Source organism: Argiope bruennichi, chromosome 6 (assembly GCF_947563725.1).
Source record: "Argiope bruennichi chromosome 6, qqArgBrue1.1, whole genome shotgun sequence".
Lineage (NCBI taxonomy): Eukaryota > Metazoa > Arthropoda > Arachnida > Araneae > Araneidae > Argiope > Argiope bruennichi.
Window position 1 is genome coordinate 106,780,818 of NC_079156.1, and position 72,089 is coordinate 106,852,906.

Consider the following 72,089-nt stretch of genomic DNA (forward strand, 5'->3'; position numbering starts at 1 on the left):
TAGGCGAAAACAAACAAGTAAACAATCAAACAAAATGTTTGTAAGATTTTTAGTTAAGAGCTTTGGCTCATTCATCGCTAATTGTACTTACAAATTAACGGTGAGGGATTGATTTGATTTTTGTGCAATTGGGGTTTAGTGCTACATTTGGTGAGTTTTGACTCTTTGACCGTTAATTAATAAGTATCTTTTTGTTGATCGGAATCGTATGAATTCATGATTTGGTTATCTATCTGAGGATGGACGCAAGGTATGAAAATTCTACTCTGTGGTCTTTACCAATAGCAAGCATCGAATATTATATTCAAATGTAATTAATACATATTTTTTATTGTGATCATACGATCGAATTCGTGAAGCGAAGTGGTTAAGCAAGTCCAGCTGCGTAAGGATGTTCTGAAGTGAGGACGCAAGTTGAGAAGTGCAGTTTCAGAGATCATCCACCATGAAAATACTCCACACTACATATTTTCCAAAGGCTAAATTAGGAAGAACGAAACATCAATTTGAAATGAAAAATATTATATTCAAGTGCAATGAATTCACTCGTTGATTGTGATCATATGATCGAATTCATGATATGGCTGCGCACCTTAGACTTGATGCAATTTGATAAGAGACAATATGTATATTTCAAAAGATACATTAGGAACCAGAGGGAGTTGTCTCCCTAAACCTTTCTCGCACATTCTCTAATAAACTTGTCGTGCCAGAGAACCCCTTACATGGCATTGGCATACAATAATTACGAAACATTAACTCTTGGCGTGAATTTGGTATTTTTACTGTATCTATTGAATCATCTTTGGCGAGTTTTTTAGCGATTAATCCCTGAATGCGGTTAATAGTATCCTAAAATCGAAATTTGCGTTTTAGTCACATCTTTCTCAACCGATGGAAACAAATATTTGACACAAATCTGTATTTGTAGACACAAAATCAAATATCAAATTTGATATATTTAAATCATTGCGTTTTTCAATAATCGTGTTTACATATTTCTGAAAGTACAGGCCGACATACACCCAACCAAAAGATGGATATGGTTCAACATTTGACAGGTATCTACATCACAAATATTAAATCTGTGTACCGAATCTTATCTATATAGCTCTCTTCGTTTTATATTTATTGTTTTAAAATATATTCCAATAGCCGGCCAAACGGATATCCTCTGAATAGATTTTTCTCACAATTTGACAGAAATTTGCAAATTTGTTGTAAAGACCCTATACCAAATTTCAGCCTTCTAGTTCAAAGCGTTCTTGAATTATCTTTGTCGCAGAAGACAGACGTACATTTTCTAAAAATATGTTTTTCGAGCTCAGGGCGATTTAAAACGTGGAGATTCGTCAAAATCTAGAGTTCGAATTTTGTAGACGATTACTGTACTTTCTTTGTTCTATGTGTACGATAAAGTAAAATGTACAATAATTTAAGATTTAGTGGTACTCGTCTATGTAATAGTTGTTGTTTTTGTTTCTAATGGCACTTGTCATAGCCTGCTGACAAAATCAGCGATTTTAAGCCGAGAGAGCGTTTCTTGTTTTTCAGTAGCGCCATCTAGGGGCAGGAGAATGTCTTAGCTACTCAAGCATCACAACCCTTTTTTACGGGGTGGACTTCATTCATGCATTTCATTCACTCATCCGCAGATCGTAATTTAGACCTGAATCAGAGAACGATCACCTCTGAACCAGTACCCCAGTGGTATTACTCTCGACATGGAGGACTTTGTGACCACGACAGATTTATACGTGCGTCAGCCACCACACACACGGGGTGTCTTCGGCCTAATATAATAGGTGATTAAACGAAACGAGCGGATTCAATGGTTCAAAAGCTTTGAGACGTATCATTTTAAATTAAGGCAATTAAATTAAAAGGTGATATTTAAATTTCTTTTAACAATCATGTTAATCATGCCTCATCCATTCTTCCGATCATCATTCACTAATTCTTTCTCTCTTTTCAATATATCAAAGAATTTATTTTAAGGAGATGTAAAACTATAATCCGAAATATCGTAGTATAATAACATTTTAGGTTTGTTTCATCTATCTTTATTTTATTTTAAAATTGCTCTTAACCATAGAGTGCACAGACTTAAAATCAGCAAGAATAGTCTCCCCAAAACTTTCTCGCATGCTCTCTAAAAACTTGTCATGCCGGAGAACACCTTACATGGCATTGGTGTACAATAGCTACGAAATATTAACCTTTGGCGTAAATTTAGCATTTTTACTGAATCTATAGCGCCATCCTTGGAGTGTCATTTGGCGATGAATCCCTGACATGCATTTAAATAATATCCAAAAACCAAATGTTTGCTGTAGAAAAGTTTTTTCTAAATCGATTGAAATAACACTTTGACACAAAACTGCACTTGTAGTCACAAAATCCCATACCAAATTTAATATATTTAAGTTGTTACGTTTTTGAATTTTCGCGTTTACATGTTTCTGAAAGTACAGACCGACAGACAGTCAACCTGTTATTGGATTTGGCTCAGAATTTGATAGGTGTCTACATTGTAAATGTTAAATCTGTGAACCTAATTTTATTTATTTCGCTCTCTTCGTTTTATAGTTGCCCTGTTAATGTATATTTGGACAATCCAACAGACAGCCTCAGAGAAAATTTTGCTCAAAATTTGAAAGAAATCTACAAATTTGGTTTGAATACCATATACTAAATTTCATCTGTCTAGTTCAAAGCGTTTTTAGTAATATTTGTCACTGACAAACATGCGGCCGGCCAGACAAGTAGTTCCAGAAATGTGTTTTTTGAGCTAAAAGAGTTCTTAAACATAAAGATTTGTCAAAATCTTGAGTTCGGATTTTTTTATTATTACTATACTTAATATACTTCTTTCTATACTTACATATAAGTAAAAATGTTCAGCCATATCGCTGTTTCTCAGTCGTATGATTTTTAGTTTAACTTCTAGAAAAATGAGATTCATATGAAATTTCTATGTAGATAGTAAATAAATTATTTACTAGTACTGTGTACTTCAATTAAAGAATTACTTATCAGAAAATGACAATCTGGCGTTTTGTGAAATGCATCAAACCAGTTAGATTCATGAAATCCATTGCGCATATTACAAAAGGGCATACAGTATGACCTGAGAGCAGAGCGCAACACCTCTTTACATAGGGATATCGCTGGCCAAAGTGGAAAGCCAACGATTGTCCCTGATTCCATGACTGAGATGGGCAACTAAACGTCAGATGTTTGTCCTATGACTATGACCTGCAACTAAATGTCAGATGTTTGTCTTATAACTGTGCCATACAGTTAAACATCAGATGTTTGTCAAATAACTGTGACGTGCAACTAAACGTCAGATGTTTGTCTTAAGACTGAAATGTGCAACTAAACGTCAGATGTTTGTCCTATGACCTGCAACTAAATGTCAGATGTTTGTCCTATGACCCGCAACTAAATGTCAGATGTTTGTCTTATGACTATGACGTGCAATTAAACGTCAGATGTTTGTCCTATGACTGTAACATGCAGCTAAACATCAGATGTTTGTCATATAATTGTGATGTGCAACTAAGCATCAGATGTTTGTCATAAGACTGAAATGTGCAACTAAACGTGAGATGTTTGTCCTATGACTATAACCTGCAACTAGATGTCAGATGTTTGTCTTATGACTATGACGTACAACTACTAACATGCAACTAAACACCACACACTACTAAGCATTAGATGTGCACACTGATATGTGCAACTAAACGTCAGATGTTTGTGCTATGACTGTGACATGCAACTAAACATCAGATGTTTGTCATATGACTGTGACGTGCAACAAAACATCAGATGTTCGTCCTAAGACTGAAATGTGCAACTAAACGTTCTCCTATGACTATGACCTGCAATTAAATGTCAGATGTTTGTCTTATGACTATAACGTACAACTAAATGTCAGATGTTTGTCATATGACTGTGACATGCAGCTAAACGTCAGATAATTTCACATGATTGTGGCGGGCAACTAAACATGCAATTAAATATCAAATGTATGTCATATGACTATGACTTGCAACTAAATGCCAGATGCTTGTCGTAATGTAAACATCTGATGTTTAGTTACACTAAACATCAGATGTTTATCATATGACTGCGACTTCATGTTAATGAGTTGCATTGATTATTTTACTATTTAACAATATTTTATTTTTATCTGAACAAATCTATATTCAAATTTCTTGACTAAAAAATTATTGAAGATCTAACATCCGTTAAGAAAGAGGCTTCTTGTTGAAGAATTTATCCATTCAATCAAAGGTGAATAATAAATTAAATAGAAGAGGATATAATTATTAAGCAACAATAAAATCCCTTTGAATTAACATTTGCTTCATTTTAATTTTTTCTTACAGCAACAAATATTTAAATTATTTAAATCTTTTGTGATTTAAACTAAGCCTAACACATCTAACCCATAAAAAGTTTATCTTGCGAAAAGCAGTTTTACCGTGCTGAATATATTAATGACATAACCTCCGCTTTCAGCTAGGGTATTATTATAAAAAGGAGCCTCTTTTTCTCAGTCGGCCTTTCACTAAAGCTTCTTTTTTCATTTCCTTTCACAAGCCTTACGGCTTCCGCTTTTTCTTGCGCGGCCTTCACAAATTTCTTTTTTCCTTATAAATGTGGATTGTTCTAAAACACCTATTATACCAGAAATGTGAGTGGCGATTCATATCCTGTTACGATTGTATCCGCTTTTCTTTGCCTTGCCAGAGAACAACAGCCTTAACATCGTCACCTTATTTTCCCACAATCAGTAAAATAATCATTTCTGCAATCTCGGAAGATGGATATTAACAGAAAAGTCATAAAGAATTAAATAAATAAATATAGATACATATTTTTCTTTTTGAAAATCGTTTGCTGTTTATTCAAACGATAATGGAGAAGAACGAATCAGAACGAACCATTTATATCAGAAGATGTAACGAACTTATTTGTTTGTCAAATATTCAATAATTTTGATTTCGAGTCATTATACTGAACTCAATGTCCATAGAAATCGACGACGTCTAAAGATTTTTCTTTTTATCATCTAAAATTTCTTTTTAAAAAGTAATTATTACTCAAGATATGAACGATTAAAATGTACTTCGAACGATTAAATGCATGCTCAATTTAGTGATTAATGTTTAATTTTATGTAAAATTTTTTCGTTATAACATAATAACCCCAAAAAACCAAAATATTGTAATTGTACTGTATTTTAATGAAATAAGTAATAACCTGAAAATAAGTATAACCAAAATGCAATATTATCTTTAAAAAGCATTTGGGAGTGGTCTCTGCAAAACTTTCTCGCATACTCTCTAATAAAGATGTTATCTCAGTGAACATTTTACACGACACTGACGTACAATTGTTACTAAATATTGATCTTTAGCGTAATTTTGCATTTTTATTTAATCAACTGTGAGATCCTTGGTGAGTGTTTTGCTTATTAATCCCTGGAATGCGGTTAAAAATATCCAATAATCGAATTTCGGTTACAGACACGTTCTTCCGAACCAATTGAAACAAAAATTTGACATAAAACTACAATTGTAATCACAAAATCACGTGCCAGATTTGATATATTTCAGTCATTAAATTTTTCAGTTATCGCATTTACATGTTTCTGAAAATACAAACCGACAGACAGTCAACCCCTTGTTGGATTTAGATAGATAGATATAGTTGGACTGAGCCTACCCAATCTGGTAGGCTCTATACTAAAGATATTAAATCTGTGTGTAGAATTTTTTTCTATCTAGCTCTCTTCGTTTGGTAGTTATTGTGTGAACATATATTCGAACAGCCGGACAGTCAGACTTCCTCTGAACGGTTTTTGCTCTACAAATTTGGTCTAAAGTTCTTCAGCTTAGCTCAAAATGTTTTTGAGTTATCTTTGTAACATATAAGGCTGATTTATAATTAGCCTCTTGAAATTTAAATGTTAAGAAAGAGTTCTTAATTAGAAAAATAAAAATCTATTATTGTGGTAAAGCATATGCGTAGGTTACAACCATGGCGAACATCGACAACCAAACAACTGTTGCCAACATTCGTTTTCACAAGTTAACATAAGCTAAACGATTACAATTCTTTCATCGATACACAAAGTGAACCTTACATTCGGCCCCGCTCAATATAAAATTTAGACAGACAGAAGAAATTTTAAATTGAAGCGTAAAAATAAAAGAAACAAAGTTTTTGATGAAATCATAGTTCAAGTCTCTGGGGAACACAGACTAGTTAATATCTTTTTGATGATGGCTCAGTGGCTCTCATTCTCTTCGTCTGTGCTGTTTTCCTCGATGGTTGGTGAATTTCGTTTAAAGTAAGGGCGGAGATGTTGTACGTGGACAACCTTGATAAATTTGTTCTGTTGTGTTGTAGACTTGATCTCGTAGCACACGGCCCCGACTGGACGTATAATCACAAATGGTCCTTTGAAAATAGGAGAAAGTTTGTGATCTCCTTTTTTCGGCCAGTCGTACAATACGAGATCTCCTGCCTTGAAGGAATGGGATCTGCGATGGAGATCAAATCGTTTCTTGTTCTCTAAATGTGTTTCATACACATTATTTGCTGCTTCGGCCCTGGCCAAAGTTAAAAGGTCTAGTTGGTCTTCACGTGGCGTGTCATCTATGAAGCTACCAAGGTGAAGTTCCCGTGGAAGGCGTGGCTCATATCCATGAAGTAAATAAAATGGCGATTTCTTAGTAGAATTTTGTTTTGTGGTGTTAATTGCGAGTAAGGCATTTGGAAGTAATTCGTCCCATTTATTCGGGTTTTTGTCAATCATTTTTTTCAAAGAGGACACAATGATGCCGTTGGCTCGTTCAACGATACTATTAGCTTGTGGTGAATAAGGTGGTGTCGTTGATTGTGTGATTCCATATTTTTGAAGAAACCGCTGAGTGTGACGTGCGGTAAATGCTGTTCCTCCATCTGATAAATACATATTTGGCGGTCCATATCTAAGTATTATATTATGATACAAAGCATCAGTCACTGTATGAGCGGCGAGAGATGCAGAAGGTGTTGCAATTACATAGCGTGTGGCGTGGTCAATTTGGACAAGCATATTTGTATTTCCATTTCTTGTTTCTGGCAAACAGATTATATGGTCAGCAGATACAATTTCCCAAGGTATAGATGGAATCGGCAATTGCTGCAAAAGACCATAGGCATTAGCAGTACGTCGGTTGACAATTTGGCATTTATGACAGCTTCGAACATATGCTTTACAGTCCTTGCGCATATTTGGCCACCAATAACGTAATTGCAAATTGTGAAGAGTTTTTTTTGCGTCCATATGTCCAACATCATCGTGACAAGCGATCAGAGTTTTCTCTCTCATTGACTTTGGAATCACTACTACAGATTTCGAATTATTATCTTTAACTCGCACAAGAGTGTTGTTATCGATATTGTAATTGCATATGATTGACATTGTCCTTTTGTTTGGATATTTTTCTCTGAGTAAGCGAAAAATATACTGACAAAAGTCATCTCTTTTCTGTTTCACACAAATGTCTGATTCATAACTTGCAGTAACTGTTAAACAAACAGGTGGTGTTGGGAAACGTGAAAGGTGATCAGCGATGACATTTTGCTTTCCGGGTCTGTGCTCAGTTGTGAAATCAAATTGAGCCAAATCCACTAAATATCGTGCAAATTTTCGATTAATAGCAGATTTTGCAACTACATAAGCGGTTGTATAGTTGTCTGTGATGAGTTGAAACTTGTGACCTAGGAGATAGAGTCGAAATTTTTCAGTTAGGGCCCAATGTACAGCAGTACATTCCAGTTCGTTACTGTGGTAGCGTGTTTCAGCATCTTTTAAGGTACGTGAAGCATATTCAATGACACGACGCTTTCCATTCTGTTCTTGAGATAAAACTGCTCCTAGTCCAGAATAAGATGCATCAGTTTCTACAAAGGTTGGTAATCCTTGTTTGAAATACGCAAGAATTGGAGCAGTAGTAATTGCAGTTTTTAAAGATTCAAATGTACGCTGTTGGTCATCTGTTAAAACTATGGGTGCATTGTTGGTCTTCTTTTCTAAACCTTTTAAAACGCTTGTTAAAGGTTTAGCAATAACAGCATAGTTACGAATATACTTACGAAACTGATTAGCAAATCCAAGGAAACTACGGACTTCATGAATTGATTTGAGAGTTAGATAACGTTCAATTGCTGCTATGCGTTCCGGATCAGGACGAACACCATCTTGAGAAATAATTAGACCAAAAAGAGTTATTTCTGATACTGCAAATTGCGTTTTTTCTCGTGTCAGCTTGAAGCCAGCTTTTTGAGTTGCTTCAAAGATTTTATATATCACTTTGAGATGATAATTGAAGTCATCATGAGAAGTTGATATATCATCAATGTATGTGTTGACATTGTGGTGTGCCAGATGATTGTAGGCTAATTTAATCGCTCTTGTCATTGTAGATGGGCCATTTGTGACACCAAAAGGCATTCGAAGAAATTCATAATGTCCGTCAGGAGTGACAAATCCAGTTTTGTAGGTGTCAATGTCTCTTATGGGAATGCAGTGAAATGCAGATTTTACATCCATTTTAGAATTGTAGCTCTTGCCTGCCATGCGTTGAATAACGTCTTCCATTTGGTCGATTGGATGCGGATCAATATTTGTGATAGGATTAATAGTGCGAGAGAAATCTACCACAACTCGCCTAGGAGTACTTTCATGAAAGGGCTGCTCCACAATGAAAGCTGGTGCTGCGTACGGTGAGTTGGAATGACGGCAAATTCCTTGTTTTAACCATTTTTCAATTTGCGTTTTTAGAAACTGGCGATCAGGCTCTGAAAGTCTATAAGGTCTACATCTAATAGGCTTTTCATGTCGCAATTCGATTTTGAATTCCACATATGGACATAGTCCAATGTTATCATCATTCGAATAAAAAACATCAGTAAATTTTCCAATTACTGCATCAAGTTGAGCTTGTTGAGTTGCAGAGAGTCCTGCGGATTTAGGGATAAGGTTTGTTTCGGATGAAATTATATTGGGTGTTGCTTCTGGCAAAGTAACATCATCTAATGATGGTAGTGAGGGTGGATGAAGAGAGACACAGTTGATGCTGGGTTTCGATGCATGAATACATTCGTACAAATGAAATGAAGTTGGAGTAGAAATACATAATGAGCCATTAGGGTCGTAAGTGCATCTAGCTTGAACTTGTTGTTGCCAATCGAATCCTAAAATAAGCTTAAATGGAAGTTGGGTGCACACTCCAATTTTAGGCATCATATATTCCAAATTACCAACAATTATGTTTAAAGAAATCCAACCTATTGGCTTTATTTCATGGTCAACAACTTGGAACTGTCCATCAGTCCACGGGTTAATAACAATATCATTTGGAACACAAGATTGTTGAATGATTGTGATATCTGCACATGGATCACAGAGGGCTTGAATTTCTGTATCATTGTTGATAATAACAGGTATTAAGGCAAGTCTGTTAGTTTCAGTTCTAATACAATTTATGGAATTATTATTTGCACTATTTGCGGTTGTAGATCTCCCAGATGTCGAGTTGCGATTGTTGTTGTTGTGCCGGGAATTTGAAGAGTTCAAACTTATAGTTTTGACTGCTGTGTTATTATCAGAACTAGTTGAACTGCTAGAAGATGGTATTTGGACATTAGTTTGACTGTTGGTATATTGATTTTGTCGTGACGTGTTTCTTGGTTGAGCTATGGTTGAACCACGTGGAGGAGGTGGTAAACTGCACATAAAAGATGCATGGCCTTTGTTTCCACATCTCCAACAAGTAATATCACGAACATCGTCAGTTACTGGATTGTATTTACGACGTTGTTCATCATGTGTATAAGAAGATCGAATTTGAGATTTCGGAGAATGTTTCTTATGCTCTTGTTTTGCACTGCGAATAGCATCAAGTGCAGTTGCCCTGTCAATTAATTCTTCAACAGTATTCGTATTTTGAGTAGCTAATGCAATTTGCCATTTTTCCTCGGTAATATCACCTATGATCATAGAAATACGGTCAGGTTGGGGAATGGTGAAGGGAGCTTTTTCCAAAAGAGCGTCTTTTGAATAAATATAATCTACTAAACTTTCATTATGCCTCAACTTTCGTTCACTTTGGTGAGCCAAAAATTCTTGCATTGTAATACGCCTTTTAAATCTTGAGGCGAGAGCATTTTTCCAAGTAATCCAATCATTAAAATTTTTTCCTGTTGTTAATTGCCAATTTTTTGCAGATCCTGAGAGACGAGAAATAGCATTAGTTAATTTTAATTCGTCGGACCAGTTAGCTAAAGTTGAAATTCTTTCAACTTCCTTTAACCATTCAAGTGCATTTTCAATTATATCACCTTTAAATATTTGAATTGAATTTGCAGTGTCATTTGTAGATGTGATTTGAATCACATTTGGATTTACTTGTCTTTCTAAAAATTGTTTTTGCGTTTCCATTAATGTAGAAAGAATAGCTGCGATATTCGGATCTATTTGAGAAGGCGGAGGCATAGGAAGTGGTGATTGTGTAGAAGAATTACTTAAAAGTTCTACTTGTTTTCGCAGAGATTCAATCTCTGTCAATAAATGTGCATTATCAGAAATTGCCTCCTCAACGTTATTAAGATTCTGCGCTCGAAGAACATTTAATTCTTCCAAAGTTCCTTCACTATTTCTTTTAGTATTATCCTCTACAATACGCAAAATTAGTTCATTCTTATTTCCAGTTAGCGAAAGATTTCTGAAACATAATTCTTTTTTCAGTTGAACTATCGTTAAAGTTTGTAGCGGTTGCGAGTCTAAAGAATTAAAAATGATGTCATCTTTTGTTGACATTTTTTTTTTTTATTTCTGTTCACTGTTCTTGACGAACGAAATAAATTAGCGAAGATTGCTTGGCGACGTTCTTGTTTAAAAAGCGAAGATTGCTTGGCGATGTTCTTGTTAATAAAGCGAAGATTGCTTGGCGATGTTCTTGTTTAAAAAGCAAGCAATAAATTTTGCAAACAGAATAATTTTTTTGAAGGTAATGCGAAATCAATATTCAACATTCGTTAGAATACTCGCACTGATTTGTACAAAGTTTTATCACAAGTAAAACGTAAGTATATAAAGTATCTCATAAACTTCACTTACTATGCGTGGGCGATTTTTGGAATACGTTCAGGCAGAAACAATCTTGGCGAGATTATCATTCCTTGGCGAGGATTCTGAAAGTTCCAAAGAAGGCTTAACGAGTGCGATGGTTTTTTTTATAAAATATTATTTGAAATTCCTTTTGCAAGTCCATTAGATTCCGGCTGCGCCATATAAGGCTGATTTATAATTAGCCTCTTGAAATTTAAATGTTAAGAAAGAGTTCTTAATTAGAAAAATAAAAATCTATTATTGTGGTAAAGCATATGCGTAGGTTACAACCATGGCGAACATCGACAACCAAACAACTGTTGCCAACATTCGTTTTCACAAGTTAACATAAGCTAAACGATTACAATTCTTTCATCGATACACAAAGTGAACCTTACAAACAGAAAGACAAAGATAACTCAAATCCAAATTTCCAAAAATGTATTTTTCCAAAATGGATTTTTGGCACTCAGGAAAGTCAACAAAATCTCTGAGTTCGAATTTTTTTGATTATTATTATACTTTTTCTACACTTTGTACACGAGAAGGTGATAACCTTTAAATTTATTACTGTTACATGAATTTGTATTAGTAAAATTACACTTATAATAAGTAAAATTGTTTATTAACATTTTAATTGAAATTCTTTTCATTTATACATCATTTTACATAAATTCCTTGACAGACATATAAGTGATTAATTTCTTATATTTGATACTAGTCATCTGTGGCAATCAGCTGGTTCGCCGGAAATATTGATTATATTTAGATTCAAATAAATTGATTAGATATAACTTCACATCTTTGATTCCTCCTAATTGTTAGACATTAAAACCTTGTTGTTTTAATTGTTGAGTTCTTTTATGAGTACATAAGTCTTTCTAATGGAGATGAATCCTATAACATTGCAGTGCTGTATTAAAAACGTAAAAATCCGGTTCATCAGTCTTCTAAATTTCGCGGTATGGTAAACACATTTTTTTTTAAATTCGTTCTCGTAAATTGAATAAATATTAAACAGTATCCTTCTTTTTTATCTTTTAATAATGGAAGAAAGTCACATGATTAAATATTTGATAGATTGAAATAGTTTGAAAGGTGTTGACTGAAAAACAGTTTGAATTTTAGGCAACAGTGTTATTTGTTGTTGGAAATTATTTAAATGTAATTTTAAAATAAGCAATTATTTATAAGAATTTGCCAATATTTTAAAAAGATTGTACGATTATTATTAAATTGATTAAGAAAATTTTTTTTAAAAAATTCTTTACATTTTAAAACAGAGTTTTTTTTTTTTTTTTTTTTTTTTTTGCTGTAATATTTTTTTAGAAGCTATTGTGAAAAAAAAAAAAACACCCACCAAAAAATTCGTTTAATTAAGTAATGGGAATTCTCATTAAAATTTCAAAAAAATTGCACCGAGGTGCACATTCCAGCCCCCTCCCCCAAGGTATATATCTTCCGAACGGGCTGGGGTAGAGAACGTCAACACATATTCATCTTTATTAGTAGTAGAGAAAATTTTCAATTCTACAATAGTGAGATCGTTTCAATGAGACACGATTGTTGAAACATATATGATTGCTGAAGATATATCTATCTGGGTTTGAACTATATATGAGAGATCTTTTTATTACGCGTGAAAACGTAGTTTGAACTTAATTGTAACAATAAAAAAAAATTCAAATCTCTAATCTTAGAATGATGATCTAGTCTGATTTGTCTGTCCTGTTTTCATCGGGCTTCATTGCATCAGCCATTGCATTCTATGCGCAATGATTTTGGCAACACACAATTTATGAAATAATTAGCCACATTTATCCCTTTCGAAGCGATACGATTGCTATTTTGGGACAGATCTTGTACTTCTCAATCACGGTCAGATGACGAGGGCGACGCCTGAACTGAACTCTCCTGTCTAAGCTTTACAAAACGCTAATGGGTGGATGTTGGTCCACGATCCCATTTTAATTTGCACCAGCTCCACATACATAATGGTTTTTTGGTGAAAATGCATGTAAAATCCTCTAGACTCGAAGTCGAGACCTTACCATTAGACGGCCTCGGCCGCAATTTACTAAAAAGAGTGTCTCTCCGTCTTATAACAATTCTTTATAGTACTAATTTCTTTTCTTTCTTATAACCGATTGTTGCATCTCATAATTTGTAAATAGAAGCCTACAAATTATACAAGGCTAGTCTACAAATATTGTGATGTTAATATTTAAAAAACCGCACGAAGGAAATATCCATTGATCAATTTAAGGCCCCCATTTAAGCCTCTACAGAGAGATTTTCAAAAACAATCTATACATGAAATTACCACTCAGATGTCTGGCATTTCCCTGATTCTTTGAAATAAGAAAAACTCGGTAGTAGATTATGTTCTTGCAATTAATAAAGGTATATTTATAACAAAACCTTTTTAGAAAGATTGTCAATAGAATGACAATTAATATATCCTTAATAGTTGAAGCACAATAATAATAGTTGAAGCACAATTGTACCAATTAAGGTACAATTGTGCTTCAACTATTTACTTTGAAAAAATTAATTTCGCCCTTGTTTGGAAAAACAGTTCAAGGGTATGAAAATACTAAATGTGCACGAAGTTCCGTGATGACGATCGATTTTGCAACATAATTTTTTTTTTGTCTTAATTCGAGTTACTTATATATTTGAATATTATCACGTAATCTCAGAATATTTCATCTCCACCATTTCGGGATAAAGTCACGCACTTTGAGCATTACTATGCTTACAGATAGCTAGCTCTGACAACAAAATTCTAGTCGTATTAGAATCTAGTCGTACATCATTTTTTTTTTCAAGAAAATATCCAAAATTTATCATAAACATAAAACGTCACTTTTTAAATACTTAATTCGGATAATATTCACAAATTGTCTGAAGGCAAATCTCTCAAAAATAAAAAAATAAATAATAAATAAATAAATATTTGATTTGAACTGTATTCGAATTTTGTTATTGTTCTTAAAAATTTTAATGGCTTTATTAACTGTAGTAGCATCTGCAGAAAATCTTCCACGAGATTAAATAATAATAAGTAAATACTTGAATAATAATAAATAAATAAATACTTTAAATACAGCATTAGTCAAGAACGATTTATTTTTGTAGACAGTTTATGTATTGGATCAGCTAAAAAACTAAATTCTTATGATATAATAAATTCTTTGCTATAACCCTACTCCAAAAAATGAAAAAAATAGCATGAAATTTATTCTAGTAAATCTATATCAAATAGTCTATTACAAGCAATAAACTTTATTGTTTAATTTATGAAGGATGTTTTCCGATTCATCATTCCACGAAAATGATTCAATTGCTTGGTATTTTTGCATGTACCTTAAATCTTTACAACTCCGAATCGGTTTAGACAAAACAAAAGAGCAGTAAAATGCTGCAGAATATTATTTTATTTTACGAAATTTGTTTTAAGGCTCCGCAAACTAATTTTGCATTAGGGCTTACTTTTACTCGAGCCTTCTGTTGGCATGGTGTGGAAGTTAAGACATGTCGGGAAAGGATATCGTCTCCGGTGCTGTATTTACTTCTGATTCTATTTCAGAATTTCGTCTTTAAATAGTTTTGATATAGTTTCAAGCAAGATTTTAATTTAAATAAATGTAACAAAACTACTCACGCATGCAGTGAAGAAATTTTACAAACGGGGATAAAAATTTAAAATAATACTAATGCAAAATAAAGTTCAAACATACTTGCAATAAGAGAATATTGAATTTTTAAAATTTTTTCTTGTGAGTCACTTTGAAAATAAGAGGATTTATTTACTTTACTAAATTATTTAAATAATATCATTAATTATTATCAATAATAAATATTTAAATAATATCGTAAATTATTTAATAATATAAATAATATAATCCTTTAAAAATTATTAGGTTAAATAAGACGAATGAGATCCATATGAAAGAAATAAATGAAGATCATCTAATCTTTTTAAAAACTCATATTTTGCTACCTTATATCATAGTTAAAATATTTTTTGTAACTGAAATTAAAATCCAGTTTTAATAATTGATAATTAATTCACATGGAAATTTTTTTAACGAAATAACAATGAGTAATTAGATTTTATAGGAAGTTCTCATAAAATGTCATGATATCTTAAACCCCCGAATCCCTAAAAATTTCATTCAACAATTGCAAGTACATATTTTCAAGATGTACTGAGAACTATATTTAAAAACATTTCTACGGAATCGGTGGCATATCCTTCAAAAAATTTGGAGTAAATTTCTGAAACCGTGGCCGAAGACGGACATTTCTATTAGACTTAGCTTATTTATAAGGAAAGAAAATAAAAACAAAATAAAAAATTATGAAATCTGAAAAAAATAAAATACCAAAAAAACTAATGATGCTGCATATATTTTTTTCTACAATAAACACTAAATTTAAAAATTAAAATACCTTGAAATAATTTTATAGCAATTTCCGCAAAACTTCTGAAACATAAAAAAAAAAAAGAATAGTGAAAAGAATAATTATTACTATTTTTTTTTTTTTTTTCCAAATCTTTTCTACTCAAAAAACGCGCCACTCCATTTGGCGAGGAAACGTTCATCGCCAAAACACGGCAACCCTGGTCGAAAACCTGGAGAGTTACCATCTCCGTAAACGAGCTGTTCTTGAAAAACTCAATCCCATTCATTCACCGCCCAGCGCACGGAGCGTGTATATCGAAGTCAGACGGCGACCAACACTTCAAGCTCTTTTGGATAACTGACACAAAACATCTTCCGCCTTTTGTTTTTATGCATCCGCAGAAGTGAGTCCTGTTGTTCAGTGACGGACGGTTCCTTTCGAACAAAATACGGCCTGGTGGGACCGACATCGCCTTTCCACGTCATGTGGGGGAGGCTTGGGTTACAAAATGTCGAGCATTCTGGGCAAAATACCTAAATTTACTCTGAAGTTACCGTCTGCCTTGGCTAAAGCGGGACGTACCATGTCCGAATGTCCACTGGTAAGTCCTTTGTTTTCTTTAGTTTCGATTTCGGTAACAATAACAAGGAACGTTCCTTGGATGAATTTATATCCAAGCACTTCTTGGGATTATTGATTGTCTTCTAGTCGTGTTGTGATCGACCCATCAATGGTGGAATTTATGGTGTCTTGTGTTCTTCATTTGTCAACAGAATTATGTTGTTCGAATTTAAAATGTTGTTGCCGAAATTTTTTTGCATGCACCCATTTTGATAATTTTCTTAATCAAATTTGTAGATTTGGATTGAAATGAAAGAACATAGGAAGAATATTTTGAACAAACTGAAAAAGTTTTTTCAATGTTCAAAATTAATTGATGAAGAAAATGAAAAGGTATGTAACCACATTCTAAATAAAAAGTTGGAAAATACGTTCTATATATATATATATTTAAAAATTCGCCTTAATCATTAATGATTTTTTTAAAAATCAGTTTTAAATTAACTTTCTCAGCGCAATTGTGTTATCGTTAGAGTGTTAATTTATGTTTTTACTGTCAAAAATATTTTCATTTTTGTTTGAACTTATACTTTTATGTAAACAAAACTGCTTTTCATGCATGCAATAGAGAATCGTTGCCATAGCAACAACCTGAAAGTAACTTGAAAGCTGTTTTTGTTTGTATTCCTACATTGATTTGAAAAGCAGATCAAAATTTTTACTATATTCCACCGATTGAAAACCATCATTTGTAAATATTTTCATAGTAATAAAACGAATATAAAAATTAGTATGAACTATTTTTAAAGTGATTAGTTTTTGTCTAAAAACTATCAACGAATCGTCGCATTCCGTAATGAGACTTTTTAAAAAAAATCTACATAAAATATAAGGATTTAAAAGATATTAAGTTATGTATATTGGAATCAAGATATATTTTATTTCGGAAAGAATTAATTGCACTTCTCGCATTAAACAATTTGTTGTACTTTTTAACACCAAAAGATTTCATTCAATTTGTTCTTTTTTTTTTTTAATACCAAAAGATTCAGTTCAATTTGTTGTTCTTTTTAACACCAAAAGATTAAATTAAAATTTAATCTTTTGGTGTTCGATTCTTCTCGATTAGAAGACTTTTCTAATTATTTTTACTAGTACAATTTTTTTTCAAAACTTTTGATATAAATATTAGACTTGTTATGTAAAATGGTATAATAATTTTTTTATTTCGGCAAGATTGATTGTCTAAAATGAATGAATATTTTGATCTCTGAGTTCCATTAACTTCAATTCTTATGTTGAATTTTTGTTATTTTTCCTTTTTTCGTGTGGTTTTGTAAAAATGAAACAGAGCATTAGTATTTTACAACTTAACATTCCGCTATACGTATTCGAATTATTCAGTGAAGGAGCATAAAAACAAAAAAGCGCATGTGATCTGAACAGACGCCATCTTGAGTGATATCTGAGTCGAATTCGTCTGAATGAACAATAATAATCGTCCAGTGTCGGTCGGCATTTTCACAAAGAGCGCAGAAATCTTTCATGGTTATCGCCCGAACCAAGCCGGTGCACATCAAAGGGAACGTGAATGGATGATAAACCGGCGTTATCTTTCTTTTTTTTTTTTCCTGCTTTTTTTTCCTCTCGTTATTTATTTATTCTTTTTTCGTTTCTCTTTTTTTTTCCTGAAGCGGTTTTTCAAGTTGAATGAATTCAGTTGCTGTGCTTTAGTGGGCAGTGTTTTTTTTTATGCGTTTTTTCGCTATAGGCTTATAAGGAAGTTTTTGATGCTGTGCTGTTATTATTTACTGCCAGGAGTGGAACGTAATGAACGTATTTTTTTATTCGTTTTCTTTTTGAATATAAATACAGTTTTCGTGTGATGCTAATAAGTTAATGAGTAAAATTCTGGCAGGGGGTGAACTTTTTTAGCATGAAACATTTCTAAGCAGGCATTCAAATTTATGTGTGTGTGGAGGGGAGGGAAGTACATTCCATTCCATTAATTAGGAATGATCTTTCCATAGTTTTTTAAATATTCTATAACCACCAGAAAATCCTTAGAAATAATCGGAAGATAATAAATAGATTGTCCGTGTTTTTTAACCATAAACATTTCTTTTCTTTTTTTTTTTTTTTTTTCCTACACAAGTTTACTTTACAAGAACTTACTTTGCTGTAAAATAAGGAAGTAAATATTAGAATAAGGTTTAACTGCTTATTTCGTGCCAACTCGTTCGACAGATTTCTCATAATAATAATGATAATAATAATTTTTATGGAATTGTTAAGGATGAGACCGTTCATTCCTATTGATAATTTTGAGCATTATCCTTTTTTCCGAAATTAAAAGTAAATTTTAAAGTGTTTTATTTTTTCTATATGCAGTTGTTTTATATTGTCGGCTTACTGTCAACAGGAAAAGAAGTTCGTTAGTCTGTTAATTTCAAACAATTTCACTCCACTTTTATATTTAGAATCTGGTTACAGAATTCAAATTATCCGGTTAAATTGAAACCAAGTCCAATACGGATAATCAAACATTAAAGAATTGATGGAATAAAAAGAAAGCATTTAAAAATTTTATTTATTTATTGATGTTTACATTTTTATATTTATTTACTATATTAAAAATGACTATTTGAACGTATCAATTTTACACATTGTTTTGATGTCTGTACTTAAGAAGATTTTGTTTGTTTGTGTATTTTTGTTTTATAACTCTCACATCTATCCCCATTGTTAAAATTCAGATAATTGTTTTGCTGTATTAACAATACAATAAGCTGTTAGTTACGTGTATGTATCTAAAATAATATTTATACATAGTGTCTGACTGTAAGCCGATGATATAACCAGTTTTTTTAAAGAGTTTTTAAAATATTAGAAAAAAGGAACATATGTAGCGATGATTTTTTAATATATTATTATTTCTTTGAATTATAAAATTTGTCTCTCGTACATTTGTGTTTCTCCCTTCCGTTCCATTATTAAATAAATAAATAAAAAAATCTTGGCCTTGAAAATTAACAGTGACATTTGGCCATAAATTCTTAGGTAAAAAAATAATGTAAGTACAAAAAATACCTTCATTGAAGTGGCAGTTTATAAAATTAAAATTTTTTTTTCATGTGTATGTATTTTTTAATTACAATTAGTCGGCATTTATCTGTTAACCACTTTGTTTATTTCTCCAAAATAATACACATGTAGTAAATTTCGACAAATTCTTATCATATGAATTTTAATTATTAAAATTGCTTATTTGTAATACAGTTAAAGAATGGGTTGAATCCGTTAATTTTGTTTTCATAATTTTTATTATTCTTATAGTAAAAGGTTTTATGTTTATAAAACATTTATTGGCAACTTATACTGCATATGAAATAAAGAACATTGGTTTTTTTAAAATGGTCCCAACAGTTGAAATAAATTAGAATAAATCATTCTGACGGATTCATACATTTTAATAATTAAAAATAAATAAAAAAAATATGGATAAATACTAAGCATTCCATTTAAAAATTTTACTAGAATTACGCTATTAATTGATTAATTTTGTGGTTTATGATTAATCAGCATTTTTTTTCCTGTTTGTTTTATATATTTTCTTTGATTAGGGAGGACACACAGTATTCTTATTTTAGGAATGTAATCGTGAATTCGGAAATTTCATAAATAGGTGCAATGTGTTGGAAAGTACTAAATTTAAGTACAGAAGTTCAGCATAAAAACTTACAATTAAAAATTAAAGGTGAATATAATAATTAATTAATTTTATCCATTAAACTAATTGATAAAAAAGTTTAGTGTTGTAAGGTAACTCATAAGTACTTAAATTCATTATTAAAAAGAGAGCTGTATTTTAATTTTGAAAAAGAATATTTGCTCCTAACTCCAACTAAAAAAATGTGAATAAAATGTTTGTTGTTATTATTTTAATAAAATGTTTACATTAGAACAAATACATTGTGCAACTGACATGAATCGAGGATTAGGAAAGCCGGCCTCGACCCTTTCATAGAATTTGCACTGCAGACGACAAACGAAAGCCGAAGATAACTGAAAAAGAAAACCCAACTTTTTTTGGATTCGTTCCAAAAAAAAAAAAAAGTGGGAATAAAGAAGTTCGTAGCGCCGAACACGTAATTATGTGTTCTTTCATTTGCACAGCTTCGTAAATAAAATAATTTTTCGTTCCATATTTATAATTAAACTAAGTAAATATGATGAGCAACACTTTGACACGCATTATTAATTGTGTTTGAGCACGAACAAATTGCTTTAAGCAAGAATATTAAAAAGAAAAGAAAACTTTTATTTCAAGATAATTAAACAACTTTTTTGTTAACGAAGTCTGTTTCAAGTTTTGTATTACGTTTTAATGTATTTTTTAAAGCATTATTTTGTAAATTATTCCTTATTTTTCATAATTTTTAAAATTAACATATTATTGTTGAATGATATTCGATTTTCTCCGTATTGTTATAATAAAATGTATTCTTATTATCATAACAATTCTGGAAAATCATTTAAAGACTTTTTGTTTTTTGTTTGTTTATTTATTTATGTATTCTCGTCAGATTAGTGTAATGATTAGCACACGTTTTTGTCAAATTAGTGTTAGCTATTTTGCCATCTTTTCAGTCAATTTTCTTGCAATTTGCGCAGTTTTAATTTATGTATCATTATTAAATTATAAAATTCTGTGAAAACACGTAATTTAACTTAATTGTTTGACATCTTTATACATTTTTTCCGTGTTTTTTTTTTAAATTTTACTGAGACATTTAAAAAATTTTGTTTAGTGCTTAAAAATTAATTTTATTGTAATACGATCTTAAAGTTTATAGAGCAAACAAAATTAAAATATTCTTAAAATAACTCCTGTGCAATAACTTGACAATAGTGTGATAAATGTCACTTTTGTTATTATGTCATATTTAATAAAAATTTTTGGTTTACGAAAAAAAAAATGTGCGAATTCGTTAAAACTTATTAATCACTCTAGCGTCTACATTGTCGTTAGTAAATTTTTTATCGTTTACCCTTTGGTAACTGATACTTTGAATTTCACAGTTCTGTATTATTTCGAAACCGATCGTTACCTGTTGCATTATAGAAAAGGGGAAAGGGGAGAAAGAGGGGAGGGGGAGAGCGAAAAAAAGGTCGGAACCTTGATGAGTCATAAAACCATCGATGCATCCAAGCATACGTATACTTTGAAGCAACTACTTATTTACGATGATCTTTATTCGTCGCCGAAACAGGAAACGATGTTCCACTCTCTGACATTTTTTAGACCATTTTCAAGAATTTGGAAGGATTTAATTTCTCACTTTTAAAGCGGTTGGAATATTATAAAAAAGGAGATATGCTGAACAGTTAAAAAAAGAAAAATGTCGCCAAGGACGAAAAGCTTTTTAAAAGAAGAGCTATAAATATAGACTCGGGGAATTCGGTTCTTCTGTTGTTTCGCGAAAGGTCGACGTTATGTATGTTCCTCAACAGGATTTGAACTCAAGAAATCTGAATTGAGATGACATGATCGTTATTTATTTACTGTTATGAAATCACGTTGCTTAAGCTTATTTTTTGAATCAGTGTTATATATAAGACATAATGGAACGTTTGATTATATTTTATTACATCATATCAATAATGCCGGAATCGCTCACTAATTTTATTTTGATCTTAATTAATTTTTTACTTCAAAACTATGTATATAAATTTATTTTCTGAGGTTTTTTTTCCCCCCGTACTAACACACTTTTGTTTGCGAATATATCGCCTTATGCATTTTCCTCTTATAAGAGATACATTTATATGAGTTCTGTTTGTCTTGTTACTAACAGATTTTGTTATTTTACTCTGATATCGATTATTGTAAACTTATCGATTTATTTTACAATAATCGATATCAGATAATTTTTTAAAAGAAAAAAATGCATTTTTTAAAAATAATTAGTGAAGAATTTCTTTTATCGAAAAGGATGTTTATTTTAACAAAAAGAAAGCCAATATAGTCTGCAGAATATTTCATTGGATTCTTTCTTTCGTTTTTTTTTTATTGTTATTCAATTTTAATCATGTTCTTGCTTTATTGTAAATTTTTGTACAAAAATCCCAACCTTTTAAATAAAAATGTGTCAGCGATTGAAAAGCGTAAATTTTATTATTTTGTTAATTTTAAAGCATTTTGAATCTTCAAAAGTAGGATGATATTCCATAGCAATAGCCATTTGCATTTTTATGAATGCTGACATCAATGTGAGTATAATGAAATTCCTTAAGATGCGAACACAGTGAGATTAAAAGAATATGCATTACTGCATTACGACTGCACATATTTGACAGCTTATTTTAAATCATATTTATCTTTTCTTTCAGTTTTAAGCGAATGTTTGAAATTTCCTTTGATATTGCATATTTAAAAACTAGAAATAAATCAATGCTTCATAAAATAATGTTGCAGGCAGAGAGAGAGAGAAGGGGAAAAGCGGGAGGGGGGGGAGAAAAAAGGAGAAAAAAAAGTTCATCTAACACTGCAGGGTAGATCATACGCTCACAAATGGGAAAAAACAACCTTACGTGGAACAGGTTTTCGCCCGATCAACTCTTGAGAAAAATAGTGAATAATAACAATAAAAAAAAAAGGTAAGAAACGATAGTAATAAGCGCAGAACGAAAAAAAGAAAGTGCAATAATAGTAGTAAAAAAGAAAAGAAAAAGTATAGTGAAGCGCGTAGGGAACATGCTAGGCGGCAAGCCTTGATCTCCGTGCTTTGTAATTAGTTGCAATACCGACGTCTTTCATGTGGAAAGAATAAAATAATAAAAATAAAAACGCAAACGATTGCGAACTCCACTAGTGGGCGCCACAGGTTAAACTTTAATTTCGGACCCAGGACGTTTAATATATTCTCCAGTCTCTAATTCTCGCCGGCTATCCTTCTAATTTTCCTCCGTTTTCCTTCTTTATTATTGGAGTAGGGGGAATGAAAATTGAAGGATATAAGAACTTTGTTATTCGATTCTTTCTGTCCTTTTTAAAAATTTTATTTTGGTATGGCAAGATATGCTTTGATTACAAAAGAAAAAAAAAATGGATGAAAACAAAAATAGACGATTGAAATGGGATTCGTAAAATTAAAATAAATCCAAACTTAAACGGAATAACAACTTTTTAAAAATATTTTTCTGATCTATTTTTGCCATTCTTGTTTCAGTTGGTAAATGAAAAAGTAAAATACTATCATATATATATATATATATATATATGATTCTGAGACTATCTTTTCAGTGACTATTGTCATTTAACCTCTTAGTTTTTATATTTCGTAGCCATTAGGGGAAAAAAAAAAAACTTTTTAAGAACTTATCTAAATATTAATCGCTCTTTATGTTCTGTAGTAAATAAAAGAAATTTTACAGTTCGAACCCGCTGCTTTTAAAGATTGTAAGTAAACAACTAGTAATTGCGGTATTTGTTTACATTTGAGTAACAACTGATTCATTTGGCTTTACTCGGGTTAAATATATTTTCATGCCTGTATTTTAACGGAACTGATTCTAATTCAACAGAATACCACTTTTTAATAAATTCGTGTTTGTAAAAAATATATTCATATTTTGAAGAAATGAGTCTATTAAATGAAAATATTATTCATATTTTTAATGCAACAAACTTTTTATGGAAATATTATGGCGTATTGAATTCACTTATTATTTGAATTTTGATTTCAAATAATAAGTGAATTACTATCAAAAATTATCATTTTTACTTGCACCAAACGATTTTTTAAAATGCCGCCGAAAGCTGATTTTGTCATAAATAATAAATAAATTTGGAAGAATGGAACGAAATTTAATCAAACGTTGGGAGTGTTATTTAAGATTTAAATAGATAAAACAATTTAAATTGTTATATCTTCATTAAAATAGATAATTAAATAAATAATTTTTAATTAAGAAACTTAATTCTCACGAAACCTGCATTTAAACGTTCCATATACTTCATTCCATTACTGTAGCGTACAGATTGTTTATAACTATGAATTTTACTTTCAAGGCATATTTAATTTACTAATTCTATTTATTTGTAGAATTCTCAATTTCAATCGATATTTGCATAATTTTTTAATATTTTGGTTTAATTATTACTTTTCAAATATTTCTTCGACTGTCTGTTGATGTTGGAAGATTACTATTCAAGATTTTAATTATCTTACGCCGTTTCTGGACTGAATAACTGAAATGAAATTTGAAGAAATCGCTTGTTTTTCAAAACTTTTTTTTTCTCCTGTAGAAAAAAAAAAAAAAAAACCCAATGTATTTCTTATGCACTTTTACAATTCTTTCATCATTACAGTAACATAAATCTTTGTTCTTCTTTAAATATACTCTTTCTGAAAATATGTATGGAATTCAAACTTTGTGATGCGTTCTAAACTATATATGTGAAAATAAGCGGTATTTTCAGATGTATTTGTCTATGTTCAGAGTACTTAATCGACAATGGCTATTCTTTATTTTGGGGTTTTTACATGGAGTTAATATAAAGAGAATTTCAATATTTTGTTATTTTTAATATAATTTTGTTACATATTTTTGATATAATGTTGGTAGAAAAAATCGTTCAAAACACGTGCTCCATAGCTGACGCTAGATTTGAAGTTAATATATATTTGTAATTGTTTCTTGGATTGTAAGGGCTAACTAAAGAAATTTTTTCAAAATTATCAATTAAAAATCTATTTAAATGTTAACGAAAAATTATTTAAAGTAGAGAAAAAGAAATATTTTAAAGTATACTTTTAGTATTTTAATTACTACATTTCTAAACATGTGTTACGTTGAATTTATATACTTTTTTTTTCTAAGTCACTGCTATATATCTAAAGATAGATTAATCAAGTATAAAACATTATCATACTATGATGTTTGGGGCAAAGGTTTAAACTTTCGTGTTTTTTTTTTTTGTACAATTTATTTCGGTAAGTGATCAAAGTACTCTCAAAGCTCATTTAATTATTTTTTTTTTTTAGCCATTAGGCTTTAAATACAGCATTTAGTTCATAATTAACGGGAAAAAATACATTCAAAAATGTCTATTTCATTCTTTTAGACGAAAGTGATACATGAATTATTCTAATTTCGTCTATATTCAATCAGTGACAATTACGTTGAATGCAGTGAGAGATTAGATCACAGCTGTTTGACAAAATACTATATTTATAAATTTTTATGAAAATTCATTTCATTTTAAATAAACTGATTTTATATAGAGCATCTATTGCTATTATTTAAAACTAAATGCTGTTCAAATATGGGTAATTTTTAGAAATGTATTGGAATTAAGTGTAGGACTAATAAATAAGGCGTAAACACAGATCAAAGTTAAGAGGAAAAGTTTCTTTCCTTGTAATTTTATTTATTTATTTATTTTGATCTTTAACACATATTAAATATGTCTTTTGATATGGTATTAAACTTTTAATTTACATGAACAGAATATAAAATTAAAGTGGAAGCATAGATCAAGTTAAGAGAAAAATTTATCTATTTATTTGTTTTGACCTTTAACACTTATTAAAATATATCTTACGATGTAGTATTAAGCTTTTAATTTATATGACCAGAATTTAAAATTAATGCGTAAGCACTTAGATTAATCTATATTATTTAAAAGATAAGCAATGAACATTATTTTTATTGTAACTTAAAAATTATTGTAAAAAAGTGCTGTTCTTATTTTAAAAGTCAGAGTGAATAGTTATTGCTATCTTGAAACTTAATTCCTCTTTATTTTCATGTGATCTCTTTAAGTTCATTCTTAATTTGTCTTTTATCAGTTTGATCAAATGTGTTTTCCATCGTCGCCTCTCTGTATCGGACCACCCCCAACAACCTTCCACAACAATAAACAATCAAACTTGTTACTTAGTTCCTATTTCAAAACTCCATCACTCTACGGCTCAAATCGGTTCCAAATTGCCAACCACACACACAAAGAAGAAAAGTAAGGGGAAAAAAACAAAACAGGAACCGAGTCACACACACATATGTACTCGAAAAGAAGACAAAGTTTGAAGCTTCGCAAAGAAAGAAGGAAGGGGAGGGGAGGGATGAAGCACAAGTGCCGTGCTGGAAAAAAATATCCTCCCAACAACAACACCAAAAAAATACACCAATTCCTAGAAATGAAAACGTACTGGGACACTTTCAGTTCTGGCGAGAGAGCTAATTTCGGGCAGTGTTGTAGCATACCGTGAGGCATTCTAGGGTGGGTAGGGCTCCCTTTCCTCCCTCCGCCGTGCAAGGGGGGTGGGGCAGAAGTGGGTACAGGACTCCCCCTTGCGTGCCCCTGCACCTAATGATGTCTAGGGTCAGACAAGCGGAAAGTTCTGAAGGCGCCGGCTTCCAAGTCGGGGCTTTCTTTCCTTTCCTTGTCTTGTTGGATATCTGTGCTGAGTAGTTATTATGAGGTGAGCCTTGTAATACGATTGCAGCTGTTTTTTTTTTTTTTTTTTTTTTGAGAAAAAACTTTTGGTTGAAAAGAAAAATTTGCCATAGATTCGCTTTGTAGAAACCATTTTTCTGTACTGCGCGATTAAGCAAGATCATTTGTGATATTATGATAAACAGAACTTCCAACTAAGGACACTATTTCAGAAGTAGCACAAGTTGGCAGCACAAGCTGGAACTCCGTCATGGATCTTTATACCCAATTAAATACTCCTGAATATAATCCCAACACATTAAAAATGCAGCATATATTTGAATGCCAGTAATTGTTATTGTATACAATAAAACCATATTCCATATGTGTTGCTTCATTCTATGGAGCTATATCTGTAGTCATGATAGAATTGATCATGATGGAACTAAATCTGTAGTCATGATGAAATTAAATCTGTAGTAATGATAGAATTGATCATGATGGAACTAAATCTGTAGTCATGATAGAATTTATCATGATGGAACTAAATCTGTAATCATGATGGAACTAAATCTGTAGTCATGATAGAATTTATCATGATGGAACTAAATCTGTAGTCATGATAGAATTGATCATGATGGAACTAAATCTGTAATCATGATGAAATAATTAAATCTGTAGTCATGATAGAATTTATCATGATGGAACTAAATCTGTAGTCATGATGAAATAATTAAATCTGTAGTCATGATAGAACCTATCATGACGTCATGCATTGCTGAGATGGCCACTTGCAATTTTCCATGCTCTTCCAGCTTGAATTATCATTGACAGTAAATGTGAAGCGTACTTGATGCAGGGACAAAGTCAATAACAAGGGCATCTGGTCTTTTACCATCGACACTTATAATAGCATAAGTACACAAAATGCAAGCGAATAATTTGAAAGGAATCATAATAATAAGCTGGCATTTATAAAAATCTAAAAAGATAATTTTTCCTAAGTTCATTTCAAGAATTAAATGTAATGAAATATTATTTTTATTATGAACTATTTTCTACTAGTAGAAAAAAAATAGGCCCAAACATCTTATTGGAAACTAGGAAAATTCCGCCGTGTGTTTTTTTCCGAGCTAAGACAGAGTCAAAATCAGAGATGCCTGATAATTTAAATAAAATACCCGATTAAAATATTTGAATTCTTTCAAGATTCCACATTATTGTGAAATTACATTGTTCGCACTAATAGAAAAAATTTTCCTATCTTTAGGATTCAGTTCTCTTATTTTGGTTTAAGGACACTTAGCTAAGGATATGCTTCAAATTTGCTTTTTTGAATTGATCTTTCATAATCGAAGCAATTATTACAAATGATATTTTCAAAAATTGGTGCAATAAGGCAAGTCAATAGAAAAATATAATGCTAAATAACTTAATAAGTTACATTTCGACAATTCTCAAAGAAAGCAAACCACTCCAGCCATTATTTGTAAAGTTTGTTGAAAATATACTATAGTGGAAAATAATGCTTAGTTTATCTGTATTTTTTAAAACTTCCGTGTGTTCTATAAAAAATGGCTTAGTTTGAAAATGTGGGAATAGACGGTTCGTTGTATTATTATTAACTGCTGGCCTGTCTGTTAGCAAACTTGGCGACTTCCATCCAACCCAGCCATTTTTCATGTGCCTTGATATCCGCGAATAGACCTTAATTTTACAGTCATGAAGAATTATCATCTTTATGTCGAGAGTGAGAAGTGACATTTTCGTGTTATGTCATTGTATATCCTCTTTTTTGTTCCGAAAGATTTATAATATGAATTTTAATAACTTAAAGAAATTGGACCGTGTACATCTGAGATAAAAAGAATTTCTATAAAAGAATCATTTCTATTTATTGAAATAACAAAAGAATATTACGTTTTGATATTCTTAAACATGATGTATTCTTAAGGAACGTATTCTTAAACGATGATAAAAATATTTTAGTCATTTCACTGGAATGTATAAAGAAAAACTAATCAATAAGATTTTTTTTAAGTGACAATCATTCGTTTTCGAAAGCATTTTTTATTTTGTTTCGATGTTAATTGTTTAATATCAGGTTTTAAAAAAAGCTGTTGATTCAAATCAAACATTACGATTATTTAAAAAAAAAAATTGAAATACAAATAGTTGATTAGTGCGAAATCATTGATATTATAAATATTTAGCTATTCCTTGATAAACCGCGGTCCCTCGAATACAATGACATTATGACTGAGGTGAATGTTTATCACATTTTAATTAAGGGATGTGAATATGTTCGGAATAAATTTTTTGAAAAAGGTTTGAAAATAGTTATGTTATTGAATATTTGCATAAAAAAGATTGGAAAAATATCTATGAAATTAAAATATACCATTAAATGGTTAAAAGATTTTCTTTAATGGAAAAAGGGGTTAAAAAAACTAAAATGAGGTATAAAGCAAAAGTTTTCTAGTTTACAGGTTTATCAAATGATTTGTTTAAAATTGTCCTGATAGCTTAAGAAATATATTGTCTTAATTCCTGAACTAAAATATAAGTTTTATTTCTATCCATTCTTTAAATATTGTTGGAATTCGACATAAATAAGAACTTTTCAATTTTTTTCACATTGTGAAGCATTAAAATAACTATGAAATATTTCTAAATGAATAGATACTTATTCTGTAGTTCAGGAACTGCAGAACATATTGAGAAATTATTATACCAAATTTGAACAAAAAAATATGCATTAGATTTTAATTTATAAGGTTTTTCGTTAGAAAATTCTACAAAATTTAGAGCTTTGGAAAATAGCATTAAAAAGTATGTAAATGTAAATATAAAAATCAAATCTTCCCCAAAAAATAGACTTGGAAGCAAAATTCTTACATTTGCATATAAAAAAAAACCTGTTCAAATATTAAGAATATTAAACAAAAAAAAAATCCTAATTTCGTAAAAAAAAACAAAAAAACCCGATTTTTTTAACGTAGTCACTACCATAATGATATTAGTTTTATATATATATATATATATATATATATATATATATATATATATATATATATATATATATATAATAGAAACAAATTTGGACGATACATGCCAGGTGACAGCTAATGTTTTGCTATACTTTCATTTGTTTTCTTTATAAAATTTGTAATAAGTGGAAAAATCTAAATCATAAATATTTCGCTCAAACCAAAAATAAAAAATGACAATCCATTTTGTGCAGATGTTTTCAAGATCATTCATTTTTTTTTTTTAAATCTGATATATACGATTTTACTGTACGAAAAGAAAAACTAAAAGCCAGCGCAGAGCAAAAAATAAAGATGGCGAGAGAAACCAAAATAGGAAGAGGGGAAAATATCGCGAGCTATTTGACACGCGAAAAGAAAGCCTTCTTGTGTGGTCCAGCTTGTCAAGTGTTTGTCCATGTTGTCCGCCTTGCAAAGCCTTTTCCTTCTAGGAAAGGCAGAAAAAGAAAAATCGTTAAATGCACATTTCCTTATCCATTCGGAACAAGAAACATATTCGAAAAGAACGAAAAAGATGTCCCACACCCTTCTTTTTCCCTGAAGGAACGCGTAAAATTCGGATGAATAGAAGGATCGTCGCTGAGTGTAACAACAGATGTGCAATCTAGTAGGCGTAAGTTCTCTTTGACCAGATTTCTATGGAATTTAGTTACGCTCTAGCTTTTATTTGATGTTCTCCGTTTTCAGCTGGCTATTTTTGAAACTGATTGCTATTTCTGGAATTATTTTGTTCAATGTAAAATTGTTGCTATTTCTGAAATTATTTTGTTCAATGCAAAATTGTTGTTATTTTTAGAATAAAAGTGATTGCCAAATATTTCTCCTTCGTTTGGATGTTTAAAAATCGTTTAGATATTAAAAATCGTATTTATAAATCATTTGGATATTAAAAATCATATTTATAAATCGTTTGGATATTAAAAATTGTATTTATAAATCGTTTGGATATGTAAAATTCGTATTTAAAATTCGTTTGGATGTGTAAGCTTTCATATTAGTGTTTCAAATCTATATTAGTGTTTTTATATTTCACTGCGATGGAGATTATTTAAAATTATTTTTAAGAAGATGAGATTGTAACAAAACATTGAAGAGTTTTCAAATTTCCCATTGAGATTTTTTCCATTTTATGTTTTTTGTAGTGCATAAGAGGATGGGAGCATCTTTAATGAAACGTCACAATGCATTTGGAAAGCAATTCTTAAACACACATTTTAAGATATAGTATTTTTCGCAGAATATAAAAAGAAAAGCATTTGATGTTGCATTTTTCCTAAATTTAATAATAGATATTGAGCAATCTGTTTTTACGATTTTCAGAAGTAAACCTATAAACTCTAAAATAAAAATTATTTCCAAATTGGGTAATTATGCCCTATTTTATAACAAAAATTGATGTTTCTGTTTGGAATAATTCGGGAAAGCAAAACTATTCAATGTCTTTAAGTACTGAAGTGTTATAAAATTTTCTAATTAATTTTACATTTCTTATTTGTTGTTAGCATCAAATACTTAGATCATTAACATAATTGCCAGTAATAATCTATATAGTTTTTTATATTATTACTGTCTGTGTATTATTATTATCTTTAATATACAACTACAATATATGTAGTTTGGAATGTGATTTTCGTGCTATTTTGAAGTCAAAGAATTTAAAAATTCGAATTTTTTTTTATTAATATTTGAGTTAATATACTTTATTTGAAGTTTCTTTTAATTATACATTTCTTACTTAAGTTTTCTTTTAAAATGTCTGTGAAGTACTTTTATATTAAAATTGTTTCATTTGCATGTTGAACATTCGAAAAGATTCATTAGTCATCGATTAGTTATTCTTAATTGCCGTTTCGCGCCATTTTATTTTCAGTTGAATTACAAATTCTAATTTATTATTGATAAGTACATCAGAAGTACTTTTATTTCTCTCTATCGAATGTCTCAAACGAATCCTTTCTTTTCAGCCATCTACGAAGGGAAAAAGAATCACACTCCCGCAGTTAAGTTTTATGATGAAGTTGTTTCGTTCGCGCGTTGAGCATTGGATATGTTCCATTGGTTATCATCAAGAAGCTATTTTGAAAGAGGAAACAGAGTGTCTTTGATGTGTCACACATCTGTGGGCTTCTTAAGTAAAAGAAGAAAGAAAGAATCCCTTTGTACCCGCCGCAGATCGTAAGCTGCACACTTCACTAATTACGAAGCTTTTTGATCGGACGAAGCCGACAGCCAACAAAGAAATTACCCATCTTTCCAGTTTCCTCATCGTGCCGATAACATCGCATTGTTTCGAATTTAAAACCTTATTCAGAATGTGTTTACATCGAATCGAAAAAGATTAGGAACAAACATGAGTGATTTTCTTCTATGATGACACTAGACAAGTTTCTATCGAGATGATTGCTTTGCGTCTGCATTGTCAGTGATAGGGCACGTATTGTTTTGTGTTTGTGTGTCTATGGAACGAGAACAATTCGATATCTTTTAACTTACGACACACGCTCTACTTGAAATTGTATATTATAATAGATTAGAGTAGACGATCTATTATCTTTATTTATTGTATGAAGACTTCTGTTTAAGCTAAAAGAGCTCATTTATAATATTCTGAACGAGTGATGAATGATTTACACATCGGTAAGTGAGCATTTAATAGTTAGAAAATTCGAACCTGGTTCAGATTAATATTACCTTGCCCCCTTTTTCTTCTTTTTAGTTGATATTGAGTATATTGCTTATTGTTTTGCCCTGGTTTAATGCTGTTAATGTTTAGACTGTGTGGAAAGTTTTTATTCATCTGTTACACGAATATAGGCCAGTTTCTTTTAAAAAGTTTGTAGCATATGAGTTTTCCTCTACATCTTTTCTTGATTTATAATTCTCCTTTTGGATAAATCTTTTTTCTTACTTGTACAGGTATTTTGATTTATCTTTTTGGGGGAAGGATGGTGGAGCAGAATTAATAATGAAGCAAATATGCAGTTTAACTTGAAAACTTCTTTTTATCAAACAGATTTATGTGTGTCTGTGTGTATGAATTTAATTAAATAAGTGGTATTAGTAGTATAATAATAAATAAGTAGATAACACATAAGAAATGGTGCGTTTTTGTTTACTGTTTAGTGCAAATTTCTCTTCAAAAGTTCAAAGGAAATATAAAATTAATTCTGCTTCAAATAGATATTTATTTCTTATTTTAATATAAAACAGAAAGTGGTATCAATCCATGCAATTTTTGAATTTAAGTTTATTAGCTTATAGTTAATTATCATTTATGTTATTATAAGAAAATTATATTTTTCTAGAAAAAATAATTAAAACTGACAATTTTAAAGTCTGTCTTGTCAACAGTAATAAAGAGACAGCATAATTTTGTCTGTCATTTGCAAAGTATAAATATTATTATTTTTTTTTAACGATTGTGAATCTGTTGTTCAAACAGTTTGGGTTAAAAATGATGGAATAAAATTTATAGTGAGTTGAAAATAAAATTTTAATAAATATTATTTTAATAAGATATTTTTATTTTGCATTATACCAAATCTTTACCTGTGTGGATTATATTCTTTTTAAATTCATTTTCAAAAAATTCTTGAATTAACTATTGTAGCGGTTACATAACTCTACTACCTTCTCTTTTGATACAACAGATGGCGTTACCTTATTAACAACAAGGTATATTTCCCATGATCCTTCATGAGGATCATTATTAGATTGTATTGTAAGTGAGTCTCGTGTATTTTCGTGTTTGTTTTGTCTTGTGAAGTGTGAAACTTCGGAAATAATTAAATAACTGTTCCTGAAACACGTTTATTATTTTCATTTATTTCAAATATGACGTTTTTAGTTTGTATTATTTATTGCAAATGGAAACGTAAAAATTAAAATTAAAAACAAGAACAGACGAAATAAATAAAACTTTTAAAATGTGGGTTTAATAATTTCTCATTCCAGAGTTTCACATTTTAATTACGTTTATTTCATTAAAAAGTTTTCATTCTTTTTTTTTTTTTTTTTTTTTTTTGATAATCCGGAAATATTATCATTGAAATATCGGTGTCCTAATAAAACTCGTCCTTCCTTTAAAATGATTAAATTTCAACAACATAATTTTTTTTTCTTTTCTTTTCGCTATACTGTACTTTAAAATAAAAAGATAAAAATAAGTTGGTCGATTTTGTTTTTACCTTTTTCTGTCGACTATGGATTGAATTTCGATGGGAGAAATGAACGGTTCAGAGCACAAGTAGATGAAGTTCTCCCCCCCCCCTCTTCTTTTTCAAATATCAGTATTTTAATGTGCAGACGATCATCCAAGCGATCTATAGTAGAACGATTCTACAGTTCATTGTTTGACCTCTTTTATTTCTGTTTGTTTTGAAATGTTCTGTTTAAGTAACCATCGATCACAGTTTTTAGGCTTCCTTGTCTGAAAATGTGACCTGATAAGATTTATTTGTACTGAAAACATACGAATTTTGCAGAAGTCACTAAATAATTTAATGTACTTTTTTTTTTTTTTTTTTTTGCATTTTTACAAAGTTATCTGTTAATGCTTTTTCTATAGCTATGCAGATAATGCATCTGATATAAAAATTTGGAATTTTGGAGAGCAATTCTGAATCGATAAGCGTGTGATTTAGTTTTGCATAATAATTTTTTTTCTTCCTGATGCTAAATTTTGGAAGACTAGGGTTTCTACCCATATTTTAAGATATAGTATTTTCACAGAATATAAAAAGAAAACCATTTGATGTTGCATTTTTCCAAAATTCAATAATAGATATTGAGCAATCTGTTTTTACGATTTTCAGAAGTAAACTTATAAACTTTAAAATTAAAATTATTTCCTAATTGGGTAACTGTGCCCCATTTTATACCAAAAATTCATATTTCTGTTTGAAATAATTCGCAAAAGCAAAACCATTCAATATCTTTAATTACTGAAATGTTATAAAATTTTCTAATTAATTTTACATTTCATATTTGTTGTTAGCATCAAATACTTAGATCATTAACATAATTGCCAGTAATAATCTATTTAGTTATATATATTATTACTGTCTGTGTATTATTATTATCTTTCATATTCAACTTCAATATATAGTTTGGAATGTGATTGTCAAGCCATTTTGAATTCAAGGTATTTAAAAATTCTGATTTTTTTAAATTAATATTTGACTTAATACATTTTATTTGAAGTTCCTTTCAATTATACATTTCTTATTTACATTTTTTTTAAATGTTTGTGAAGGAAAAAATCATACAACCGCAGTGTACTTTTATATTAAAATTGTTTCATTTGCACATTGAGCATTCGAAATGATCCATTAGCTATAGACGAGGTTGTTCTGAATTGCCATTTCGCGCCATTTTATTTTCAGTTGAATTACGAATTCTAATTTAATGTACTTATAGTTCTTTCTATCGAATGTCTCAAACGCGTCTTTTCTTTTCAGTCATCTACGATTGAAAAAAAGAATCACTCTCTATCAGTTAAGTTTTATAATGAAGTTGTTTCGTTCGCGCGTTGTATATAATAATTAAATAAATAAATATATGTACATATTTGTCGGTCAATTTCCCATAGGTCATGCTGTTTTTAATTCACTATAAAATATTAAGTAGCGATTCTTTTCTAAGAACGTTTATTATCATTTTTTTTATATAGTTTTTAAATCCCTGTACTTCATTTTATGCATACAGATAATTAATAGATCGTTCCGTTATTCTAGACTTTAATTTATTATATTTACAGATGGGGGATTTGTAATTTCAATGAGCTGTAGTTTATTGAGTTCTATTTCCTGTCAAACCTGGAAGGTCTATGTGTAATGTTTTGCAAATTATGTTTTTATATTAATAATTTATTAAAAAACTTATAATTACTAAATAGCCATAAAATTATAACTCAATATTTCTTTTTATTTGTGTTTTTTTTTTTCATTCTTTTTTATTTCCTATACAAGTATACTTTTGGGGATCATGAAGTCTTTCATCTCATTTTCAAAAGAATCGAAAACGACTAAAGCTAAAGCAAATATGCATGGTAAAATAAGCTTTTGCTGGCAAATGTTTATTTATATAGTTTGCTAGTTATCTTTATTTTTGTGTAAGATAAATGTGTGTTATAAAAGAAAAATATTGTAATATAACTCAGGACTTTTTAAATAAGGGCATCGACCCCAAATGGGTTTGCAGAAAAAAAGTTTCAAGCCGCGGAAATTGACATAGAGCCTCCCTGTGTCAGATTTTTTTTCTAAACTTGGCAGAAGGGGGGAGGGGGGAGTAGTCATGTTCGCGGTTTAAATATAATAAATCTATCCTTCACTTTCACGTTTGCTTTCGTTTTTTGAGGTTGTGGAAAATATTTTATGGGAAAAAAATGAGATTATGGAAATTTTTATACCCGAAGAAAGTCCAAGGAATCTTGGTATAGCTGCAATTCAAACTACAGCTTCCAGGCTTTTTTCAAATGCTTTTCCTTTAATTTTTAGATGTTTTCAAGATCATTCTTTAAATAGCCTCATTAACTATTTAAAAAAATTCTTACTATTATTGTATCTTTTTTACTGTTGAATAGATTTAATAGATTAGATAGCGAATCAGCTATTCAGTTCATTCTAGTCCAATTACAGCACTCATTTAAAACAAACGAGGGTTGCCTACTTGCACGACCTCCGTGTTCTGAGCCAAGATTTCCATGTTCCATTATTGAAAGAAGCCGCATAAATAAGTTTTTAACAACACTTCCAGTGCGCTAATGAACCTCGCGCCGGTTGGTGTGTGTGTGTGTGTGTCATCATCATCAATATTCCAATTGCGAGTCCAATCCCAGTCGTGAGCGATTCGCCTTTTTTTTTTCTCTTATTTATCCGTATTCTTCCATTGGAAATAATCCGTATTCTTCCATTGGAAATGCGTGTCGGAAAAAAGATGACTGCCGTATCTTTAATAACAAACCCCGCCATGTTATTACCGCCCGAAGTAAATAAACCAGCAAAGTATGAAAAAGAATATATATATATATCCAGCTCTTATTTTATTCATCATTATTATTTTCATGTTCATTTCTCGACCCCCCCCCCTTTGCCATCTCTCTAATCTTTCACGCTTCACGTGCAATTACCAGATTTTGCACCAGTCTTCTTTTTTTCCCTTTGTTACTTGCATTGCCTTTGATGTTTGCCGCCCGGCCAGAACGCAGACCCCCTTGACTTGAATATGCAATCAGTCACAGGTTGTAAGTTCTCTCTCCTCTCTTTCTTATGGTTGTTATTATTATTATTATTATTTCTCTTCTTTCCTCCCCATCGTCTTTTCAATTTTCTCTTACCCCCCCCCCTTTCTTTATTATTTCAACCCCCTCCTATGTCGTTTGATTTTTTTTTTATTGTATATGTTACGTTTGGTTCTTCTTTCGAGGTCGACTGGTTTACAACATTAGATGCGCCCGGGGAAAAGCCACCTATTTTTAAAGGTGGAGGATTGAAATTACCGTAATAAATACAATAATTTACGTTGATGGTTATTTGGCTATTTCAAAAATATTTTTTCCATCTTTTTTTGTTATTGTTGTTTGCTTGAAAAATTTAATTAAATGTAGCCAATATAGATTTCTGTTGATTTTAATTCCAGTACTGGGGAAACCAAACTTTGCTTGGCTTTTTTTTTGTAATATCATGTTTTTTTTTCAGATAAAATATTTAGATACGAATCATATACAGATTAAATATGAATATTTTTCAATTTTACTATGAACTACCTATGAACTAGTCATTCAAATAATAAATAAATCATGAATGCACTTAATATAACATGTTATCCGAATTGGTTAACACAATAATTGCATTGTTACTATTAGATGTAAGCTGTATTCGTATTCTAATAATGTCATATAGCACTATCTCATATAATTTTGACGTACCCGTACGTTATCATCCTATGGCAACATTACAAGTACCATAGAAATTAACGAGATGGCGCTATGTGACATTATCAGCATGAGCGCAGATTGAAAAAGGTTTTAATCGTTAATTATAATTTTTTTTTGTGCGTGTGTGTAAAATCGTTTTAAGTTAAGTTATATGTATAAACTTAAAAGCAAAATCTTTTCTAAATATAAAATTTAATCAAATCGTTAGAGCCGTTTCCGAGATGCACAAAATAAATTTATATATATATATACAATTATTGCTCGTTTAAAGTTATAAGTTTTAAGTTTTTCTTTCCACCTTCAATGAATCCCGAAATTTATAATTTTTTTTTCTTTTTATTTATTAATTCATTTGTGCGTTGGAATATAAAATTTAACAAATAAATAAATATGAAATCTGTTGGTAAAGTTATAACAACACTCATTTGTACTGCCTAGTTTGGATTTGGCTTATAAGAGTCTTGACTAAATGTTCATTACATGGATGGATAATGTAACCTCTGATCAAGACCGAAAAATTCAACGGAATAAGTTGAGATAACATTACTATCACTTGGTCAATTTCACGTGTTCTTTAACAGGGATTCCAAAATTAAATTGGTGTCCCAATTTACCGTGATTGATAGTATTAATATAGACTGATAGTATTAATAAAGAAACATGAATCGTTAGTTTAATTTTTCGCTAGATGTTAAGGAGAAAAAGAAAAAAACAAAGAAAAAAAAAACAATTTTCTTGCCATGGGGGGGGGTTCAATGAGAAAGGGGGGGGGGGGTAAATGGATACATAAAGTCTCTTGTGTTTGTCCAATGAAATGATTGGCATGTATTATAATTTTGATTCTTGTACAAATGTGAAAGCCTATAAATATATACTTTTTAAATGATAATTCCATTTAAGATTACTTACTAGTTTGCATGTAATTCGTAACAATATTTTTGATAGAATATATGTTTAAATGTCTAACTAAGATTTTCAGTGGATGTTGATTGAAACTGAAAATCATGCATTAATATTTTATAATAAAAATTTCTTATATTTATGCAATGAAAAAATATGGATTTATTATAATTTTGATTCATAAATATTAAAGAATGTATATATAGAACTATATTATTAATTCAATTCCTTATTTATAATTTATAACAATACTAAGCAATAACATCCAACTGCCAATTTTATGGTTTTTAAAAGGTAACATTATCATTTGAATAATAATGCACATAAAGATTTTTGTATAAAATAATTTCTGCTTTTTGTTAAGTCACGTCTTCTTTTTCTTTACAGGAATTGTCATTTTCTCTCTGCGACGATGGTTCTTGCGTTAAAAATAAAACAGAAGAGCAAATACCCCTTCAAGGTAAAAACAATAAATTACTTTTTAAATTCGAATTTACCATGTCTTTTCCATTTTTATTTTATTTATTTCTTTAAACAAATTTGCATAGTTATTTTATGATACATTTATTTTTTTATTTCGACTTGTTCACACAATTACAATGTTAATTGAAATGTGACGAGAAAAAAATTGTGCAGCTGGCAAATTAGTCAACAAGCTATAGCTCATTGTAGAATAATAATAATCAAGGCTGGCTTGATAGAAATATTAACTTGTTTAGCAATCGCAATGGCAGATTTCCAACTAAGCAGATTAGGCAACTGCCTATGTTTGCTTGGCTGTTTAGTTATATTAACGTCCCGTTTTAAAGCAACACTAGGGCTATTTTAGGACGGACTTCGTAATTTTTAACCTCGGTCAGATGAAGAGGACGACATCTGAGCTAGCACCCCCCCCCTCTCCACACCATACCATACCAGCGGGAGGACGTTCGACCCGGATGCCTTAACGTGCACCAAAGCCGCTTACATGACTGTTCTTCTAAGGAATCGGGACTCGAACCTGAAACTCTCCGGTTCTGAAGTCGAGACCTTACACCAGGCACCGAGGTCCGGTGAACTGTGTATAGTTAGTTCTCAGGTCAAGGAACGCAAAGCCCCTTCTTTGAATCAATTACAAAGCCATTAAACAAAACGCAAAGCCCCTTCTTTGAATCAATTACAAAGCCATTAAACAAAAAGACCATATTAGCACTTCGTCAAATATAATTGACCAAGTTCTTATTTGTTTGTTCTTTATGTACACCGTGAATCTTGTTACTTAAAATTGATGGATGTGAGCTTTGTAAATGTAGATGCCACACTGTCATGAGTAATAATAAGATAAAAATTTTAAAAAATGATCATTTTTTTTCGGTAAATAAAAATAATTAAAAAAAGATTTTTTTTCAATAAGCATTTTTTTAAAGTTACTAAAACAAAAAAATATCATAAAATAAATAATAAATATGATGAATAAGTTAAAAATGCTTAGAAATGTGAAACTAAATTGACCAAAAAGCGGGGACCTCATAATGTGCATTTTCTAGGCCTCAAACTGTCTAAATCCGTCACTCACTAGTCTGAGTATTTATAATTAGCCATTCTGATGTTCTCATATAGTTTGTGAGATTTTGGATTTAAAAGTGCATAAATTATTTAAAAGTTATTAAAGATAGGCATCATTTAGTTATTATTAACTTTTTTGCATTAGAATTTCAAATAGTTTTTTTTTTTTCAATAAAATAAGACTCTTAAAGGGTTAAAATGCTCAGCTGGCACACACGAAATGCGCCATACCAGTTAAAATTTCATATTCATTGATTTGCTTGCATCTGCTGTTCATATTAACACAACATGATTCAATACGCTGTTAGATATTAAATGGCATGCATAGTTATATTTACCTTGTGAACAATACTTCAAAGCTATTTCTTTTTGCTTGTACTCCATCTGTTGTCAGGTGCTTTTTTTTCTCCCCTCATTGAAAGTCATAATGTACATTTGCATATCATAATAACAAGAATGTATGTCCATTGTTATGTTTTGCAAAACTAAATTATTTTGTTTCGGTTATTCATTACAAATTCATGCAAAAATTAGGGTATATATTCATAATCTCGACTGCCACTATCTAAATCTTTCCACGGATTTGACCTCTTCTTTGTATTTGAAAACATGCTTTTTGTTTCCCTTGTGCCATTTAATCAATCATAACACTTTACGTGCAACATTATTTTCCTTCGCTTACTAATTTATTATCTTAATTATTTTCATATTTTAAATACAAAACTTGCAAAAATAGATAGAAAGTTATATTTATATGTCATGTAAAATACGGTGTTCCAATTTAATCCTCTTTATCTTAATTCCATTGGGCATTTTATCAAATGAAAAGCTTATAGGGGAGCATGCGCAGTCGCTTTTCTTATGTCGTATAATGACGTCACTTGAATTGACAAGGTTGTTTCATATTTAAATCCGTGAATGCAACTCTGAATTATAAGTTCAAATTAATGCATCCAAGCATTATTTTTAAATATGTAAATTTATAAAAGAATAAGGAACAATGTCAAAAATTCTAATGATGAATCAAATGAAGTAAAACACGGAAGTATTGTGCCGATATATTAACCGAATAGCGAGCTATTCATAAACTAAAAGAATGTCGTGTTCTCTGAATTCATCAAAGCTTTTTCTGGATTATAAAAATAGAATCAAGATTTAGGAGATTACTTTATAGGTAACAGGGAAAAAGAATCGTAGAGTTGAGTAGTTTGGTATTTACAAAAGTATCTCTTTAACTTGAAAGATAGAGACTTTCGACAATGAAACGAAAATCTCCAAGACGACAAGCTCATTGTTAAAAAGTGCAGGTGTATTGACCTATCTTTTCTTAATCGAATTGATATCTGTCCTTCTTGAGCACCTGCTTTGCGAATGGAAACTACTTATTTATCTTTGAGGCTATAAATTATCAATTAACTTTCTCTCTTATTGAAATAGTAAACACCTGCAGTTATTGATTTGCACCTGGATTAAATATTCAGAACAAAATTTTTCTGAGTCTGCAATTTCAGAACAATGTTCTTTTCTTTGTGAATATTCTATTACGTTGAATTAATGCATGTTTTTATTCGGAATAGTATTTATTTAAATATTTTTGCTGAATATATAGAAGCCAAATTATTTTGAAAATTTATGAATCTATTGAAATTATCAGATTATTAAGAAAAATATTCTATTATTTTGAATAGAAAATATGTAATGCCTGATTTTTTTTTAACACTGGTAATAAAGCAGTATAAACGGACTTCAACAATTAAAGCAAATGAGATACTATTGTTTTTTTGTTATGCAAAATAATTACTTGGTGAAAATTGCATTTTTATGATTCTTTGAAATACTGATGATAAACTAAACTCATACTTCTTAAGCTAGCTATCTCTATTTTCATTGAAAGCCTGTTAGATTTTACACGATATTTCAAAAGTATCCAAAATATTATTTGATAATAACTGAACATTTTAATAAAATTTTAGATTTTTTTAATAATGTTTTTGTTGATTTTACACGTTTTTTATTATCGTTTGCTGTATTTTAATATAAATGTTATTTAATTTTCATATATCAGTTTCGAATGTGGAAATATTAATCGTTTGCAATATTTCCATATAAATGTTACCTATTTTTCATATCTCAGTTTCGAAAGTGGAAATGTTAATCGTTTGCAATATTTTAATATAATTTTTTTTTCGTATCTCAGTTTAGAATGTGCAAATATTAATCGTTTGCAATATTTTAATAAAAATATTATTTATTTTTTATATCTCAGTTTCAAATGTGGTAATATTAATCGTTTGCAAATTTTCATCAACCTTCTTATTTAAATATTGCATTCGCATTTGAAAGTGATAATTTAAATAATATAACTTAAAAATCTTCTTTCTGAGTGCGTGTGTTTCCACAAGTACATTCAATGTTATGCTTTCGGACGAATCGTGAAACTGCCGCTTCTTCTGTTGATGAAGGAAGAAGGGGGGAAAGAAGGGGAAAAAAGCAGCAAAGGAATATCACCTCCAGGCGCGGAACTTCTCTTAGAAGTGTTGATGATCCTTCCTTGCTTCAAGCAAAAAGAAGCTGAGTGAGGGGGGAGGAGACGTGAATGTACGTGCGTGAGGGGGAAAGGAAGACTTTTATGAAGCTTTCTTGCCACAAAAGCGCGCTGTGATTTAAAGCAGACGCCTGCCGTCGAATTATGTGGACCTGTTTCCGAAGCTTAAAGGAGACCGACTCCTCCTGATCTGACACTAGCCTCTGGCCTCTTAAAAAAAAAATCACTCCTCCCTCCTCCCTTCTCCCCTGTCAATAATAACGTAGGATGACATTTGTGCGTAAACGTCTACTTATTTTTAAAAATAAAAATATCATTAATCCTTAAAATATTGAATTTCGTAAAAATATACTGGTCTTGTCTACAGTCTTGTTTATATATATATTTTTAGTGTTTCTTTTCGGAAAGTTTATTTAAATTAAATTTTGGTCTCTTACATGTGAGATCGAAAGGGAAAAAAAACAATGCCTTTTTTTATAATTAAAGTTTTTTAAGTCATTCAGAATCCAGTGAGTCAAACGATTTTTGTTATATATGGTACTATTTATTTCATTTCAAAACGTATTTTTAAAATATGGAGTACGCTTTAAATTTTTAATTATATGATGATGAAGGGTGTTCCTGTTCTACTGTTTTGTAATAAGTTTGAAAAATGCAAGAAAAATATTTAGAGAAAATCGAATGCATTATTACACGCTGAATATTTATTTCAATTATGATATGGAATAGTTTTATTAATTCACTCGTAAGCAAATTCAAAATCACGGTCTTTTTTTTTATAATTGTAAATATTATTTTAAATTATATTAGAAATTTTAAGCAACTGGTTTCAATTCTTTGTATTTTTCAAATATTCATCAAATTATAATATTTTTCTCTAATTTCCTTACCTAACATAAATATGTACATTGTTTTCAACAGAGATCCAATTCATCAAGGAAATTTACGCATGGATCGCTATTTGAAATAATTATCCAGTTCGCGAGTTCTTGATTATTTAATATTCTTTCAATTTGTTGCGACTCTTAAATTTCAGTTTCATATTATTTGCCGATTAGATGTTTAAGAAGCTCATATTATTTTTTAAATATGATTGCTGCTGTATAATATCGTCAATTCATTTAATCAAATGACGAAACTAAACTGTCGTTTTTATTAATTAAGCAGATGTTAAACAAAAATTTCAATGTTCGGAACTTTTTAATTGATTTATCTGATTTAAATCTTTCTCTCTCGATTCCAATTTTAACAATCATGGTTATTGGAATTTAAAAATTATGAATCCATGTGTCTCACAGTTCATAAATTTTCATATATTCATCATAAATTTTGTTTAACGTATTTGATTCCTTTGTTCGAATGCATTTTCAGGCAAGTTTCTGATGTTTAATAACTTCACCATAATCTTTCTAAATATTTTCTAAATATTGCAGTTTGATTTAATATTTTTTTAAAAAAATATTTGCTTCATTTCTGTTTCACACTGACATAACAAAAGGACGGGATCGGTATCACATTGATGTAACAAAGAGATTATTTTATTTTCTTTACTTCTGCTCAGCAGTTTTTTTTTTTTTTTTTTTTTTTTTTTTTTTTTGAACTTTTACGGCTTTGTTTACGACAATTGTCGATTCGAAACACTTCGGTTACGTACCTTAAGATTTTGTGATAAACAAGAAACCCTATTGTCGTGCCGATTTCAGAAAACATTATTTTACCTCTCACAAACAGCCCATGCGTATTTAATCTATCGAGATTAATGTTTTTTTCCCCCATAAAAATTAGTTCTGTTCGTTTTTATGTGCATGGCAGCCGTAAACAGAACGTTTCCGCCACAAATCATTCTTGACCCTTCTGCTGAGTATTCGGGCTATTTTCTGGTCAAAAGACTCCTGTAAAAAGAATATTTTTCTTTCTGTCAAAGAGGGGGACGGAAGACGGGGATGCGGGCAGGGATGAATGACATTTCCAACTCTCCCCATCTTTTTTCGGATCCTGCATTTTTCTGGGAAGTGTTACAGGTTAGGGTTCTTCTTGGAAAACATATTGCGGTTCCACAGGGCGGTGTAAGGAAGAAAGGGAACCGTGTTGTGTTCGTGTGCCTTTACCTTCACAAACAGACCGGAAATGCTCGATATTTGTATCATACATGTTCAGCGGGTGGTCATACTGAGAGTAAGATGTGGGCGTTTGGGAGGGGCTTTTCGGATTCGTCCATGCCGTTTATCATGTGGATTCCTTTGATTAGCCCGCTTGAGGTGCCGATAGGTGATAGCTAAGGTGAACCGTTTCACTCTGGGATTTCGATAAGAATGTTCTTATTTTTTTGCGTGTTTTATAAGTTCGGCTTAATGGGTTATTATTTTTTTTTTTTTTTTGACTTTAGAAAAGCTAAAATATGAAGTTTTGGTCAAGTTTTGAAATTCAGTAAAAGAAAATAATTATTAGAAGTTCCTTGATTTGAATAATTTTGTTGACGGTATTTAAATAAATGAATAAAATAAATTTTTTGTATTATCATTTATATGATTTATTTCTTCTATATTTTAATACATTTAAATGCGCCATTTTTTAAAATACGAAAGTGAGATTACATTTCTTTTTTACCGAGGAAAAAAATAAAATATTTTCCTCGAATTAAATGCCAGTAATAAATTTAGAATTTTTCGTTCACCTTTAATAGGAATAATATTACTTATTTAAATTTTAACGATATGTTTATCGATTTACAGCAAAACTTTAATAATTATTATTTTTTGCGTTATTGTATGAATAAAATTGCGTAGCAGTTGAAATAAAAGAATAGAGTGAGTGTATCGTTCTTTTTAAACTTTTATTTCATTTGGCTTGTTCCGTGCTTGTACAAGTAGAGCATTCCATTTTCATTTATCTCCTGATATTTCCTCTTACATAAAATGTACATTTATGTATTCTCGATAATCGCATGTTATTTAAACATTTTTGAAACTTGATTATCAGTTAATCACAAATGAAATTGTAATTCATGCACCGTGGCGCCTTCTATGAGTGAGTTTATGAATGAATGACTAAAAGTTAGATTTTAAGTTTAAAAAGTAGAAACTAATTAAAGTAAATTATGTTAATTACACTAATAAAAGCGCGCTTTACGGAATGTTTTTCCATGAAATTTATTTGCTGTCAAGTTCTACTACTTTTTAATTTAGTATGAGTGTTATTTTTTTCTTATTTTTTGATACTGTAATTTCGTTATGCTCAATGACTGGTTTTGACAACAAGAGACCGCATTTGTGGAATTATTTAGAGACCATTCACCCCACTTTTCTGTAAACTTAGCTCTATTAATTTACATTGAATAGATTATAGAATCCTCCCTCACCTACCCCCAGCACCAGTATGAAATACCGTCCTTGGTTAAGTTTCGTATTCTAAAAAATATAGATTGCTTCGATTAGCCTTCACAAAATAGTAGGGTAGCGTCTCATTCTTCCATTCCATTTTTACACAAAATTTGATCCTCAAAGTAGCTTTTATATGACCCCGACAACCCTCGTTGTCATTAAATGAGATGTTATTTTAATGAATGAAATCTCAATGTAACAATTTATTTCCTTCACGTTTCATTTTTATTGTATTTTTATCTTCTTAATTGAATTTTCCTAATATTTTTCTTATAATTAGCTATTAATCGTTTTCGAATTTTTTTCTTATTTCAAAAACTATGTATCATTTCTGAAACATTTAAAATTTTAATTCTCGATTTTATGATTTTTCTATCATCTAAAATTAAAAGCATAATATTCCTTCTCATAAAATTATCACTGTAAAATTGTAGAAGAGTATTCCCAGTTCAGGTGTAGTCTTCTTTATCTGACCAATTTTCAGAATAAACGAACGGTTCCGAACAATACTCATATAGCTTCAAAACGGGTTGGTAATCTTAATCTAATTAAATGTTAAATAATTAAACATATGCAATAATTATTTAATTGAGAACAGTTTAATTGGAATATGATTGTGATATTGGTATATTTGTGGAGAGTAAATGAAGGCGAACTATGTAAAAAGATTCCATTAATAGTTAGTTGCTTATTAAATAGTATTGTTTTGTCAACAGTGACGATTGGTCGGTTTCATATTTATAAAAGGTGCCTCAAATTTAACACAAGGTTTAAATTTGCCATCGTTCGTGTAGTAAAGTGTTGGCCTATTAAAAAACCATTTGATAGCTGATAATTTAGGGTCAGTAAAAATGCAGCATTGCACTATAGAACAATATTTCAAAAATAAGGAAAGTCTGGCGGCCAGAGTACGAAGATTTGAGAATTGGCGCCCTAGATCATGTGATTTAACACTATTGGATTTCTTTTTATGAGATTACTTGAAGTCACAGGTCTATGCCAACAAGCTCACTAGCTCTCATGCATTGAAGGAGGAAATTCAACACTGTATCAACGAAATTCAGCCACATTTATGCAAATTGGTCATGGAAAATTTCGACAAAACAGAGCGTATGTGCCAGCAAGCCATGACGGCCATTTGACATATGTGTTATTCCATATATAACCCTATGCATTTTACGATTCAATAAAAATATAACAATTTAAAGGAAAAAAAATTGTTTTTTATTTAATTTAAATCTTGCGTTAACACGTTGTTCTATCACTGTAACGTTCCATTTTTACGAACCCTAGATTTTTTTTTAATTGTGTTACCAACACTTTACTGCATGAATGATGGCAAATTTAAATATTACATTAGTTTTGGGGCACCTTTTATTTTATTTAATTTGTTCGTTTTAGTTAATCTGAATGTAAAATTTCGTTACACCTTAATGAATTGGTATTTCTTTTTACATTTAACGTTAGCTATAGTTTGATGTAATTAAATGCAGATTAGGTTGTTGACACTCGAAAGTTTAACAATATTTGAAAATTAAATCTGAAAAATGAAATGATCAGTACTTTTATATATTGCTGTTTTTCTTACATTTGAAGTTAGCTCTAAATAAGAACAAATTAAATGTTATTTGATAGTTGATATATGAATGTTTGAGAATATGTGTATAGAGAAAATTATAAATTCATCAATCACAATGAATGCACTTGCAAATTAAAAAAGGAATAGAAATCAATTTAAAAATAATTATAATATATATTTATATAATCAAAACTTTACAAATTCTTTTTCTACCAAATAATTATCTGAATTCGTAACTTTGGTTACAGAAAAAAAAATAGGCGTCATAGTAGACAGAATAGAACGCTTCTGTATTCTTTAAAAATATTCCCTTCCGGAGAAACCGACATCAGATGGTGGATTTTCGAAAACTGACGCTGCTTTGTTCTTTCCCTGGTTTTGGAATTCAGTGGCGGGAAGCGTTAATCACGTGACATTCCGGAGTAAAAGCTCTCCTGGGTCTGATTTGACGTCGATAAAACAGACGATCCCATTTGAAGAAACCTGCTGAATTTTGAGGAGGGGGAAAGTATGGAATTCTCTTCTTGTGTGGGATTGTCCTTGTCATATTTCGGGATACGTCATGAGTGCCTGCTGGGCAGATCATTTTTGACCCACTAACCTATTAAATCTCTTGAAACATCGCTCATTACAAAAAAAAGTGCAAACATTTCGTAATAGATAAACGCAGGACTGAATTATTCAGTTTCGGTTTCTTTAATACCTTAAAAGAAAAGGAAAAAAAAAAAAAAAATCGCTTTTCATTTCTTGAATAGTTTTTCTTACTGCAACGGAAATGTTCTGTGCATTAATGTTTTTTTTTTTTTTAATTTATTCCTGGGGATGATTGATTATGCTCATTGTGAAAATTGTTTGGATTAGTTCGGCCATTGTTAGATGTTTTTAATTCATCTAAGTATTTGTTTGGTAGTAGTTTACATTTGGGAATATTAAAGATTAAAAGCATAAATAGTTATAAAAATTAAAAGCAATTAAAAATTTGCTGAAATTGATCGGTTGATTACACAGCTGTATTTCTCTCTGTTTTGTATTAATTATGCACCTGGGAGCTGCTTTAAATTAATTATAAATTTATTTTAAGCTATAACAAATTATTTTCATTATAAATAATTTAAAGCGACGGATTGGAGTAGATTCAATTTTAGATAAGAAAATCATCCGCACTTATTTAAATTTTTACAAAAATAAACCAGAAATCCATAAAAAAAGTTTGTTTACAATTATTCGGTTTCGTCAAATTGTATGAAATAATAATAATAATAATTTTTAAAAAAATGAATGGAATGTGCTTCTTGTTAGTTGTTCTAATAGTCAACAGCGTGTCGCAAAATAAATTTTTCGCGTCCTCCATTAGTTATTTAAGACAATAAATAACTGCATACACATTTTTCCAGTGTGTATAAATATAACATTAGAAATTGATGACAATAACGACCAAAATTTTAAAATTGGTGTAATTTTGACTTGAATATCTGATACAAAATGGCTGCTATTTGGCTTGGCTACGATTTTTTTTTTTTTTTTTTTTTCTATTTGTTACCTGAAAACTGAAGATTGGATATAATTGATGTTAAATAAAAGGGAATTTAATTTAAAACATTACTGAAGAATGTGAAAAGAAAAGAAAGAACTTCCCATCGCTGACATGTTTGACGTCACAATCTAAATTTAAGGAGCCTGTTTAATGGAATGATTGTTAATTAATTACCGTAACTTATTACTAACAGTTTTTTTGTGCCAGGGTATTAACCAAAAACAGTGGCATCTCTCAGGCAAAGCGAATTTAGGTATTTTGCAGCCCTAAGTAGTGTAGATTATAAAGCCTCTCTTTTTGATCAATTTTAGGTTTACAATTCAAACTATTCTGAACTTAATTAACATATTTATAATTTATTTTAGATTAATTTTTATTTCAGTAATTTCATAAAAATACATATATTTTTATTTAATTATTATGCCTCATACTTGAATTTTTTCCACGTTTGTATACAGTATTATTTAATCATTATGCTACTGTATGTTAAATATTATAATAAATGAATGGAATATAATATATTGGTATCTAAATAATTACATTTGAAAAAGTTACTGTTTCATAGAAATCTTAGTTTTTAACTTTTGTATTTGTATTTTTTACAAATTAATTTATTTAGGAGCAAGTTAATAACAGTTTTTTAAAAATCGATCTGCCTGTAACTTGGATACCTAGGCAGTTACCTAATTGGAAATCAACTACTATTCACAGATAATATTTAAAAAAATAATATTGAAATTGATAATTGGGCCTCCCATCTCCTTGTAATATGTTTTATTAAAAGCAGTGGTATATAGAGCAAAATATTACATTTTTATTCTTAAAATATTAAATTTTGCTTTAAAAATCTCGTTGAAGGTAATAATATTAATTTTTTCTGGCCACTATTTAAGAATGAGTCATTCCCAACCAATATTTCTTGTTGGTCATTTAAATAAATATCACATAACATAAAAAATTAACAGCCTTTATTTCTTTTGTACTATAAAATTTACATAACAATTAATTTTATAGTACAAAAGAAATAAGTAGTAACTTATTATAAATATAGTAAGTATATTACAAAATTATTAACTATTTACTATAAAATTTACATTGTTTTCTTAATAAAGATAAAACATGCAATTTTTTCATCTTATGAAATATTTAATGCAAGGTTCTGGTGATATTATTAAGTATTCAAATAATTTGTTTATATGTTTCTCTTTTGCAGTTAAATTACCCCAAGATACTGAGAAAAATGATATTTTGCTTGTGAATAAGGAAGTTCCAGAAAAAGCTGAAGAAGAAACAAGTGAAAAACAAGATAACATGGTATATCTACTTCCATTCTTCTTCCTTTTTTTTTATTTTTTATTTATTTTTTTTTATTTATTTTTATTACATCGATGTTGTAGTCATATGTTATTCTTTATGCTATTTCATTAATTTCTTTCTTAAATTAACTATGAATTATTTATAAAAATTTCTTTTTTAATCGTTTTTTTTTATTTGTTGATGATTGTTAGAAACCTAAGAACTCAGTGATATTTGGAGATCATAAATCAAACAAACTGAATGATTATAAATCAATATAAAAATCTTTTAACAAGAGTATTTTAATATTTGATTCAGAAGTTGAGTGCATTTTTTCAACATGAAAGTTTCTCTTTCAATTTTTATTCTTTTTTTACTCTATGCAAATTCTATCATTATTTCTATCTATAGTAATTAAACATTTCAAAAGAATAAACATACTGAGATTAAAATTGTCTAAAAACATGCCTAGTAAACTATTGATAGAAGCAGTTAGTTCAGCAGTTCAATATAAAAAATATTTCCACTTATTAAAGAGTCAAAATTATCGGACAAAATTATGAAATATTAGGTTTCCACCCCACCCCCTCCCATTAACAAATAATTCATTGCATAATCTTGCTTGTCAGACATAAAAATGATCTTTTTTATGTATATGCTTTAAATATCACATTTAAATTAAAATATATATATAAATAGTAATATTAATTATTTTAATGTTGAATTTAAAAAAAGCATGATTTATCTGCTTTTACCAGAAGAAGTATAGAAGTTTCCCTTTTGTTTTTTAGGAGGTGACATGTAGTGTCTCTGTTGACGGTCAAGAAAAACAGGAATTTTCTTTTACACTGTATGATTTTGATACATGTGACCGGTCAAACAAGCAGGTAATTTTAAATTATCACATGATGATTAGCAAATAAAATGAATCAGTGCACATGAATTGAAAAAGATTAAATATATAAATTGTATTTTGCCCCTTTGATTTTTTGAATAAATTATTAAGATACCTAAAATTAAAAATGAGAGGAAGAATACAAATTAATTGGAAGCTATATTGAAAATAACTACTTTTAACTCTTAGAAACTTAAATATTCTTAAGCTATATTATTTTTTTTTATATTGTATCAAATGCAAATAAGGTTCAAATAAAATTTGTCAAATCTTCTTTCTTTTTAAAAATTTCTTTTCTTCTTTCGAAACTAAATTCTACACTGAAACTCTTGCTTTATTGATTATTAATTTCTGTCCTCGTTGCAAATAAATTAAGACATTCATAATTTCTCAGCTTGAATTTTTTAAAAACTTAATCAAATTTCAAATGTTTTTTTAAATTTATTTTTCATCAAATATCAGACTATAAAAGAATTCTTTATTATAATTTTTTTTATTTCAAACAGTGTATGATAAGAGAAAATTTGACATTTTTGGGAGGGAACTAAAAAGTAATTTATATAAAAACTTCAAAAGACAAATTATGATTATTAATGCATGTGGCAATTTATTTATTTATTCTTACATATTGGACAGTTTGTATGTGTGATTGTCAAATAAATTAATTTTGCTGTATTTATGGGTTATATAATTTGTTTATTTTTAGTTTAATTAATTGCCATTCCAAAAACATGATTAATTGCCATTTCAGTATTTTTAATTTATTGCTATTGAAACAATTTTGCTAACAATTTATTATTTAAGTGATATAAACTCCAATTCATTATCTGTTTGAAGAGACCTACTTTAAACCATTATTTGTTAAAAACCATAATCTGTCTTTTATCAAACAGAAGAAAACATTTTTGTAAAATGAATCTTTTTTGAAAATGTTCATATTAAAAAAATTAATTTCATTCACTGTATTAAAATTAATTTTCTTAAAAATGTATTTTTCAACTTGTGTCAAAGCAATACAATGTTTTTAAAATATTAAAAGAAATTTATAAGTATTTTCTTAAATCACTTCAGTTACTTTTACTTATATGTGTAATCAATGAATTTACTCCTTCTTTCTCTCTCTCTTCATGCTGCATCATTCTTCATGTTTCTCTTCATATTGATGTCATCCATATATGATATCCATATGAAGAGAAAAATGGAAGAGGAAAGACTAATATACTATGCTGATGCTTTTTGTAAAACTAAGACAGAGCAAATATACTTTATAAGATAAAATGAATATCCTTGATTTTAATGGCTCATTCTTAGAAAGGTCTTGTAAATTACAAATGGTGATTTTATTCACATTTTACAAGAATGTGCATTTTCTCTTCTTTTTGTCATATACTATTTATATAAATAAAAAAAAATAGCAAGTTATTGATATTAAATTTTGTTATGTTTAACAACACAATACTGAAATTGACTTTTGCTTTTAGGATGTCGAGAAAATTGTTGTTCGTTCCATCTGTGAAGCTCTAAACAAAACCCTGAAACTACCTCCATCAGGAAGTCGCACAATCAAGGTCAAATTAGCCATCTCACCAGACAGCAGCAAAGATCTTGACACAAAAGAACCTTTCATAGACACCATAGACTGGCCAACAGCCGAAGCTCCCAATTTATCTCCACCGTCCAAACTAAATGACTGTTGTAGTGCTCAAAATAAACTCAATGATTGTTGTAGTGCTCAAAGTGCAAACACAACGTCCACATACTTGCCATCGTCTCTTTCGGAAAAGCCGCCCAAATACTCAAGCCCTTCTTTGACAAGATCGCCTCATGTCGTCCAAAAGTCTCCAGCCAACGTGAGAGCAATGCCATCTCCGAAACTACGCCCCTACCGTCCCCATAAGCAAGAGCAGAAAATTCATCTTAAGGATAGGCTTCAAATTCGCATGCATGCTAGCGATAATAGGTAATTTAAAGTTTTAATACATATATTGATTAAATCAGCGGTTTAAAGAGGGAAACAAATGCCAAAAAATTGAAATGTTCCAACCATTGGACGTTTTATAAATCACAGATGTAAAGATTCTCATTTAAAAGTTAAATAAAAATAAATAGATAACATAAATAGGAAGATTTTCTTTTCTTTTAATTCTCCAAGAAAACAATTTTCGGATTCATTTATTTCATTAAACTGCCGGTTCAATTGAGATTTTAATGTTATTCATTTTCTGAAGTTGTAATCAAAATATAATAATGTATATTTTGTACAACATGTAATATTGACTGTTTTGTTCATTCTTTTTTTCATGCTTCATTTTTAATTTTGTTTATGTCCAAAATTTTAGGATTACAATAATTTTTTTAAAAAAATTTTTAATGGGCTTATAATATTTTTGCACTTGAAAAAAAATAGTTTGCACAAATCGTATAGAGACTATGTAAACCATATATATATACAAAGAATTTCATTTAAAAGTTAATTTTAAAAAAATAGATAAGATAAATAGAAAGATTTTCTTTTATTTTAATTTCCCAGGAAAACAATTTTTTGGATTTGTTTATTTCATTAAACTGCTGATTCAATTAGGATTTTAATGTTTTTCATTATCTGAAGTTATAATCCAAATATAATTATTTGTGTTTTGTGCAATGTGGTAAAATTGAATGCTTGCTTATTTTTTTTAATGCTTTTATTATTATTATTATTATTATTATTATTATTATTTTGTTTATGTCTAAAATTTGGAGGTTGCAGCAGAATTTTGCTGATCTAAAAAGGCTCATTATATTTTTGCACTTGAAAAAAAATACAGTTGTTGAAAATGTCTAAAGTTTTGATAAAAAAATTAATAGCATTTTGTCATAATTAAAAAAAATTGACAAATACTATTAAAATTTTTATTTTTAAAATTACTTAAATCTTTCATTTCGACGAAGAATTATTTTCAATTAGATAATTTTGAAATAAAATGTTCCTAAATTTTTTCCAAATAATAACTAATCATTATTTTAATTATACTAGATTAATTATGATATCCAATAGATAATTTATAACCACCAAATATAACCATACATTTATGTTTTGAAACGTGCTATAAGATATTTTATTTTATGCTGTTTGAGTTAATTATTGCATTTTTCGAAAAATATATCAAAATTTTTTATAGTCCTTTGTGGTGAATAATAGCATGTAAGCCAGTCAACAACTACGCTGCACAGGCAATTGCTTTTGCATAATGGTTATGTTACTGGACTGCTAACCACAAGGTCCCAGGTTCTATCCTCGCCCATCCCAATTCCCTAAATTGGTGACCTCAGACGATGAACCTTCAACCTTCGTACAGCTGTTGTGGCGCCATCTACCCACAACTAAAGTCGTCAGACTCACTTGACGCAGCAGCCACACACGCTCGCCATAACGCTTGGCGCTACTCAACTGGGTACAGGCCCATTTGACAACAGCTAAATACATCACCACTCAATAGCCATATCATTCGTCTCACCTCCGATTCACTGAAGGGAGAGTCTGTGGTGAATAGCATATAAGCCAGTTAACAACTACGCTGCACAGGTAATTGCTTTTGCATAATGGTTGTTACTGGACTGCTAACCACAAGGTCCCAGGTTCTATCCCCGCGCATCACAATCGCTAAACCTTTAACACTATTAATCATATTTGTTATTGTATATCATTTTTTAAAACTTTTTTTCCCTAAAACTTGAATGCTTTTTTTTTTCTCATCAGGCATCAATTAGATGACAATGGTCTGAATTTTGATGAAGATTTCCTTCAATCTCATAAACAACCCAGTAGCCGTGACCATGTCCCTGAGTGCAGAGACAGACGGAACCACTATTTAGATCTGGCTGGTGTGGAGAGTCCAAAACGAAACAACCTATCCCAACCTAATCATCATAGTGAAAGTCCACACGCGGATCCATCTCTTGATGAAAACCACCACCATGGTAATACACGCATGGATGCGAAATATCTGTGCCCTTATCGTCTCATGGACAGAACGCATGTATGTTCCAAACCCCATCGAACAAGAGACTGCTCAGGCTCGTCACCCTTAAAAAAATCTGTGAACTACCATGCTAAACTCAATGGCAACAATGAGGGTGGCAGTCCTCATATGTATCGGACAAAAGTGAATCTTGATCCACAAGATGATATACTGAACTTTGATTATGATTTAAATGATCTAGTGCCCGAGGCCAAGTTTGATTGGGAAAAGCCCCATCACAGGCGGTCGAAGTCCTACGATCTTTACGAGAGCAATGTGATGAACTCTGGTGGCTTTTATTCTCCAAAACTGAAGCCAAAAAATAATCAGAACTGGGCTTCCATACTAGAAAGCCAAAAATTTTCTAATCATCTCCCTTCATCGCCAGGACATCACTATCGCCACAGGCATCGGGATCGGGAGCGTCAGCGAGCAATGCAAGAAGTAGCGAACTGGATTGCTCGCGAGCACTCCAATCCGAAGGCCGAGACAGCGAAACATTTTGTGAGAAATAGCATTGTTCCAAACTCACCCCACAAGCAACTTGTGGAAAGACACGAACATCATCATCTTCATGAACACGTGCATCATCATTATCACCATTTTGTTGAATTTTAATTAAAATTAAATTCTTCTGTTGGGAATATCGCGTGCCATTAACATTATAATGGCTTAACCGGATGCTCATTGTTGAATTTCAACAAATCACTGCCTGTGAGATCATTTTAATACTATCTATCATATCGCAGATCATGCATTTTTTTAAAAAAAAATTGTAGCAGTCATTTTTTTGTACTATTTATTTTAGAACTGATATATGGATAATTTGTTTTTTTTGGATATTATATACTTTATAAATTACTTGTATTATCTGAATTTTTATTTATACCGTAACATTAACTTGAAAGACAGATGAATTTATCATCTGCCATATGACAGAAATTCTGTATTTACAAATTCATTGTTTAAATAACAAATTACATGAAAGTTAAGAACAATTATTTCACTATTTGTAAAATTTTCTGTGTGAGCTAGTTTGGGTGTTTTTCAGCGTAAAAACATAGTTTAATCAAATTATTTACTTTTCATACATGACTTGAGTTATATTAATACAGATTTTAATCGCACACATATCTGGCCTTTAAGCCGTGTCCATTTCAGCATTAGGAAAACATTATATATAGTGTATATATATGTGTTATATGTAAATATAGATTTGTACCTAGAGATATTTTAATATAATGTTCAAACTTTTTACAGGGATGGTCAAAGTTTTTAAGTTTAGATTTGAAATGCATGACAATAAATTAATTTGTTTGGATCATGGTAGGATTTTTAAAAAAGTGCCAAAACTTTAAATAGATCTGTCTTGTTAGAAATTAATCCTTTTTTATATTGTTTTTTTTATATTATACAATTTTGAAATGCACCACCTAGTTAAAAAATAGTTTATATTCACAAAGAATCTTAACAGAGGACATTTTATGGAATATAAATAAAGAAACATTTGCTTTAGTTTTGTACTGATAATTTAAAATCACAAGACTCATTTCTGAAACATTCTTGCTGTATACCAGCCATTTTAACAGATTTTGAAAAAAAACATGTTTTATACTGTACGTATATGAATTTAACTTGACGAGATTTCAAAAAAATTAAACATCTTCTTTTATATATTTTACAAATATCTATCTATCAACATTTACTTTGTTATGGTATAGTAATTTCATAAAATTCAGAATACTCTGTTTCTTTGATTTTCTTATATATGTACAATACATCTACTTAAAATACATAATCAATAATATTAATACACTATTGAGTTTTTCTTAAACAAATTTTCATGTCTCTGAAGATATTTCATTTTCCATTTTCAAAGTACTTAAGTGTTGTTTTTATTAAATAAATAAATGTATATTTTATCATATTTGTGTTTTTCGTGTCTCTTTTGTATTTTGTAACAAAATAAAACAGACATTCTGCAGAAATTATTTTAACATTCATAAATTGCAATTATATTTTTATTAGATTCACACACCTCAGATATGCAGTGTTTTTTGTTTCTGAAAATATATAGGAAAATCAGCCACTAATTATATTAGCCATTAATTGATATTAGTGAAAATTAGCCACTAATAATCGAATCAAATTACTTTCTTCCTTCCCAAAAATATAAAAGAATACTAGAGTTTTAAAGAAAATTTAAATTTTTTATGACCTTTTAGATTTTAGTGTACTCATTAAAAATTATTAAAATTATAAATTTAGAACAAAGGTTTTCAAATTGTCAGTCGCGATACGAATCAGTTTATGGTGGGTCACATAGTATTGACTGTATAAGTATATTTTCAACAATTTAAAAAATTTATTTGGACATAAAATCTTCATCAAGCTACATGGTAGCTAAGCGCAAAAAAAGGGGGGGGGGGGAAAGGAGGGGGGAAGGAGCGCAATATGAAAATGAATGACTCGTTTCAGCTCAATACAGATTCTACCGACATAATCAGAAATTTGTTTTTTATATACAATACAATTTGCGCGCACATTAATTTCGAACTGATTCATCATCATATGTGTAAACGTTATATTTAATGGTAAATGTTTTTATCTTTAACAGATGTCCTTTTTTTTTTTTTTGACTTATATATTTTTCAAAAGAATGACTTCTGTTCATCTAAAAAATTAATGCACTTATTCGTTACAGATTTGGTTTCAATAAACGTGGGTTGCAATGCTTAAAATTTTGCAAATCCTTAATTTAATACAATGACATAAAAAAAACACCCATCGTCTCTTTGTAGCTTCTAAAAATAATAAGGATTCATTTGATAGCAGAAGATTAATTTAAAAAAATTAAATCAAAAAATTAAATTGCATTCTAAAGCATTCGTGATTCCGAAAAAATATATATATAATTATGTAAATTAAGAATTAAATTAAGAGCTCACAACGAATATCTTCGCGGCCCAGCAAACTTACCGGTATGAAAATCTTAGGATTGAATAACAAACTTTTTAAGATTTTTAATTCTTAGAAGAAATTTTTCCGACATAGGTATAGAGACAATATCTAATCAAATATAGATAAAAGTTAATTATGATCCAGTGGTGGCCAGATTTGAAGGAGAAATTCAATAGAAACATTTATTAGGGCCAGTATATATTTTAATTCGTGAAATGAAATAAACTTCTTGCCATATCTGCGATTACTGACATTCATTTTGGGCCAGTTTTGAAAGTAATTACTGTGAATAAGATATATCTGAAAATAGAGGCGTAGTATTTGGGGGGAAAACATTAACTTCTCTGTAGTCTTTCCTGTTTCTTTAGTGTTACATTTTCTGTAAACATTGTTTTTTTTTAAAATTTAAAATTTTGTTTGTACAGCCCATGCTATCATTTGATTTTCACACTCTTTCTGTAAATGGCATCTTAGGAATTTGCTAGATTGTTTAAACAATAATTAGGGTACTATTTTATAACATAATCATGAAATATTTCTTCACAAAATAATTTAAATGTTATCCACTTTGCTTTTCAAAAGAAGTATAAATTTTATTTTTGATTTTAAGATGAATATAACTTGAAGAAAAGGGATTTTGACACACTGCATATTTTAAACTTTTACCTTCTTATTTAAATTGACCAATTAATAATCGAAGAAAACGAAAACATGCCACTTGGCACTGTTGTCACGATCCATTGAATGATAAGAGCAATAATTAATTTATTTTAACTTACAATGAAATTATATTATTCTAATTATATTAAATTATATGACATTTTGTCCCCTTATGCAATGCATATTATGAGGCTCCTCTTTTAACAATTGATCAATTTAGTTTCACATATCAACAAATTTTTAATTTAATCAACATACTAATAGTTTTTTTTTTTTTTTTTTTTTTTTTTTAGTATTTTAGTAACTTTGTTAAAATACATTTTTACTTATTTAATTTTTAACATGTTTATCATGAGGATAATAAAGACAATATATAAAATTCTTCAAAACCTAATCATAATTATTAATAAATCATTCCCTTAGTTATAAATGAAAGGATTTAATTATTATGATAGATTATAAGGAAATAAATGAACTTTAAACAAATATAGCATTAAAAATTATTATTTTACAGGACTTGTGAAATGGACTGTGACATAATCGATTAAATGAATAATTAATAATCCATTATATTATAAATAGCAATTAATTATACATTAATTATTAATTAAAAATAAACGCACGTTATAAATTTAATATTTTACCATTTGCAGAATATTTATTTTTTATAAACATTTATTTAGCAATTAAGTTAATATCATTGTTTAATCGGCCTCAGATAACTGTTTAGAAAGAAATGTGTCTATAAAAATTGTATTTAAGATCAGTATTTATTAACAATCTTAGTTGAATGTTTATAATTATATCAAATGTATCTGCAAAATTGGTAGGTTATTAATATCCACTTTTTTTTTATGGCAATCCCTTATGAACAGAAAAATGCTATACACTACATTCTTTAAATTGAAAATATTAAAATTTAGCTTTCGATTTCGATTATCATTTTCATGAACAATCTTCGCAAAGAAGTTGAACTAAATTGTTTGAGAGTATTACATTAATTAAGAATTCATCAAAACGTGTTTTTATGTATGTTTCATTTTAAAGACAATAAACTTGTCCTTTAAATAAAAATATGTATGTATTCCAGAATTTCAACCAGCATATATGCAGGGAGCCCGAACATATCGTGATCCAATAGTTAATTTTTAAACAATTCGAGAATGGTATATATTTCCAGTTCGATAAATGTGATCAAACCACAAAGAATAATATTTTACATTGTTTAAATCAATAATTACAGAAATTCTATTTTTTATATAATCCTGATAATTAGATATATTTAATAACTGTGATGATTATATAGGGTGTCGAAAAATTAACTCAAGATTTGAATTTGTCATCATTCGTGCAGTAAGGTGTTGGCAACCCTATTTTTTAAAAAAAAAAAAAAAAAAAAAAAAAACCTTTTGACAGCTGATAGTTTATGGTTATTAAAAATGGAACGTTACACTATAGAACATGTTTTCATTGCTGAATAATATTTCAAAAATAATGAAAGTCTGGCGACCACAGAGCGAAAATTTGTGAATTGGCCCCCTAGATCGTGTGATTTAACACCATTGATTTCATTTTATGGCGTTATTTGAAATCAAAAGTCTATACCAACAAGCACGCGTGTATTGAAGGTGAAAATTCAACACTGCATGAACGAAATTCAGCCATGTTTATGCAAAATGGTCATGGAAAATCTCGACAAAAGAGTGCATGTGTGCCAGCAAAGCCGTGAAGGCCATTTTCCTTGTGTGTTATTCCATACATAACTCTATCCTGTGTGCTTTACAATTCAATAAAAATATAACAATTTAAAGGGGAAAAAAACCTGTATGTGTTTTTTTTTTAATTTTATTATTATTATTTTTTTCAAATCTTGCGTTAATGCGTTGTTCTATCGTGTAACGTTCCATTTTTATAATCCTGAACTATGAGCTGTCAAATGGTTTTATTAATAAGGTTGTCAAAACTACGATACGAATGGTGGCAAATTCAAATCTTAATTTTGGGACATCCTTTACAATATTTTTGAGTTATAACCATTTTAAACAAACAAACAAAAAAGCACTTAAAAACAATTTAGTGACCCAAACTCACTAAATTATGAAGTTCCGCTATTTTAGGCCAATCAATATTTGTCCCCATTAAACTTCAAATGTTAATTGGACGAATTTTTACGCTTGAATAATTTTAGTTTTGACAATTTTTAGAGTGGAATTATTTTTTTATATAATGTTATTGCCTCAAAAATATGTCGTCGAATATGATTAATATGGCCACGATGATTGAATAAATATTTATTGACTAGCATTCGCAAATAACCAGACTTAATTTAAGCATTTTTATAAGTGTTACTTAAGACTTTACAAAAACCTATTTTATTGTTTTTATCTAACCATTAAAAAAAAACATTTTTCCCCCGTCAATTTCCGCAAGTTTTCAATAAAAAAATTTGTATCTCTTTTTTAGATTGAAAAGATAAATGATTAAACGAAATAAAACTCCATTTAAATATTAAATCATGGTGCTTGCTTCAAAAAACAAGTGTTTATCTAACTTGCTGCAATTATTTTCATATTTATATGCTGATAGGAACTTTCTCATTAGTCAGAAAGTTCTTTGAGTTTTCTTTTAAGGAAAAAATATGGAACAGGAATGTTTAAACGTTCAACTTCTCAAATCGCAATTTCCGCATGCTATCGGCTAGTTAATTGTTAAAATTCAAGCGTCCTGCATTTCTTTTGAAGCATTTAATTAACTTGTTCAACAGGATGTTCTCTTGCGACAAACATGCGCACTAGTTTCTATTCTCCGAGAAAGTGGCTTAGAGCCGAATTATTTTAATTTCTTCCCTGAATTGAAAGAATTAGTTAAGAGGCCAATGTATTCAAATTAATGAAGAACTATATATGTTACAAATCTGTAATGTTGCTTCCTAGCGCGGTTAGTTCAATCACTGGAAAGACCATTTTACGATCAGCTCTATCGAGTGCTGAATGGGTAATCTCAGAGATTGGTGACAAAATAGACACTACTGGAATATTCCAGAATTTTGATGATAGGGCCAATAGGAACCGAGATATGCCTGATTGTTCCAGAGCCTTCTCTGTCCGGCTTCGGAAACTATAAAAGGGCGACAATCTTAAGCCGAAGCCAGTTGTGTACAGAATCGTGGAAAGAGTCAGTGGCGAATAGTTGGATCAGTCCAGCAAAGCACAGGTGTTGTGTGGAGCTCAAGCGTTTGCTGAATTGAGCCGTGTTCCGAATCCTGGTATTTATTATAGAAGCAGCATCGAGTCCTGTGAGGAGTAGCCAGTCGCGTAGTAGTGAGTCGGCAGTTGGATACAGCTAAAGCAAGGAGACAGTAATGAATTGCAGGCGTTTGGAGAGACCGTAGAGAGTAGCTACGAAGAATCCCTCCTCCTGGTGAATTCTGTCTGGTCGCTTTGTGTGCTGGGGTTGTTATTACTGCTTGTGGGCTACCATTTGTTGTAGTGTGCTGCTGTCTGTTGCCTGTGTTCGTCTCGACTGTATATTTGCCATCTGCGTATTCTTGTTTTCGTGTTTAATAAACATCATCGTTGTTTTCTACTGAGAAATGTTGATTGGATTTCTTCATCGACTCAAAAATTGAAAATAACTCCAGAATTCCCTTAACAATATTTTTGGCCAATAAATCCACTTTGTTCTGCATAATTTTTATGGTTCCATTGGAAATTGGGGAAGGGAGGGAGGATGATCTTTGTCATTCTAATGCTGAAAATTAGAAATCAATGTATCACATTTAAACAATCACATAAGTGTTTAACATTCTATAAAAAAATATCTACCTTTCTCAAGTCAAACAGCATAACAAGTGGTAGGACAGCATGGATATCCATTGTGTCATGGTGGCAAAACGTTCATATATTTGTCATTTTTTTTACAGCCTTAGGATTTTATAAAAAAATAAAACGGATTTATCTTACCTCTCAAGAGATACAGTAAATGATAGGGCAGCAAAACGTTTGTGCATGTGTCACTTAGAATTCTATATTGTAAAAAGAGTTAAATTTTCTCCTCAAATCAAGGAGGATAGCAAATGATAGGACAGCATGGATATCCTTTGTGTCATGGTGGCAAAACGTTCATATATTTGTCATTTTTTTTACAGCCTTAGGATTTTATAAAAAAATAAAACGGATTTATCTTACATCTCAAGAGATACAGTAAATGATAGGGCAGCAAAACGTTTGTGCATGTGTCACTTAGAATTCTATATTGTAAAAAGAGTTAAATTTTCTCCTCAAATCAAGGAGGATAGCAAATGATAGGACAGCATGGATATCCTTTGTGTCATGGTGGCAAAACGTTCATATATTTGTCATTTTTTTTACAGCCTTAGGATTTTATAAAAAAATAAAACGGATTTATCTTACATCTCAAGAGATACAGTAAATGATAGGGCAGCAAAACGTTTGTGCATGTGTCACTTAGAATTCTATATTGTAAAAAGAGTTAAATTTTCTCCTCAAATCAAGGAGGATAGCAAATGATAGGACAGCATGGATATCCTTTGTGTCATGGTGGCAAAAGGTTCATATATTTGTCATTTTTTTTACAGCCTTAGGATTTTATAAAAAAATAAAACGGATTTATCTTACCTCTCAAGAGATACAGTAAATGATAGGGCAGCAAAACGTTTGTGCATGTGTCACTTAGAATTCTATATTGTAAAAAGAGTTAAATTTTCTCCTCAAATCAAGGAGGATAGCAAATGATAGGACAGCATGGATATCCTTTGTGTCATGGTGGCAAAACGTTCATATATTTGTCATTTTTTTTACAGCCTTAGGATTTTATAAAAAAATAAAACGGATTTATCTTACATCTCAAGAGATACAGTAAATGATAGGGCAGCAAAACGTTTGTGCATGTGTCACTTAGAATTCTATATTGTAAAAAGAGTTAAATTTTCTCCTCAAATCAAGGAGGATAGCAAATGATAGGACAGCATGGATATCCTTTGTGTCATGGTGGCAAAACGTTCATATATTTGTCATTTTTTTTACAGCCTTAGGATTTTATAAAAAAATAAAACGGATTTATCTTACATCTCAAGAGATACAGTAAATGATAGGGCAGCAAAACGTTTGTGCATGTGTCACTTAGAATTCTATATTGTAAAAAGAGTTAAATTTTCTCCTCAAATCAAGGAGGATAGCAAATGATAGGACAGCATGGATATCCTTTGTGTCATGGTGGCAAAACGTTCATATATTTGTCATTTTTTTTACAGCCTTAGGATTTTATAAAAAAATAAAACGGATTTATCTTACCTCTCAAGAGATACAGTAAATGATAGGGCAGCAAAACGTTTGTGCATGTGTCACTTAGAATTCTATATTGTAAAAAGAGTTAAATTTTCTCCTCAAATCAAGGAGGATAGCAAATGATAGGACAGCATGGATATCCTTTGTGTCATGGTGGCAAAACGTTCATATATTTGTCATTTTTTTTACAGCCTTAGGATTTTATAAAAAAATAAAACGGATTTATCTTACATCTCAAGAGATACAGTAAATGATAGGGCAGCAAAACGTTTGTGCATGTGTCACTTAGAATTCTATATTGTAAAAAGAGTTAAATTTTCTCCTCAAATCAAGGAGGATAGCAAATGATAGGACAGCATGGATATCCATTGTGTCATGGTGACACAATGTTCGTGTATTTTCTGTCACTTTTTACAGTCAAATTTCATAAGGGGGAAAAAAAAAGATCCAATTTTCTAACTGGAAATACCACAGCATGATAATGTCTTTGGATTTAATTTGTCTGTCTTTATTTTATTCTTATCATTTGCTTTTAATTATACATCTCAAGAAGTGGATAATAGTCATCATTTCTTAAATATTTCAATTTGTATCAAGTGTACAGTTATCTTTGCAATCTCAAGAGGTGTACAGTGATAACTTGCACACACACAAAACATTATCTTAACGCGTGCGAGTACGATTCTGATAGCTAAACAAATGAAAAATATTGCTGTGCAATGTGTTAAAAAAAAAAAACCTTACTGAAAAATCGTAAGCGGAAATATGGGTACTATTATGAAAATGATAACTATTTTTTTAGTGATGTAAAGTGATTTTTGTGTGATAATATGCTCCAAAGTTATTAAAAAACATAACAATTTTGATAACGATACAAAGGATTTTGGAAAACATTCTTTACTCCACTTACTAATTGTGAGCGAAATTTGATAGTTCTCAACTAATGATTTCTGTCTTGTAGAGCGTTTGAAGGATTTTCGTAGCATGCATGCCGCAGTTTACAGAGAGTATGCCAACATATAAATAAATTCAATTCAATTCTTCTTAAGCTGCTTCTTAATTCTGCAGTAGCTGCCGCCTAATGTAATCACATTAGGACTTAAGAATTTTGATAACATTAGCCTAATTAGTAACAATAACCATATTGAATCAGATTAGTAATATTTTTATGACCTCAAAGGAAAAAAAACCACTTCAGATCTAGCTATACTTTATTTCAAAAATACCAATTCAATTAGGATGAATGGTCTCCCTAAAACTTTCTCTCATACTCCAAAATAGATGTTATCCCTCAACCCCGTATTAAAATGTGGACCTTGGCTAAAAATACCTTCCACGATGTTTGCTAATAAAGTTACGAAATATACATCTTGGGGGCGAATTAAGCATTTTTATTAAATCTGTCATGAGCTCGTTGGCGATCAATCTCTGCATGCGGTTAATAGTACTCAAAAATAGAGTCCTTATTTTAGATGTATGTGTTTTTTTTCTATGCGACTGAATTAAAAGCTACAATTGTAATAAAAAAAAAAATCACATACCATATTGCATATATTTGAATCATTGCGTTTTTTAGTTATTGTGATTATATGCTTGTGAAAGTACAGACCTTGATGGATTTGGTTCCATGTAAAACCTGTGCACCAAATTTTATCTATGTGTTAAATTTTATTCGTACAGTTGGACAAATAGACTTCTTAAAGGATTTTCGCCCAAATCTTAGAGATCTACAAATTTAATGTAAAGATCATATACCAAATTTCATCCATCAAAAACAAAGCATTTTTAAGTTATCTTTGTTATAGATAGTCAGACATAATATCAAAAATATTATTTTCGAAATCAGGGAGATCTGAAATGTAAAAATTAGTTAAAAATTCGAATTCTAATTTTTTGACAATTACAATACTCATATACAATATGCTCATATACAAGAAAATAAAAATTTATTAAATATTGCTTATAAACACTTATTCCTAAACGGTTTACTTATCTATACCAGTATGAAATTTTTAAATTTTATTAACAATGATTTCATGTTTCAATTCACTCTGATTTCCAGAAGCTTCTTTTTGGTGTTCATTGAAGAGTTTCTTCAATGCAATAGTCCTTGTCAGAACCGTTATCGTTTATTGTCTAGCTTTATTTATAAATATCCCACAATTTTTCAAAATTTCACAAAGGAAATTAAATTTTCAACAATGCCATAGTAACTAATTGATATCATTTAAGAATTTAAATTTCGCATTTAATTCTCAAATTAATTCTTTTTTTTTTATCCATTGTGTTTTCATAACTCAATTGCAGCCAATAATAGTTTATGGCTGTCCAACAGATTTCAGGTCAGACCTGACAGCATAACTATTGGTTTAAATCAATCTATATTCACTTTAGTTCAGAAAAAAATGCATAATGGGAAAATTTATTATTTAATGAATGAAATGCCCCCCCCCCCATTTTTTAAACATACCAATAAAGCAAGTTATTTTAAAAGAAACATGAAAATTTGCATCAAATGATAAATTTTAAATGAATATAAAAATTTATCCACATTAAATTGATTAAAAATTTTTAAAAAACATAAGTAGACTATAAAAATTAAATTTTTCTATCTTTAAAAAGTTTTTTTAAAAATATGCATTCATACAAAAAGTAAATAAAAGTCAATGCTTTAATATTTTGTATTTTACAACAGGAAGAGAGCAACATATTATGGGCAGAAAGAACAAATTTGCATTAAAATCCACAGAATTCCACTTCATATGAGTAATGCAGACAATTTCAACAGTTGTTACAAATGATTAAATGTCAGATCATTTATTATACAATTGGATAACATGCTTACTAAAAATTAAATTTCCTAAAAATTAAATATTCTTATGAAATCAAAAAACAACGTCTATGTACAAATTTACAAATAATTTCAGAACAAAAAAATATTTTTATGAAAATAGAATGCAAATTTACATTAAATATATGTACATGCACACTAATAAAAAGAATTATCAACACACGTTGATAAGCAGAAAAAAGTAATTTTATAGACGATTTAATTAGAAAAATTGAAAATTAGAGTATTCATATGAATGTTACGAAAACAAATATTTTTACCTTAACATGCTCACATTAAAACATACACTACCATAATTTTCAAACAACCGGATGTAGTCAATGTAATGTAACTTTTATTTTTAACACATTTATTTATTTTAATCCATGATTAAATTCCAACATTTTCAATATTACATATTATTTAGTAATCTTAATCAATTATGGTGCATTATCATAATTTATCTAATAATCATGTTCTCATAACAACTATATAAAGGAAACCACATTCTACAAAGCAATTATATATATATATATTATACATTCTAATAAAACGCGTTTGTATGAAATACCTATTCAGTTACATAAACGATGAAGCTCTACAAAATAAGCAACTTATAAAGAACACATTATTCTAATTACAATTATGGTATAAGGTTCTATTTGTTTAATCACCAATCTTTTGACTTATTTTGGAACATTTTAGGATGAATGGATGGATGAATGATTTAAGTAATTAGCCATAACTTATAAGCTAAATTACACTTTTCCAAGATCAAATATTTTTATAATATATGTTTAATTTTTGAAAGGAACTTAATATTTTATTATTTCTTCTCCCAGATCATAAGAAAAAAATTAAATTATTTGCCATTTACCAAGGAAAATATTAAACTGCTATAGTTCAAACTACTAAATATAGACTTTAATGTCTCTTATGAACTGGAAGCTCAAAATCTTGATATTTATTTTTTCTTCACCGTTGAAGTTATCAGTTCGGCATCTAAAATTTTACTGCAGATAGATATAGTTTAATATCATTCTACATAGAATCTATAGTGATTTTAAGAATAGAAAAATACTGTAAAGAAACATGTTTTTTTATCTATCTACATGTGAAAATATACATTTCAACAAAGTAAACAAGCATACATTTCAAACTCAAAGTCTCATAAGAATATAACTAATAGTTTTTTACAAACCCTTCAAAAAGTACTATATCTGTGGGATATCTTTTCGATGTTTAAGCAAATGTAACCAGGCACAAGCTGGACATGGACGGCTGCAGCAAAACAAAAATTCTAATTTTTAAAAAATGGTTATATAAAATATTAAATTATAACTAATTTTAAACTATAATAAAAAGAATTTAATGGTTTTTTCTTATTTTTTTATGTATTCATAATTTAATTTATAATATATATAAAAATTTAGCAGACAATTTCATAATTGATTTGACAATTTTATGATTGATGACACATTTCCACAAAAATTTATATGTGTGGCATAATTAACATATATACTATGAAGGCAAATAATAAAATATAACAATAAAGAAATTCAACATAGCTTGATACAATTTAAATAGTTAATTTTAAATTTTAACTATTATAATAAATTTACTTTCATTTGTGCAAATATGTTTCATTATATTAATTTTCAGAAACTTAGTTAATAGTTTCTCTTCAAATATTGAAAATATATACATAATAAATAATTTATTTGTTTTAATATTCTAATTTGAGCTAGTGCAGTATAAAAGGATAGATATCTTATAGATATATATTACATAATGTACCTTGAAGGGTTTGACAAAAAAAAAAAAAAAATTAAAATAGAAAATGTTTAATTTTGTAACATACAGAACTAAAGTTTACAGATGCAATTAATACATGAAAAAAACATTTAACCCTTTCAGTAGTAACAAGGTCTAACTGGCTATGCAAATTCTAACCTGGCAGACAGGTTTCTGTTTCAAACAAGGGGTATACAATGCAATGCGAGTTATTATCTAGGGTGCCCTCACTTTACACCTTGCACTCCTTACTTGAAACAGTTCACCCTCCTTTATAGAATTTCCATGGGTGGTTGAGTAGGTTCAAGAGTGAAAGGGTTAAAAATGTTGTACAAATCTGATATGTTCCATTAGTAATATTAAATAGCAGAAAAATATGAAATACCAAGGAATAGTCAATTTGTAACTATTATGAAATATTAATACACAATAAAATACTTATACAAAAATTTGTATTTTCTTCTTACAGCAAAAAAATATAACACTTAGATTATGTAAACCACAAGCTCAATAATTTTCTATATGTCCTAAAAAAATCATACAGAAAAATTGCAGTTAAAAAATCAATGTGCTCCTACAAATAAAGATTTAACTTTTTAAGTACATGATTCTCTAAGTATATACAGATTTTTCTTACTCCAAAATTAAATATTCTCTCAGAATGTATAAGATCTAAATATAAAGTATTATTTCACATTGCTGGTGGAACTGATGTAGGACTAGTTTCAAGAAGAGCCTTCCTTTTTGCTGTTTCACGAGCTATACTCTGATGTAATCGATTCAAGCGCTCCTGCAATTAGCATCAAATTAAGGATCATACAAAGGAAAAAGAAAAGAGATTTGCATTTCAGAATTACAACTGAAATGTTAATTTTAAGTCTAAGATGCACAATTATATATATATATATATATATATATATATATTTATAATGATATATTTTATTCTAATTTATATCTTACTTAATTTCCTAATTTTTATCTTAACATAACCCATATTAACTTAATTCTAAAAAGACAAATTCCTAATCCAATTCCCTCTTTTTTATTTAATTAATGCTATACAAGCTCTGTAAAACTGCTTTAATCAGCACTTTCACATGCTCCAAGAGAAGGAATAAAAATCTGTCAAGCTAAGAAAATTCTTTTAAAAGATACCTATATTTCCCTTTTTTAAGTGTACATGTGTCAAAGAATTCCTATCGGAATCTCATATAGTATGAAATCACCAAGGGGAAATATTTCAGGCTTTTCTCACTCTTTTTCATTTGTATCGCAATGTGAACAGACAACAGTTTCATTGTCGCTTCTTTATTGTACATAATTTATGCTTCCCAAGATGGAATAAAAAAATTTCAAAGTGTCTTCTCTCTCCTCTGCCATGAAAATTTTTTAAAAATAATTGTTTGCATTAGATATATAATTCAGCTTAAACATCTAGGTTTAATATATAGGTCTATAATATAATTCTTTGAGCCTGGTTAGTATAAGAATTCCAGCACCTCAAAACTAGGGATAATTTTTCAAATAAGAAAACAGAATGGAATAATTCTTCCTATATGAGTTATTTTTCAGCCCTAGATTTCAACTATGCATATGAAAATATCTTAGTTAGGATTTTGTCTTATAGGGCCATTTGGTTGGCAAGTCCAGGCTCACAGGATTAACTGAAGAATCCTCAATAGAAAAAGGTTGGAAACAAACATAACATAATCCTCACCAATTATACACAAGCTCCTGCTGAAAAGAATCTATTCCATCATCAAAGTGGAAGTAATTAAACTTCTCCACACTACACTCAATACGGAAACAAGATCTTGTTTATTTATCTGGCATGTTTTCATCCATATATTCAAGGTGCTCAGTAAAAGTATTTTTGCTCTATAAATCAAAGGCTACATAGTTCTAAACATAAAATGTAATTCATAAATAAATTTGTATTCACATCAATTGATTTGTTAAAGCAAAGATGGTAAATTTTTATTCATGTCATTTAATCATAAATTTATCTGATGAGGTACTTTCTTGTAAATTAAAATCTGGTTTTATTTGTAAGTATTGTGGGAATTATTTCAAAGGTCAATGTAAAAATTTTAGAATTAATAATAATTGTTTGGAAGAATCATTTTTTCTAAAATAAGCTGTCTTATTATTCATGACTTAGATCATTTTGTGATCATTAGATGAATTAATAAATCAATCGCAGTTTTTAAATAACAAGGGATTAAAAATTGTTTTTTAAAAATAATTATATTTTCTTAAATGCAGCATAGGTAGTTAATACATATTTAATAAGGCAGCAGAAGCTTTCTGAATTAATAATATTTATATATATAAATTACTCTAGCAGGAAAGATACTAGAAAATAACAAAATCTTTAAAATAATTTTTTTTTTTTACAATATAAATAACATTACAATATCTTAGGTCTAACACTAATGTCAAGTACAAAGAATTTTTATTTTGCCAATAACGTTGATAGTAAAATTTAAATAAATATAAGAATTACTTCTTTGTGTGTGGAGAGTGTAATATAATTATGAACATAATAATATCTATTATTTCACAATTCAGAAGAAATTCAGAATTTCAACCAAGTTTTTAAATAACACATTTCTCCTGGGAATTCAATATACTTTTTGTATCCAACATCAAATGGTGAAATCTACAATTTTGTGCATACACTTATAGGAAATATAACAACATTCTTAAGAATTCAATAGACAAATGCAACCTAAACCATAGTTTGAAAATCAATAATGATAAAACTACATAATTACAACTACTTGTACTTGTTTGAAACATTTTAGTTCAGTAATACAATGGCCAATATTGCATAGAATTTGTTTCTCATGACATGAATATCACAGAATGGTTGAGGCAGAAACAGTTTTGTTGACGGTTCAAATGAAATGACTTGTATGATTTAAGAATTCCTATAGCACTGCAGTAAACACATGTAACTGATTTTAGTGCCTTCGGGGCTTAGCAATCATTATCTAGATTTAAATTTCAGTGATTTGATTCTGAAAAAAGGCCCACACCTTAGAATTTGCTATAAAATCATTCCAGAGATTCTCAAATCAAAAAACCATTCTATCTAAACCAAAGCTAGATTAAACTTTCAAGGGGTCTTTAGACAATGAATGTTTCAGCAGCCACTACTTTCTCATACCAGTTTCCAAAACCAGATATTTTTGCACTGATTTTAATTGAATTTCTAAATCAACAGTTTTAAGTAGCAACTTTGGCAAACTGAAATAACAAAACATTGAGCAACTCATTT

At 29.6% G+C, this 72,089-nt stretch overlaps 2 protein-coding genes across 4 annotated transcripts in view; one reads left to right on the top strand and one right to left on the bottom strand.

The window, feature by feature from the left end:
• Positions 1-15,851: 15,851 nt before the first annotated feature.
• Positions 15,852-57,060, top strand: LOC129972768 (protein naked cuticle homolog 1-like). Of its 3 annotated transcripts, XM_056087018.1 has the most exons (7): positions 15,852-16,190; positions 16,448-16,543; positions 38,868-38,940; positions 50,277-50,377; positions 51,151-51,246; positions 52,736-53,214; positions 54,994-57,060. In XM_056087018.1, exons 1-7 carry the CDS (start codon positions 16,098-16,100, stop codon positions 55,871-55,873), a joined length of 1,818 nt encoding a protein of 605 aa, XP_055942993.1. In that variant the 5' UTR covers positions 15,852-16,097; the 3' UTR covers positions 55,874-57,060. The 3 variants fall into 3 exon arrangements, with proteins under 3 accessions (XP_055942993.1, XP_055942994.1, XP_055942995.1); XM_056087019.1 differs by lacking the exon at positions 16,448-16,543 and having other exon boundaries at positions 15,853-16,190; positions 54,994-57,059; XM_056087020.1 differs by lacking the exons at positions 15,852-16,190; positions 16,448-16,543 and adding an exon at positions 31,900-32,281 and having other exon boundaries at positions 54,994-57,059.
• Positions 57,061-66,835: 9,775 nt separating this feature from the next.
• The window catches only part of LOC129972848 (SNARE-associated protein Snapin-like), a 12,364-nt gene continuing 7,110 nt past the window's right edge, over positions 66,836-72,089 (bottom strand). The window contains exon 4 of the mRNA XM_056087145.1: positions 66,836-69,596. Coding sequence (XP_055943120.1) covers positions 69,498-69,596 — 99 coding nt within the window. The 3' untranslated portion in view covers positions 66,836-69,497. The remainder of the gene's footprint in view (positions 69,597-72,089) is intronic.

Coding starts and splice junctions, on each gene's coding strand:
- LOC129972768 (XM_056087018.1), top strand. CDS start 16,098: ATGTCGAGCATTCTGGGCAAAATACCTAAATTTACTCTGAAGTTACCG. Junction 38,941..50,276: donor AGAGCAAATACCCCTTCAAG/GTAAAAACAATA, acceptor TCTCTTTTGCAG/TTAAATTACCCCAAGATACT. Junction 51,247..52,735: donor GTGACCGGTCAAACAAGCAG/GTAATTTTAAAT, acceptor TTTTGCTTTTAG/GATGTCGAGAAAATTGTTGT.